At 46.6% G+C, this 64190-nt stretch overlaps 2 protein-coding genes and 1 pseudogene across 11 annotated transcripts in view; 1 reads left to right on the top strand and 2 right to left on the bottom strand.

Annotated features, from left to right (window-relative positions):
- LAX1 (lymphocyte transmembrane adaptor 1) overlaps positions 1-4659 on the bottom strand; it is a 9154-nt gene extending 4495 nt beyond the window's left edge. For 2 of the 6 annotated variants that reach the window (XM_019711468.2, XM_019711464.2), the window contains exon 1: positions 1-1219. This exon is cut by the window's left edge and continues 31 nt beyond it. In XM_019711468.2, coding sequence (XP_019567027.2) covers positions 1-228 — 228 coding nt within the window. In that variant the 5' untranslated portion in view covers positions 229-1219. Of the gene's footprint in view, positions 1220-2544; positions 2738-3069; positions 3239-4300 lie in introns of those variants that run through there. The other 4 variants (XM_019711465.2, XM_074322184.1, XM_019711467.2 and 1 more) reach the window with 4 other exon arrangements.
- Positions 4660-11134: 6475 nt separating this feature from the next.
- Positions 11135-57823, bottom strand: ATP2B4 (ATPase plasma membrane Ca2+ transporting 4). Of its 5 annotated transcripts, none has more exons than XM_074322330.1 (20): positions 57526-57823; positions 56019-56276; positions 55408-55533; positions 54823-54948; positions 53635-53670; positions 51928-52089; positions 42899-43113; positions 42107-42349; positions 41297-41538; positions 40125-40356; positions 39022-39201; positions 38237-38324; positions 37479-37585; positions 30771-30962; positions 30093-30306; positions 29317-29528; positions 28226-28333; positions 26111-26287; positions 22657-22764; positions 11135-17703 (listed from the first exon to the last, which is right to left on the bottom strand). In XM_074322330.1, exons 1-20 carry the CDS (start codon positions 57806-57808, stop codon positions 17389-17391), a joined length of 3624 nt encoding a protein of 1207 aa, XP_074178431.1. In that variant the 5' UTR covers positions 57809-57823; the 3' UTR covers positions 11135-17388. The 5 variants fall into 5 exon arrangements, with proteins under 5 accessions (XP_074178431.1, XP_074178429.1, XP_074178430.1 ...); XM_074322328.1 differs by having other exon boundaries at positions 22584-22764; XM_074322329.1 differs by lacking the exon at positions 53635-53670 and having other exon boundaries at positions 22584-22764.
- A 108-nt stretch (positions 57824-57931) lies between these two features.
- LOC109434469 (small ribosomal subunit protein uS2) lies at positions 57932-59050 on the top strand (annotated as a pseudogene).
- Positions 59051-64190: the final 5140 nt, after the last annotated feature.

Here is a 64190-nt window from a genome sequence, read left to right on the forward strand (position 1 = left end):
ACAGAGAACCGCGATGAGCAGGAGGACGGCGAGGAGTCCCGCAAACCCAGAAAAGATGCTGCTGCTCTGGTCTTTATATCTAAGAGGAAAACCGAGTGCCAGGACCCAACTGTGGGAGGGTGGGGAGGTTGGAGAAAATGCTTCTTTCAGGAGTTTGAGCCAATTTGGAATGGAAGCTGGGTAAAGGATGGCCGAGGTGGGATAGGCATTGTAGTGGAAGACGGCCATCTCTTCATGGGCAGAGGGAAATTGTACGCAAGAGAAGGACTATCCTGTGTGAATGCCTATTGGATGTCTGGGTTTTGCATGTGATACTTATTTAATCTTTGCAACAGTCCCATCTCTCTTGTGGCCAAGGAACCTGAGATTTAACTCAGAAAGGTAAAGTCACATATCAGAGATCACACAGGTAGGAAGGAGCAAACTTGGAATGTGAGTCTAGGTGTGCCCACAGATCACGCTCTTTCCACTGCAGCACACTGACCTCCAAACTTGCAGAGTCAAGTTCATCAGCCCTTGCTTCCCCTCATTCCGGATCCTGAGTCGATTACCCAATTTACAGTTAGAGTGTGGCTCGGTGACAGTCCAGCTTGTGTGCACTTGGGTAACTTTCACAGGACCAACAACTTGTGGAGCTGGTCTCCAAGCAACACTCTGTTCTGTTGAATTTAACCAATGCAAATGCACCAAGCAAGTTCTGTGCCACTTGCAATTCCCCTGCGGGGCTGGCATTGCTGTTCTGCGTTGTCTATTGTAACAGCAAGTAGCCAGAAGGAATCACTAGCAGACCTGCCACCCCCAAATATAGGAACCAGGTCATCCATCAGGGAAAGATTTTGTCCTCCTGAGTTCTAGGCTTGTTTATCCAACTTTGTATTGGACATTTCCACTAGGCTGCCTGACATCTCAAACCAAATCTCTCTGAAACAGAACTGTTCTCTCCCTATAAACCTCCTCCTACTCTGGGGTTTCCCATCATCTAGTAGCTCAGTCTAAAACCATCCTTGACTGTCCGCTTTCTTTCATGACCCACTTCTAGGCAACCAGCAGATTCTGTTGCTCAGTCCTAGGCATCTATCCCAGACCCAATCACCTCTCATTCCTCCACTGCCACCTCTGGGCCTAAGCCACTGTGTGTTCCACACGGACCTTTGCAATGACCTTTCTAATGGGTCTCCATGTTTACACTCTCAGCCCCAACATACTATCTTCACACATGAGCCAGTGTGATCCTCTAAAAGGTTAATCAGATCATATTCCTCTTCCACTTGCAACCCTCCATGATTTGCCATCACACCTGAGATAACAGCCATAGTCCCCACCCAGTGAGGACTTCATGGCATCTTATGTTCTGGCCTTTGCCTATCTTCTGACCTTATTTCCTACCAACTTTGACTTTGACCACCAGGATTCCTTGCTGTTCCTTGCCGGTGCAAATCACAGTCCTGTCTGAGACCTGTCTGCCTGGCTCAGTCCCTCATTACATCTAGGTCTTTTCTGAAATGTCACCTCCTCAGATTGGTCCTCTCTGGCCACACCTGTTACTCTCAGTCCCCTTACTCTGAATTTTCTTCATAGCATTTATGACTGACATTATAGTATACATTCATCTGTTTATCTGTTTCTGATCTCCCACTTGACTGTAAGCTCCAGGAGGTCACAGACTTGTCTACCTTGCTCACCTGGAATCTAACAGTGCCTGGTACTTAGTAAGGGCCTGATGAATATTGGTTAAATGCATGAGTGAGTGAATTAATAAACAAATGAATAAATACAGAAATCGTTTGTGTTTTTTTTTGGGGGGGACACTCCAAGGTTCTGACTTTATAAATTTAACTCCCATCAATGCTCCTGCCCACATGCAAGTGACATGTATTGGTCATGGTAATATTTATTTCCGCAAATTACAGCAATTTAAAATTTATTATACTTGTGTTGTTATCATAGCACTGAAATTTATACCTACCAGTGTTCCTAAAGTTTCAACTGCTGATGGACTTTTATTTTTGTTAGTAAGATACTGAACGTAAAGATATAGCAGTAAAATTGATATCTACAACTAGTTCTGTGAGATTTTATGTCCTAAAGATATATCTTTAAAAAATATAATCGTAGCTATGATTCATGGCAAATTTTTAGGACCTAAAAACACATCTTTGGAAAAAGTGGGCCTTCTGTTTTGGTCTTGGTGGACCTAGTATTTTTTTGAGGAGTGATTTGTGGGATCTGAGATAGGAAAGATTGAGGACCGTGATCAGGGCCCCTGAGAGGTGAGAAATCCAACCAAGCCAGGCAGCCTGATCTGAGGAAATCCTGTGTTATCGTAGCCTTTCCTTCCCCCAATGACTCCTTTTACTCCTCAGTTCCTATTCCTTTCTTCCCAGTAACCTTGAGCAAACTTCTCTGAGCCTAGACTTGGATGGTTTCAGTGGACCTGAGTCTGGTTGTAGGTGGTAGCACTGTAGGGTAGAAAACCCCCAAGGTAGATCAGGGCCCTCTGTGCAATTCAGGGAAGGGTGGACTTCACCACCCTGAGCCACTTACCTGTCCAACCTGCCGAGAGTTACCTGTAGAGAGCTGGGCTCCAAGGTACTTCCTGTGATTTCTGACAGTGTCGGGGTGATGACGTCCATTGTCCACAGGAACCTCGTTGGCTTCAGCTTCTCCTTCTAAGCCTTCTCTTACGCATAATTAGCAGCCAGCATGTCTGCCACCTTTTCTGGCTTTTCCCAAGGTGCTGCCCCCAGGAGAAAAGGCAAAATTGGTTTGCATTTTACATATAATCCTGTGTGGTAAAACCACTTTTTTTAGTAGATAAGAACAACAGAAATCCTGCTGTTCTCCATCCATGACTTCCCAACACTCCCAGTACACAACTTTCTACTCTCGCAATTTCTTCCTCTGAAATCTTTATTCACCAAAGTCCCTCACGAAAAAAAAGTTTATTGGTTTTTAAATTTCCAATCTTTCTAGAATTTCCCCCCCCCAACAAACTCCCTACTATGTGTTTACCCCTGAAATGTCAGGCTGAGTTGACCCAAAATACAAAAAGAACAGGTTAGATTCTACCGGGATGTGACCACAAATGCCCATTGTAGAGGGGAGAGTACATCTGGTGTCATCTCCTTTTAAGGTGTCTCAGGGAGAAGCCACAGTCTTTGCCTTCTGGTGAAAATGTGAGGGACTCAGAGGTGGGAACTGCCGAGAGGCTAGAGAGAGAGGCTCCGTGAGAAGCTCATCTACCCCCGCCCCCAAAGCAGAGAAAAGAGCAAACACTTTGCCAGAATGGAAACAGAGAGTCAGTGAAAGGAAGCGACACCACCAATGTGCTAAGGAAACGTGATATACAGGAAATGCTGCTAAGCTTTTAATAAAAAAGAAAAAAAACGCATCTGCACCCCCTGTTTCCTGGACTGGCGAGGTGCTCCATTGTCTATGGGGAGTGTGGGCAAGGTGGCAGGGCAGTCACCAATCGTCCGCACTGGGTTTCTGAGGTACTTAGTGTTTTATAAGCCTCCAGGTTTGTAATTTTTTAACAAGTTTAAGGAGAAGTGGAGGGTGCTTTTTCGACACAAATGCGGATCTCTGGCACCTGATGCTGATTCGTGGGTGGAGAGTGCTAAGTTTGTTGTCATAAACGCTGCCCAGGTGATATTGATGGAGCTGACCTATTTCACATTTTGAGAACCTCTGTTCTGGGTATTGCCCCACAATGGAGATGACGCTGGGTTAGCAGAGCTCCTGGAAGCCATTTCAGCCCTCTCTTTCCCCCCTACTCCCTGAGGCCTGCCCTGAAGGCAGTCAGTGGCCCCGACTGCTAGCTGTCTTGCTCACAGGGCTCTTCTGGAGAAGATGGATCCAGTCCTGTCTGTTGTGCACCTGTCCCAGAAGCCAGTTGTTCATCCCCTGTGTCAACCTAAAGTGTCCCAAACTTTGAGGATTGTTCAAAATTTGTTTCTGACTCCCTTCCCCTCTTCCTCTTACCAATCTCCTAAAACTCTCTTTGCATCTTGGGAGAGTCCAAAGAGAAGGCGCCACTAAGACTATTAAGAGGGTGTGAAGAAGAGCCTCTGACTTTGCTTTCCACAAGAAAAGGGATTCCCAGGTGATGGCAGGAAGACAGCCAGTGCCTCACCACCATGCCCCTCTCCCATCTCTTCCCTGTCAACCCCTGCCCTGTACCTGTCCAGGCTCTCACAGGTCCCCTAGTAGAGGGGGACCCCTGTCTGGCTCTCCCCGGAGCTCTGCCATTCCAGGTCCTCACTGTCCCCGCTGTCCCCACTGTCCAAGTTAGCCTTACCTGGCAGGAAGCAGAGATGGCTCAGAGGCAGCTGGGTCTAGAGCTGGAATCTGGGTCTTTGTCCACTTCTCCTTTAGTTCAGGACTGAGTAAGAAATAGGACTCCTCACAGGAAAAAGATCCATTGCTCTGGTTAGTGGCTGGGACTGTTGGAACAGAGAGGCGCCCCAGGCCTGTCCTGAGCCACTGGAACCAATAGGAGACTGTGTGTGAATCAGGAACTTGAAAGATGATACACAGGAAGGCAGATAGAACCAAACCTTAGAACCCTGACTACTACTTGAAATTTTTTTTTTTTTCCAAAATACTTCCCCCTGCATGTAATCATCTCTTTATCTACCCAGCCTGCTTGAGTCACACAAAACTTGCCTCTGGTCTTCTGATTCTCTCCTGCGCCACACTTGAGGGAAATAACTTCCTCAAAGGAGGCTCCCAGGCGCAGAAGGAGGTCCAGGTTTCTAGGCCCTTGGCAGTACCCTTCCACCATGCTCTTCTTTCCCTCCCTATGGGACATAAACCAATTAAGCCAGCAATTAAAACACAAAATAAGTGTCTGAAGTGATTCATCATAATAGAGGAAGGAAATTATTCATTCCTGGGAAATAGCATATATGTTTTAAACCTGATTGCTCTACTGTTTCCCTTTAATCACTTGTAATGATTTCGGAGGTTGAATGTGACATATGATTCTAAAGTATTGTTAAAGAGAAAACCACAGGCCCAAAATGGCCTCACTGTGTTAAAGCCCATATTAAACCTAGACTTAATACTTGATTTAACTGCAGTTTCAGCTTCTCCCAGAAATATAATCTTAGTTAACCATTCTGGAATGTTCTAGTCAAGCACCCCTAAGGTAATCTGTTGCTTGGGCCTTCTCCATCCACCCACCTCAAAGGAAGAAGAGGCAATCTGCATGACAGAATACTTGCCTTTCCCTTCCCCCACAAAATAAAATGTTCTGGTTTAAAAATAATCTTTTTTTTTTTTTTTTTTTGCTAATGACTCCCCTGCTCCGCCCTTCTTACTATAAAAACCATCCATTTTGTACAAGCCCTCAGAGTGTCCCTCTACCTGCTAGATGAGATGATGCTGGATACATGAATCACTTAATAAAGCGAACTAGATCTTTAGATTTACTCGGTTACATTTTGTTCTCTAACAGTATTAAAACTTATTTTAAATAGAACTTACGCATCCAGGTGAGCAAAGCCCCTTGAGGGGAGGAGGCTACACGTCACTTCATCGATGTTGCTGATACCAAAAACCTCTCAGAATCCTCTTTGGAAAGATGGAGGCCTCGCATTAAGAGTATCAACATGAGTTTAGATCCTAAATTACTATTTGGGTGATTTGGGGCAGGTCCTCTAACCTTTTTGGGTGTTTCCTTGGAGGAATAGGGTCAATAATAATAGTACTTAGGTAAAGCTGCTGTGAGAGTTAGTTGGGCTAACAATGACAAATGCTTGGCCTTGGACTTTGCATGTGCAAGAAGAGCTCAGTTAAATGGGCTGCTATTGTATTATTACCTCCTGAGGCATGAGGCTTATTTCTTTATTCTTAATGGACTTGCCACTTGCCTTCCTCCTTTCCTCTCTGGGTGCTTAGCCTACCTACCTTCCCACGGCATGGGGCTAGCCACTGGCTTTGTCCATAAAATAGAGTAGGTCCCTGCCCTCATGCAGTGGTCAGTCTTGGCCGGCCGCCCCTTGGAAGGCACTCTGCATTCCAAGCAGACCCAGCTTTTTGTCACTTTTCTACTTGGGGCCTTTGCATGACAAGTTTCTTCATTTTAATAGCAGTTTCTTATTTTCTTGTAAAATTCCAATGAAATTGCGTTTTAAGAGTTTATTTTAATTATTTCTTGCTTTGGTGCTTGAGGTAGTTTGTTACTTTATCTGGACACTTATTGTTTGAATTATTAGAAAGATCAAGTGTCATTTTTATTTTTAAAAATTATTTTAATAAAAAGTATCTGAAAACATTTAGAGATAAAGACACGTGTGCTCCAATGTTCATTGCAGCTTTGTTTACGGTGGCCAAGACATGGAAACAACCAAAATGTCCTTCGATAGATGAATGGATGAAGAAGTTGTGGTATATATACACAATGGAATACTATTCAGCGGTAAGAAAAGATGATATAGGAACATTTGTGACAACATGGATGGATCTTGAAAGTGTAATGCTGAGCGAAATAAGTCAGACAGAAAAAGCAGAGAACCATGTGATTTCACTGATATGTGGTATATAAACCAAAAGCAACAAAAGAACAAGACAAACAAATGAGAAACAGAAACTCATAGACACAGACAATGGTTTGGTGGTTGCCAGAGGGTAAGGGGGGTGAGGGGTGGGAGATGAGGGTAAGGGGGATCGAATATATGGTGATGGAAGGAGAACTGACTCTGGGTGATGAACACACAATGGGATTTATAGATGATGTAATACAGAATTGTACACCTGAAATCTATGTAATTTTACTAACAATTGCCACCCCAATAAATTTAATAAAATTAAAAAAAAAATTATTTTAATAAAAAGTGACCTAAGTGTCACCACCTCTGTGAAGCCTTCCTCTCCCAAGAACCAGATTCTTTTTGTCTGTGTCCCCACGGCACCATGCATGATACTGCCTCTCAGTTGTTGGGATTCGTTGTTGAAATGTCTGTCTCCCCAAGTAGACTTTGAACCCTTTCCAGGCAGGAACTGTTTTATTTACTGAATCTCTGGCATTTGGCACAATGCCCGCCCGTAAGAGTAAATTGGGCTCTCAGAGTTCTCTCAGGTGCTATTGCTGCTGTGAATTTATGACCTAAGTGTATAATGGGTGAGATACTGAGGAAGAAATCAGCGGCTAGTCTTTCTTTCTGTGTCACTCGTCAGCCAAAGGAGGACGTCCTGCTCTCCCTGTTCTCTGTAGGAAGAGCACCCTGAGCTCCTGGGTTGGGTAGCCTTTGCCCAAGGAAAGGGTTAACAGCGGCTCTTGTATTTCTGGGTCAAAACACCCAAATTGCCCCATGTGAAAGACAACTTCAGCCAGGCTTTGTTTTTGAAGGTTTATTTGCTGAGACAAGCAGGCAGAATTCCAGTGGGGGGCCTTAATGGTGGCAATCCCCCACCCTCCCTGTTCATTTGCTGGTATCCTGGATGCTTTCTCCAGTCCAGACAAGTCTGAAACAGAGAACAAAGGCAGCAAATACCTTCCTTTCAAGTTGAAGCTGTGAGACAGCAGGGTTAGGAGAGAGATTTAGAAACTGCAGAAATGTTTCTCCAACTTGTCTGCTCCTTGTCCCCACTCCACCCAAGGCCCTTGGGAAGAAGGAGCAGAATTTGAAAGCAAGGAGTGTGACCAGACAAGGGGATAGTTTCTGCTCCCCACTCAAGCTAAGCCTTAGTAGAGGAGGTAGGTTGGCACTGCTGACAAGGTAAGAGAGCCCTTTCCTTAAGCCCAAAAGGAGGGCAGACCTTGCCTACTTGGTCCTTCTGGAGTTCACCATTTATGAGCCTCACCTTGAGTCTCTGTAGCTGCAGAGCCAGAGCAGAGATGGCTGTAAGGCATGTCTGATGAGCAAATGTCTGCTGACAGCCCAAGGCGTCCCTTAGCCCACAGGTGCCCCTCCACCAGCCCACACATGCAGAGAGTTTCTGACCCCCGGGCTCTAACTGGAAGGAGGTGAACCCTCAGCAGAGGGAACAGGGTGGGTAGTCATGTTAGGAATGTAATGAGGGCATAATGCATCTCAGAGGAGGCGGCAGGACAGAGGACCTGGGAACCAGACAGCCACATGACAGTAGGAGTGAGAGACTAGAGCAGGGAAGGCCTATAGAGCAGGTCAAGATGGTTTTCTTTGGTTCCTTCTTGTGGAGTGAATAGAATATAATTTTAATCATTTCATTAACCAGGGCATTGTGAACAAGCTACGGTGGCAAGCAACATATCTTAATTTTTTTTTACAAGCATTTTATTTTCATGATTTGTGCATCATAGGACAAGAGCATGATGGTAGGGCTTGGATTTACCTGTATCCTAAAGGATACCTATATCCTAAAGGTATGAGTCTAGGCCCACATGTGGCATGTGTGGTAGCTAAAGCTGCATTGTTCTTTCATTTTCCCCTACATTGAGGTCACACAACAGCCAGCGTGATTCCCTTAAACTGTGAGGTAGATCATCATTTTAGTCCTCAGTTCAAACCCTCCAATGAATTCCCATTTCATCAAGCCAACCTTATAATGGCTTGCAGTTTCTGCCCCCACTTCCAACCCTTCATCTCTGAATTTATCTCCTATGCTTTTCCACTTAGTCACTCAGTTCCAACCCCTGGCTTCCTTGTGTGTCCTCAAACAAATCAAGACCTCCTGCCTCAGGGCCTTTGAAGTTGCGGTGCCCTTTGTTGGGAATCTTTTTCCTCCACATATTGATATAGCTCACTCTCTTACTCCCTTCACGCATCTTCACAAATGTCTCTGTCAGAGAGGACTTCCTTGACCACTCTACAAAAGAGCAACTCTCGTGCCCTGTGCTCCCTATTTCCACTTTTCCACTTTACGTTTCTCCTTGTCCTTGTTGACATTTGACATGCTATATATTTACTTGTGTATTTTCTCTCTCTTCCACAAGACTGAATTCACAGGGCAGGACTTTGTTTTGTTCCCTGTTGTATCCCCAGTGCATACAACAGTGCATGGACAATAAACCCTTATTAAATGAATCAATGGAGCAACATCCAAGGGGAGGAGACAAGAACACAAAACATGACTAAGAGAGACCTTGCACAGATCTTGGTGAGCGCTAGCTAGTTTAGCACTACATTAGATTTGATTTAGGAAAGAAATAAAACAGATTTATTATACTTGCAGGGCTGTGGAGCAATTTGTCTTTGTTGCATGTGTAAGTGGCTGAGCCTAAGTGAAGCCTGCCTACACATGTCATGCTATGCATGTGATAATGCTACATTCCAGAGGAGTTATAGCAATGAAAGAGAAATGCCATTTAGACAGTCTCCAATGGTTATAGACAGCAATTTTAGACACTAGACCAAGATTGGGGAATGTTAGAGCTGGAGAAACCTTAGGTCACACAGTAAATTAGTGGCAGATTCAGGATTATAACACAGGTCTTCTAATTCGCAGGCCAGCTCTTTCCACCAAAGCTCAAATGAGCCACCTCGCTTCTCTTCTCCAATTTTATTCCATTCCAGCGGGTTAGATCTCTGGATTCCACATCCAATTCCAAAGCAGAATCAGCAAGATAACAATCTCAGCAGGCTGGACTATAATCGCTAAATTGTACACTATTATTTGTACATACATTGAGAATTATAACGGGAGACAATGGAGATAGGATCCAAGTTAGGCTTCTTTGTGTATTTAATCACACAACTTGTTACATTGTCACCCAAGCTTAGATCATTTCAGCATTGATTATTGGTTTCTTAATTAGAATCAGCATTTCAGAGATGGCTAGTTCACAGTGATTTCAAGTTATTATTATTTTTTAAAACTAAGGTAAACCTGGAAGCCAAACACTTTTTTTTGAAGTCACTTTTGTTGAACACCTGTGGGCTCTGAATCACCTCTGAGGAACTACCTTTCAGACCTTCAAAGTGTAATCTGAAAAACTTCAATGTGGTTCAACTGTCTCCTTGTAGAGATAGACAGTCAAGCTGGCCAAGGAGCAGAGTTGGGCTCAGAACACATGTCTCCTGCCTCCTGGGTTGCCGCACATCACGATCTTTCTCTTTAAATTTTCTGTTTTAGATCCTCCACCAAAAAATGAGAAAATCCTTCAAACCCCTCTCTCTTACTTGATTAGCACCAGTTGTAGTTCAAAGGTTTGGTAGGGAAGATGCAGGGATTCTTGACTCAGAAGGGTTTTGAATCACCATGCGGGTGTTTGTTCTCCCTCTTACATGTGACTGAGGGCAATCACCGGTTCCTACCGTTTCCCCGAAAATAAGACCTAGCTGGACAATCAGCTCTAGTACGTCTTTTGGAGCAAACATTAATACAAGACCCAGTCTTATTTTACTATAACATAAGACCGGGTCTTAAAAAAGAGCGGGTCTTATATTAATGTTTGCTCCAAAAGACGCATGAGAGCTGAGCATCCAGCTAGGTCTTATTTTTGGGGAAACACAGTAGCTTTTCCCTTCCCAGTCTCACTGTCTCTTTCAAGTAAATTTTCATGTATATTTGCTTTAAATAAGGCCAACACAGGAAGATCTGGAGCTATAAAACACAAATCAGTCGTTTAATGTAGTATTCCTGGGTCCAGCACAACAGGAAAACCTAATCAACATTGCTTTGTTTGGAGGATGGTCTGCGCGGCCTCTATTATAGGAGAGAAACCAATTGGTGCCTGAGCCTGAACCCAGGGACTGGGGTATATCTGAGCAGAGATGGATGCAACTGGCTCTGAGTGTGATGGCACCACCCTCTCAGACAGTTCTATTTCCTGCTGTTTAGATTTCATGAGCAGAAGTCAAACTTCTAATTGTTATGTGGATCATTTAAATTCTCACTGTACGTAAGTGTGATGTGGCATTCTGGTTTCCTCAGAAGACAGTAGTAGGCCATTTCAAAGACACTGCTGCCTTCTACGATGTGTGTGTTTTCTGAGGACAGTGAGGTGTCTCTGAAGCAAGTTTCAAAAGAAGTAAAGACTTGTGATTAGTTCCACATCCGGAGATGGACAAGTCCAGAATCCAGATGCCACTACCTTTCAAGGCCCAAAGTATTACAGTCTATGAATCTAGCTGGTTATTACCTCTTGTGGCTTAGGTTCATGTTGGGGACAACTGGATGTTAATGACACCACACAGAAAGACAGTGACATGTTTGCATGTTTTATTTACAAGGTTTCACAATTATTTGCTGGTAAAGGACATGCTATTTTCATCCTTCTTCCTTCTTGCAGTGACATGAAGACCAGGTCAAGGGCTGGTAACCAGCGTCCTGGTACCCAATGTGTCATCTTTGGATTTGTCACAGAGTAAGTCAGGGAGTTGCCTGGTTGTGTGTGTACTCGGGAGGGAACCAGTCATCTTGGAGAGTTTCCAACAAACCCAGTGACTGCAGGGAGACGATGTGGTGGCTGAAAAGGGGGAGACTCACAAACCATTATTAAATATGGAGGGCAAATAAATTATTCCTTTAAAGAACTGAGGGTAGGGGGCAGCCGGATGGCTGTTGGTTAGAGTGCGAGCTCTGAACAACAGGGCTGCCGGATCAATTCCTGCATGGGACGGTGAGCTGCACCCTTCACAACTAGATTGAAGACAACAAGCTGCCGCTGAGCTTCTAGAGGGGCAGCCACATGGCTTGGTTGGAGCACGAGCTCTCAACAAGGTTGCTGGTTCAATTCCCACATGGGATGGTGGGCTACGCCCCCTGCAACTAAAGATTGAAAACGGCGACTAAAGACTGAAAACGGTGATTGGACTTGGAGCTGAGCTGCGCCCTCCACAACTAGATTGAAGGACGACTTGGAGCTGAGGAGCCCTGGAGAAACACACTGTTCCCCAGTTGAAAAAGAAAAAAAAAAGAATTGAGGGCAGGGAAAAAGATGGAAGAGCTCTTTTTCCATATGGCCACTCAGGCCCAAGGAGCTGAGCTAGCTTTATACTCCATTAAACTGGTATCTCACGATACACTGGTCTCTGCCAGAAAGCTACTTTGGAGCTCGTTCTTCTCCACGCTTTACTGCGCACTAGGGCTAGGAGGTGTGGATCCTTACGATGCTGCCTGGCACAGCAGAGAGGCACCGATCTGGAGTGCAACAAAGACAAGGTGAGAGTAAGAAAAGGGAAGCATAGGGCCAAGCTTTAGAAAGGACTCTAGGGGTGTGTGTGTGCATATGTGTGTGTGTGTGTTGCATCCCTTTTTAGCAAGGGTAACTGGGAGGGAACATACAATGAAAAAAAAAAAAAAGACTTGTTTTGTGAATGACTTCTGTTATCAAATAAGACCCGGGCCTTATTATTCATTTATTTCTTACTCACTTTTTCTCTGCAGCGTTTTAAAGAAATGAAGCGGGCAATGTGGCTGCCTGTGGAGAGCAGCCTGGGACAGAGGCAAGAGAAGCGGGGATAAGACCTCTCACTACAGAAGTCTTGTACAACTTGTGCTTCTGTCCCTTCCCAACCAGCCTACTCAAACAGCCAGGAGAGTGGGGCTGTCCTTCGGCATCACACTGTTCCCGTAGGAGCCTGGGAGCCGACAAGGTCCTTCCCTTCTATGTTTTAAAAGACAGCAGGGAACTTGATTGTACTCCTGGATGAGAGTTTCAGGAGAGTTCTGAGTTCTGAGATACGAAAACTCAACCTAAATGACCTGTCAGGAAGCTGTTTTGACCTGAAATTGGGGCCTAATATCAGTCATGCTAGAGACTCAATGACTGGAACAATTAAAAAACAAACAAACAAAAAAAACCTAGGAAAGCAGGGGCTGGAGAACCCCAGATGGAAGGTAGGGGACAGTGCTAATATAAGGGAAACAAATTTTCCCAAAAGGCATTTCATTACAAATAAATAAATAAAAGGAAAAAAGAAAAGACTGTCAATCCCACCCCTCTTTCTTATCCTTCCAAATTCATCCTTGTTCAAAAGCTTCAGCTTCATAGTTCCCTGATTGCACATTCTAACAAAAGCAGGCAGAGCAAAGCTTGTACTACAAGAGAATGAAACTGGCAACCGGGGCCACAAGTCACTGAGGGAAGCATTGGCAGAGAAGTATGTCAGGATCCAGCAATAAGCCAAGTTTTGGGTTTGCACAGATGGGGTTCTCAACATGGCTCTGACAGATCCTTTCTCAACTTCAACCAGTGACATTACCCAAAAGTGGAGACACATTGAGGACAGCACAGTTATAAGTGGGCATGGGTTTTTATTCTCAGTGCACAGCAGTATTGGTTTCTGCTCATCAGCAACAAGCTTTACTGGTTCCAAAAAATTATCCTTTTTTTCTGCCTTTAAGAACTATGCTTCCTGTCTCAGAGGAACAACATGTTTGAATTTCAGATTTGCCGGTTTATAGCATTTTTCCCTAAGAACCATAAATACATGCAAAACATTGTACAGAGAACTTAAATAATATCAAAATGCAAATACAGATTGGGTGCACTGTTAAGCCGAACTGCAATATGCAAAACACACTGGGGTATGCATTGCTTGGATATCACCATCGGCTTATTTATGTCATGCAGACCACAGTGGTCAATCTTTTGTTTTGTTTTTCTTTTTTATACAAAAATACCAGTGCTTGCTATACTAGTTACTGGAAAAAAAGAAGAAACTCAAAATTCCTATCTGCATGCTGATTTGAAAAGAACAATGTAGATAGATTTGTTGGCACAATATATATGGCATATTCACATATGGCATATACACATATGGGAGAAAAAACGTGAACCAAAGGCCAGTTCAGTCCTGGGAAGCTCACCTCCCTCCATCTCTTCAAATTAAGAGGAAAGGGAACAGCAGGTCTAACAGCAGGGCTCGGCAGGCAAAGGACTGGCACTGAGCTCAATGGAAGGGTTTCTGGTCTATTCTGAGGAGGGGGCTAGAATGGCTTAAGAGTAGCAGGCATTTACAAATGCCTCGCCCCTACCATTGCAGTGAGGTGGTCCCTTGTTATGAAGTAAGAAAGTGTGTCCTTTGTGATGGTCTCATCGGCAGCTTCAATCACTAGGCAAGGAAAGCAGAAAGTAAGGAAGCTCTGCATTTGGGGGTTTCAGGGCCAGTGTGAGCTTGCCAGCCCCTCTGGGTTTCCAGCAGTGAGCTAATCTCTCAGATTTGTTCCTCTCTGATGCTCAAGGGGAAGAAGAAACCCAAGCCTTAAAGAACCCACAAGTGCCAGAGGGATTTATAGGTGGTCTCTCTAACACCTTTAGGGATGAGTCATTTCAGAGGGCAGGTGGTACCTACAGGAAGAACCTAGCCCCAAGACTGTCAGCCAGGGCCAGAACCAGCCTCTGTTTTTTCCACTTAGAGCTCTATGCCCCATCTTATATACTGCATGAAACCTTTCTAGGGGAGGGGAAGAAGTCCCAAATTAAATCTGTGCACAAAAACTTACTAATGGAAAACTCCAGGGGTGACAGAAGGTAAAAGAATCATAAACAATGCAAATCCCAAATCAGAGTATCCTTGCAGCCCGAGAGATGATCAGGTCTTGGGTATCACTCTGCCAGCTGTCCATCAAGAAATAAAATCCAACCAAGACCCCTGACCTTCATAACTAATTACTAGCGAACCTGGCACACATCTCCCTGGGGGCGCACACTCATTTTCTGCTGCCATCCCTTCTGCTGGACGCTTTCCTTCCTATCCACAGTCTACTGCCCGCTTTTCTAGATTTATCAAGATAGGAATCTAGAATCATATTTTCCCTTTCTCCCCATCAAACCTTTTTCGAATCCAAAGCACCATTTCGGGGGTAAGCTTTATTAACTTATGCCATATTCATTCACTGCCAGTTGGATCATTGAAACCGAATAGAAAAAAACCTATATAAAAAATATGCACATGAACACTTAAACTTACTCAATTCCCTAACAACAAAATTTATATTAAAAAAGTCTAGAACCCAACAAATTCCGCCCCACCCCCACCCCCAAGTATAAAGATGGCTGTTGGAGAAAGGAATTACGGTGCATTGGTTTGAAAATCAATTACAAATACTAAGTCATCTGCCATGTCAAATAGCTGGTTAATGCTCCCTCTACACAATTACATGACAGCACTTTATTTTAAATCTTTTAAACAAAATACATATGGCTGACTCAAAAAATACCAGTTTCTGATCTAAAGAAAACTATATTTTTTTGCATAATATTCTATATTTTCTCTCCTACTATGGAAACTAGAATACATAAAAAACCGTTGACTTTAAACAAGTAGACACAATCTCTCAGGAGTAACCTGTTAGGCACCATGAGAGTCTTTTGGGAGCAGGAATGGTAAAATAGCCTCCGAAGTTTGTTATTGGCTTGTTTTTTTAACTGATCTGAGGTAATAAAAGACTTGACAGCTAAATCTTCCAATGTACTTAATAAATATACATGTGAACACCTAACACCTCACGTGAGCTGTTTTTCCTCTATGAGTGTTTAAGACAGAGAAAAGATCACTGACACATACAACGTTTACAAAACCAAAATCAAATTTGGTAGATTCTGTAGTAATGGGGATGTGTAGGGGGTATTTTCTTTACTCTTCCTACTGTGGACAGCTCAGGTGAGAGGGCGAGGGAGGAGGCATTTAGAAGAAAAGGCTGGAGAGGCTAGGTCCGGGTCTCCTCACTCTCACAAATGGACATTTGGCAGTTCCTAGGAGCCTCAAGCCCCTGCTCCCTACTCCCGTCGCTCTGCTGAGAGGGTGGCAGGCTTCATTTATGCAATGGGAGCGGGGGATTGGCAGACGTGAGTGAAGCCCTGCACAGAAGAGTTTAAGTCAACATCAGCAGGGATAAAAATGGAGCTGCTGAAAACGTGGCTCCACCTTGTCCCAGTAAAGAACACTTAAAAAAATCTCCTATTGAAGTTCCCAGCTCCTAAGAGGCAGGTACAACGGGATGCTTTGGGCAGTGTTCAGGGCAAGAAGGCACAGGGTTTTACTGTGCAGCGGGCGAATATGTTCTGGAGAAGGGCTGGAGTGGGGCATGTGAGAGAGAGGAAGAGAGGAAGGAGGAGAGCTTTTCAGAGCAGGTCTTTTGTTACTTTCAGTCAGCAAAATGTCACTGGAGGCTCCCACTTTGGAAACATATTTTCAAAATCAGAATATCTGAGAAAGGTTGGGACCTTTTCAGAGACTGGACAAGTCAGGGGACACAGCGAAAAGTAGAATTACACAACGGAAGGGAATGTCAAAGCTAGTGCCCAGCCACCTAAGCTCAAGGTTTCTGGTGTCGCAGATCCTGCTGGAATGGCCCTTTGGCCTCTCCCGAGGCTCCTCGACACTCACTCCTCCCACACGCAGGCTCTGCCCTGGGAGAGCCTTGGCAGGCGGCTTTGCGAACAGCAGTGGTCACCCCAAGGGCGACTTCATGACAGTTGGCTTCGATGGTCTGTCTTGTCCTTGACCTGCCAGCTGCTGGTCCTCAATATCCAAGTCCATTTAGGAGGCACGGTCATTCTCAATTCATTCTTTTGTCGCGACTTTAGGATTAGGAGAAAGCTCAGGCGTATGGTAAAAACTACATACCACACATATGCAAGCTTTATGGTCAAGGTTGACCTTTCTGGCACTTAGAAACCACACAAATGTGACAAGATGGCAGTTTCGAAGTACATAACCTGACAACAGCAGGAACACATTCTTACCTGTTCTCAGTTACTTCAAAAGGACCCTGTTATCAAAAAAAGTCTATCTGCCTCTAGAACTAAGTCAAGGGTTCCACTGGGGCCAGAAGGGAGAATGGTCAAAGTTGACTCAAGTCATCCAGGTCCTTTTCACTTTCTTAATCATCGCAACTTTAAGACAAAAAAAAGGAAAAAAGAAAAAAAAGAGTGAAGGTAAGGAAGACAATGGTCAAAGGACCTTAGGGAGGTTGGACTGGCAGGGTAGAAAGAGCTAGAGGGTTACGTTTTCAAAATGGGAAAACTGTTTTAAAAACAATCACTCTGTAGGCTAATTCTATACATTCCATTCCTGCCTCCACACATTTCATTTGAAAACATTTGTTTCTCTGAACCCTCAACTGGGGTTATAAATGGCATAGACTCATAGGGTAAAATAAAAAAAAAAGCCAAGAGATGGCAACATATGTACGAATACTGGGAAAGAATTTGAGTTGGGGTGGATGCCAAGAGGATCATATCATTTCTTTAAAAATGACAACTGTTACATCCAAGAAGTAGATTCCAGCATTTACTACCTGCATGGGGTTTGACTGGGTCTTGCTCCAAATCCCAACTCAAGTTTAAGTCAAAATCCTTGTAGGTCTATTCTCCTACTTCCTCTTGGTCAGGTAGGGCTCACACATACTTGGGAGCGACTGACATGACAGTGAAAAGCCCCATCATATCTTAGAGATGGGAGAGATGAACAGGAAATAGGGAAAGCAGGAATGGGAGTCAAAGAATGAAGCTCAAACTGACGTCTCCAGGCTGTGCAGAGGGCTGTCCAGGTGGGAGGCAACAATTTGCACCTGGCTGGAATCCACTGCGTTGTTGTTTTTGTTGGCGTACGGAGTGACCTCGCCATCCAACAGGAGCACCCTAGTCCCACACTTAGAAAACTTTTCAAGATTTTCCTCCTCTTGCTCATCCAGGAGTGGTGTACGTGGCAGCTCCTCATCTATGGCGAATTCAGGGTGGGTCATGAAGTTGTGGATGGAGTTTTGGTTCTTGGGTTTCTGGATGCTTTCATGGAGGGAACTATGGAATGCTTTGACCACTTTGATCTATACCAGGGGAAGGAGAAAATACGGAGATGAGAATTGGCCAGTAAAACAAGAAATTGGTGGTGTGAGGAGAGAAACAAAACCTAAACTACAAGACATTACTGATCAATAACAAAAAGCATACATATAAGAAGAGATCATGGAATACTAAAAACATTTACGTGGCTCAAATATCAAGCATTGGGGTGAGGTGGGGTGAGTAATGGCAAACATCTAGGATGTTTCAAAAGCTGCATTAAAAAAAGTAGAAAACCCAAAGCAAAGTTGGCATTCCCAAACAATCCACTCTTAAAATGAAATGGAAAACAAAAAGATTCATTAGTTCTTTTGAATGGAGGGCAAGAACATTGGAACCAGGTGCAAATTAACAGCCAAATTTAAAAGGTGATTCAGACAAGTGGATTTCTGTGTTGAGGCCAAACATCTTGTGAATTTGGAATGGATAAATTACACATTGTAGTTATCTGTTTAAAACCCTCAAAGAGCCAAACACATACCAATCTGCACACAATACGCTTTCGGTGATAAGTGACCATGAATACAGTGCAGCAAAGCAGACAAACCAGTCTTCATATGTGTCAGCAGCATGCAAGAAATTAACCCATAAACTCCAATTAAATAATTGCTCTTTTATCAAGAAACATGTATGTATATATTTATATCCCACAACTTCTATACTGTTCCCTCCTTCTGCCCTTCCCTTGGAAGATGTGGATGAAATACAGGTATCAAAGGTATCAAAAGGTGCCTTCCTCCTGACTACTGAGAGAAGACGTGGCTCTCATAACTCAGATGTATGTCTGTGTCTCTCATACTCAGCAACTATGCCCAGTCATTCAGTTTTCTCCAGCTGTTTCTAAATTGTGAAGAGAAGCACGATCTTATGTGGAGAAAGAAAGGATGGGGCCAGGAGAGAAACCATCCAATCCAGGGGGCAGTGCTACAAATAAGTGACTTTTCCAATGGGGTGGATGAAAAAGATGGAGGAAAGGAAACAATTTGTAGTTTTACTGGGCAAAGTCTTTGTTCTACTGTACAGAAAGGGAGGGATTCCGTCAATTTAGAGAAAGAGAAAAAAATTGATCTTAATTGATCCCTGTGACCAGCCTTTGTCTTATCCATAGGCACCCACCCTTTGGCAGCCTGCTTTTCTGAATTGCAGACCTGTTTGAGGGATGGTTTAGAACCTGCATTAGTAGGATTGGGGTAGGGGGAGAAGGTTGGATCCCAAGGTTGGAGAGGCCAGGGGAAGAGAAAGCATTTATAGGATTTTTTGTTGCTGGGAGGAGGCTCATCCTAGTCTTATCCAAAAATTCTTCCTTTGGAAAAAGAATGGGAGAAACACAGAAGAAACTGTTGACGTAGGGAGGGAGATGATATAGGGAGGAATGATGAACGTTGGGGTAGGTACCTCTTTCATTGTCCTGCTGTTTAAGCGAAGAATATGTTCCTGGAGAAGAGGCAAGAGTGTGGGGACAGCAGAGTGCACAGAGTCAGCCAAATCAATTGGCTGGCTGGCCTGTCCCAGTGCTTCCTATCACTGCAGAGAACCTTCAAAACTAATGCGCAAAGAAGTTCCACTAAACTTGTGTCTCTGCTGGCTAAGGCTTTCCTTGCCTCACTCTATGACAGCCTGGCAGACCCACCCAGAACTGAGGGTGCTCAGAGCTTAGAAGGCAAAGGATTCTTTGCCACTCAATCGAATCAGCTCAACAAGAAGAATCAAGGAATGTGGGCACATATTCACCAGGCTTAACAGAAAGTAAGGACCTACTTTTCCATCCTTGTATGATTTTCATTTACCATCTAATGGGTAAATTTTAACTGTTATGCACTCTTTGCTCCAGATCTAAGTGATATCAGGTGGAACAGAGGCTCCATCTGATCTTTAGGAGGTCCAAAGTTTTTACTGCTCTACGTCAAACTTAGAGCAAGGCAATTTGGTTTAAGTAAACCCAAACCCAATGCCTTCTCCCTTGGCCCTGGTGAAGAAATGGGCTCAAAGCTCTACCGCCCTCTGTGGCAGTGATAACGTAGCCCACGGTTTTCACCTGCAGTTGAGATCTCAAAAGTTCTAACAGGTGCTGCAGGAGAGCAGGTGCCTTTATACACCAGTTGATCATTGTCAACATCAGTGATTTTCAAACTTTCTGTTCCTTTTTTTAAGCAATTGAACACTTTATTAAAATAATTACATGTGAAGTCTACTGTAGGAAACAGACTTTAAAAAACTGGGGTTGGACTGAGCATCTAGAGCCCTGTTTGCTGGCTGTTGCTCTCACCTGTTGGGGTGGTCATAACACTGTTACAGGTAAACAATAAGGGAGACAAAAGTAAATTGGGGATGAGTAGATGGAAAATTTCTTCTTTAGGGGTGCAAGGAACAGTCATCCGGCTGGACTGTGGGACTTCTGGAATCTAAAGGGAAACCAGTCACTTGCAAGGGAAGCTCAAGTGAAGAGGAATCAGAGAGCTAAGGAGTACCATCTAGTGGCCTGGTGGGTGGAGGGCACAAGGCTGTGCCAGGATGCTCCCAACGCTGGCCTCAGAGAAGGTATAACACATGCTGATGAACAACCGCACAGATACACCATCATCAATCCACCCCAATTGGCGGCCTCTTCTATTCCTGATGCACGCTGTCTTGTGCATGAGCAGCATATGGGGAACAAGACATAGCTAGTGAAGAGGGTGCTGTGAAAGCTTTAGGCACTCTCCACTCAGCCAATCAACCCTTCCTTCCCTGGTCATCATCTATCAGAACCTCTGGGAAATGTCTCTTCTGTGGCCCCTGACCTACAGGTGAAGTGGCTGATTGAAGCGCAACTCTTTCTCATAACTCAGGAGCGCCAGCCAGGCTAGACCTTAGGTTAGGTGTGAGTGCTCAGAGTCACCACACACTCTCCAGAGCTTAATGAATGGGCAGACGAAGACTCCATTTCCTCAGCTGGTAGTTTTCTGCTCCATTTTCAGAAACTAGGGGAAGAAAAGAGATTCGGGCTTTCCTATAGATGGAAATCTTAGGGATTTATCTACAGAAGGGTAGATAAGTAACTGAATTCACTTGGAGATCTGGAATGGGACAGGAGGTTTTAAAATGCATGCCTATGACTTCTCGGGTCTCCAAGGAAGAAGTCACAGCGGGGGAAAGAGCAGATGTGGCCTGTCTCTCCTGACTTTCCCCTAGTCTTCGATGGTTTGCAGCATACCCTCCACCAGCAACTCTACAAGAGCCTAACAGGCTCTGTCTTCTGTTTAGTCTCCTTCTACCTTCAAATTGCTGTGATATCTGACACTAATCCCACCTAACAGAGAGGCATGATTTAAAAAGAACAAAAACTAGTTAGAGGAGATGGCAAAGCCAGAAGAAAATGGAAATAAGAGAGGAATATGGAAGGAACAGAGTGAGAGGCTCTTGGATATTTGCAAGGTAAGACTTCTTTAGTTCTGTGACTACCTTTAGGCTTAAAGAAATATGTATCTATATAACACTCCACTCCACCCCGCCCCCATATCTCATATGAGAACATTTACAGTTGGTTAAAAACAAAATAAATAACCTAAGTCTGGTCCACCTACACGGCTCACAATCATGTGAACCACAGACAGTGCAACTGTTCTTCCTTCATACCCCAGCCCAGGGTTGGTGGGGGGAGCGGATGGGAGGAAGGGAGAGACAAACAGATGTTTGAAGCCCACAATATACTTAATACAGAGAGACTCCTTTCCCATCAAATACCAAAACAGCAGTATCAGCAAAGAGACTTCTCTCACCTCTCTGTGTCCCATTCGGGGAAGGTAAAATGACCAGGAATATGAAGGCATAAGCATGAGCAAGAATCCAATAATCTACCAAAGGGAACACCAGACCTTAGGTTGAATGTAAACAGCATTCCAATGGACAGGCGGGCTGAAAAAGGGGTTCCTAAAACTCTATGCACAAAATAAGATATGATGGGTTTGCTATAGGTAAGACAATGATTTCAAACTTCCTGCTTCTATTTTTCTATTCTATTCCTAGAGAAAAGGAGAAGAAAAAAAAAGTTGCTCTTCAGAAATTCCTAAAAAAAAAAAAGTTTAACAGGTGAAGAAAAATAAGTTATTTTGAACTTTTCATCTATTTCTCCCACCCAGATGTGAATTAATTGATTCTTAAACCAGAGTTTGGTTTAAAGTCCCTGAAAAGTAAAACAATGCGGCTACTCAGCCCGGAACTGAACACCTTTGTTTCTTCACATTCAGCTATAAGTTTTATGCCAACACTGCCAGCTAACAATAGAGTGGTCGCCAAAAGAACTATTATTAGCAGCCAAGTTCAATAATGGCTCAATTATGACAGATCTACTCATAAAAAACCCATAGGAACAATGGCTCCCCTCATACCTTTTCTCAGGAGATCTCAAACTGGCCCCCAAATGAAGAGTCCCTGTGTTTTCATTTGGCCTAACCTTACACCTAAACTTAGGCGACAGAGTTTAGACTCAAAGGAGCAGAGAAGGAGAGGAGAGAAACAACACAACATATCCAAACAAAGCAAAAAACAAAAACAAAACAAAGCAGGACAAAAAAACTCAAGGAAGAAGCAAGAAATGCAGAGGAACAATCAGAAAACAGGACTGTTGTCTTTAAAATGGTTATATTTAATAACTTTTCAGTATTTAAAATAAATAAGTAAATAAATAAGTAAAGAAAGAAAGAAAGAAAAGAAAATAAAAGAGCACACAGCCTGGTTTGGGAGTGGGATTTTGGTCCCACTTTTCTTCCCTTAAGTCAAAGATCAAAGGGAAAAACAAAAAGGAAGATAACCTGGTTGGTTAAAGTGGATGCCACGTGCTCTCTTGTGGTCATAAAATCATGCATCATAATAGACTATCACTCACTGCCCAGAGTAGGAGATGAAACAGCAGCAGCAACAGAAGTGGTGGGGGAAGATCTGACTGGTGCCACTGTGACACAGGCTGAGCTAGGAACATGCTTTACATCAAGGTGCTGACCCAGGGTCTGTCGCTTTATGACTCCCTTAAAAGAGGCTCCCGTCTGGAATGTGTTAATTACGTCGATCTGCAAAGAATCAGAGAGTGAAACAGCTTTGCTCCACAGTCAGAGAGGCGAAGAAACAGGAAGGGAGGGTCCTGGAGGGTTAGGGAAGGGGAATGGAAGGAGCTGGGCAAAGGGGACAGGAGACAGAAAGCTACAGAGAGAGATGCCCTCACACACAAAGCAATGGTCACACTTCACTTAAGGAACAATTTGCCACGGAGTTGAAATACCCAGCCAGAATCCAGTCTGCTCTTCCCTTTTAGCTGATGAAGCCCGTTTTAGGTGTACTGGTGACCAAAAGTATCTAAAATTTAAAGGGACTTCTACACCCCATGACGGCTCATAGATAGTGGCAGCTTATTCTTTGTTTCGACCTATACTGTTAAAAAATAAAGCATATAATTTAAGATAGAAGGCAAAGTATACATTACTGAATTTTGAGGCTCAGGAACCTCTAACCCAATTAAACTGACTACTTATTTTTACAGATTTTCCAGGAAAATAACTCATGTATTTAAAGAAAAAACAGAGGCATGTAGTAGGTGACATCCATAGCTGACCATAGTGGAAAGGCTCCTGACCATGAGTTGCTGGGCTCACCCTGTTCTGGGTTTCTTCTCTGAGACACCCTTTCCTTGGGCTGAAGTGGACAGGGCTTGAGAATGGAGCTCAGGAATCTAATGGCCAGGCTCTTCAGAAAGAATGCCACTAACTGCATTAATGTATTGGAGATATGGAAAAGTCTGGCAGAAATGCTGACAATAATTCAGCATTTAGAATGAGGGAGGGGCAGAAAGAGTTGTTGGTAGTTGGTGGGTGGTGAGCAGCTGCAAGTCTATCCCTACACAGTGGTCTCTGGTCTCCAGGGTGCCAGTCCTCTGAGACAGAGGACATTCATGCTATTTGTTTTCCAACAATGGTCTGGGTCTGGGGCCTTGGTCAAACCCGCCGTCCTTATCCCTGACCCCTGAGGAACAAGAACAAATCAAAAGGAATTCCTTTACCCTTCAGCATCTGGCAGAACTGTCTTAAAAATGGCCACATGCTTAGAACCAAGGGGTAATCTCCCAGGAATGCAAGAAAGGTGCTGATTCCACTCATCTGACTTCATTTCCCCAGGAGAGAAGGTCGGAAAACAGGCACCTTGTGAGGCAGACAGTTATTCTTACTTGTAAAGCTTCCTGAGAAGCCATGACCTGTTTAGGGCTAGTTTCTGGATTCTGAGCTAAAACACGCCCCCTTCATCACATTATACAGTTTTCAGTTCCAGGGGACAGAGGTGCCTGATCCTGTAGGAGGAAAGGGTTTCCATGTGGGGAGCGTTCAGCTTCATGGAAGAAGGGGTTATAGAGACATCTTCCCTCGTATTTATTAGGGTTACAAGATATCTCAACCTCCACAATGAAATTGGATCCCAGGTTTACCTTCCCAAGATTCTAGCCCTTGTTTCTGAAACTTATGCTTTCTAATGCTTTTTAGCTCTCCCCAAACTAAAGAGACCAAGATGGGACAATAGCTTGGCAACACCTCCCACCCCTAAGTGTTGCAGTGAGAATGACAACAAAGAGCAACACAGATGGCAGGAGATTTTGTTAGAGTCCTGCTGAGGCTGAAGAGTTGTACCAGGAGAGAGCGTCAGGTGTCTGGAGGAAGGCTGGCATAGTCAGCCTCCTTTGCTTCTAATTAGGCGCATATTACCATGGCACGAATCTGGTCCTTGTGGCATCTTTAGCAGGTTGCCTTTGCTGCCTAAGTTCAGGATTTAATGCTATTCTGGCCTAACTGCCTCATACTCCAATAGGGAAAGGTAGTATTCCTAAAGCTACGTAGGCAGTGAAACTAAACAGAGAGGTATACAGTCGAGAGTAGAAATTGGTAGTGGAGGGCGGAAGGAAGCTCCATGAATCTCAGGCCCCCAGGAGAGAAGACGGACCAGGAACCAGGAGACACTGGAATGGGGGGATCCTGGCTAGGAAAGAAATCACACAGTAGGAGAGGAGGCAGAGGATCCTGAAGGGAAGAAAAGCAGACAGGTCATTGTGAGAAGAGCAGACCTAAAGGAAAGCACCAGGGCCTCAGTGATAGGAGCCAAAGGTACCAGGATTCCGGGCACATGAGGCCCTCATTCGGGGCACATGGGCTCAGCAGCCTGGAGAGCTGGGGGGGCAATGGTGGGAACTCTGGAGGTCCTGAGGCAGTAGTCGCAGGTCCTGTGGGAATTCCCCTCTCTGGTACGAGGAACTCAAGAGACGGGAAAGGAGTCCCAGTGTTTTCCCACCTGGCCCCTCTTTCCCACTTCCATCTGTTGTCTTGCCTACGGGACAAGTACCCAGCAGGTATTTACTTTAGAATATTCATTGCACCTCTCTTCTCCATGCACTAAGGAGCGGAGGTGGACTTGACTAGGGAACTTTCTAAACATCTGCAAGGTTAATTTTAGAGTGAAACTTATTTCCGGGCTCTTCAGCCAATCAGTAGAGTGGAATCGGCCTGGTCTCTAGAGAGCACCTGGGAGAGTTAGAATTTAGTTTCTTGAGATGGGAAATCTCAGGACTATCACAATAGAGGTATATGGGGCAAGAACAGGGGAAGTGATGGGATGCCTAGACCAGCCCATTCGCCCAGGAGAAAGTAGGTACAGGTTCATGGAAAGTGGTAAAAAAAGTTTCTGTAGGGTTACAGGCAGGCGACTTAAGAGCAGCAGCAGCAACTTCTCTCCCATTTGAGAAATTGCAAGAAAGGAAAAAATTGAAGAAATTATAGCTTCTTCCTTTTTGGGAAGTAAGTCTGAATCCTGCAAAAGATACTCAGGCATTGAGAGACTATTGCCATTTATACACACTTAGCCATCAGATTCCCCACCATGTCCTTAAATTTCAATTGGGAAAGATATGAGGGTGAGTTTCTTTTACAAAGATCCCTCCAGGTAACATCTACATGACTCTAACAGCAGTTAGAGTAGTTGAGGATGTACATTAAGTGTCAGCTGTCTAACTCCTTCCTTCTGAAGGTAAGGTAAGACTCTGAACTTTTCCCACCCTGGGTTAGATCTAGTGCTTGCAAGAGACTTCATGCAGGAAGCTTGCCCAACCTGATGGAAGGTGGGAAAGTGGGCTTGAGAACCAACCCAAAGCTCAAGGACTATTCTAACAGTTAGTGTCTCACGCTCTAGACCTTATGACTACTTTCCCCTCGAATAAGCCCATGGGGCTATCTCTGCCCATCTGCCCTGAAGTGAGAAATCTGGGGCTGCCCACCAGTAGCGGGCCTTGGAAGGGAAGAGACGATGGCTGCTTGATGCCCTCCCAGCACCTCCGAAGATGGAGAGACTTCTTCTCCCAGTGGGAGGCCAGGCCACTGTCAGTACCTGAGTCTGGATGCGGTTCAGGCCCCGGAACCAGAGGATCTGGCCTCGGCGCAGCTCCATCTCTGCATGGTCAATCTCATCCAGCCCCTCTGCGTCCTTGGTGATCTCCTCTTTGGTGATGCCGTGCCCAGCCTCCTTTAGGAACTTCAGGGATTGTGTAGGTATCGTGGAAATTACCTGAGACCAGGTGAAGCAAAAGGGGAGACACCAGAATTGGGGTGAGGAACAGTCGTTCAACTTACATGGGTCAGGCCCTGGGGTATGTGACTCTTGGCCTTCTTCCCACTGGGAAAACAGAGGGAGAAGCACCAGTCCATTCAAACAACATTCACCAAGTGCCTGCCAGCTATCAGGACCTCCGCAAGGTTTTCTGTATTTGTGGATGTCCAAAGGAGAACTTACGTTCTAAATTCGACCAACCATCTGCCTAGTTATAGACTTCATTCTCCTCCTTCTGTTTCAGTTTTCCCTCTCCATTTTGCCATGTGTCTTCTCAGAAAAGTAGAACCATGTATGATGTATGGTACATAGTAGGAAGGGACAGAGACTAGGACCTGGGAGAAAACAAGTCTGGGGACAGGATGGTCACATTGCATGTGCATGAGTAAGGGGTAGAGAGGATATTGGAAAAGAATGAGTCCTTTCTTAGTTACCACATGCAAAGTAATTCTTGTATTATAAAACTATAGTCAAAGGTTACTAAAAGTCTTCTTGGGCTTAGGGTGAGGAAGCATGTGGACAGGCCATGGAAGAAGGGACATATGAGTATTACCAGAAGCCACAGAGCAGTAGGTTGGGCTTGTAATTCAAAATAAATCATTTGGTAAGCTTAGTTCCTGTCGATGAGTCCTCCTTTAAAACATGAGGAGTAGATAGGGCTCAGGTGGGAAAGGGGCCGTGGGCAGTCCAACGTGGACCCAAGTGTTTTGAAATAGGAAGAATGTCAAAGTTCTGTTTTCAGATGTTGGAAGGAGCTGCTATGATATAGAAGGAAGACTGTTATCTGGCATCAAGATCACACAGTCACGTGTGAGACTAGATTCAGATGAGAGTTTCAAATAGTACTGAAACAACCGAGCTTCACCCGAGCATAAACTGCGTTAGGGACCCCAATGGTAAATGGACTTCAGCAAACGGAACAGGGTGGAGGTACTGGGGTTAGGAAATGGGATGGAACTTAATCAGGATGGCATCTCGGAGGTATGAAAGAAACAACTAGCAGGTCTGTGGGGGGAAATTCCTCCCTGTATCCCCAGCGAGGAATCTTTGGGGCCAGTTAGAGCAAAGCCTCTATTACCTAGGTGGCTGGGCACCATTCAGTAGAGACCTGAGATTCACAAAGTAGAGGGACAGCCCAGGCCAGAGCTGAGGATGCAGAGGACTTACAAGGTGGTATCAGAGAAGGACTGAAACTCTCACCAGACCTGGTGATATTATTGTAACACAAGCAGTTAGCATTTACGGAGTACTTACAGGGTACTAAACATTGTTCTAAGTCATTTCTGTGTAGTAACTGATTTTCTGATTAACAATAACTCTGTTATCCTACGTTGAGGAAACTGAGGCTTAGAGTGGTTAAGAAACATGCTCAAAGTTCAACTTGTAAAAAGGAGAGCTGGGATTCAAACCCAGGCAGCCAATCCCACATCCAGCTCTGAGCCATATGCTATACTGCTTCTCTAAAGACCTTGTGAGTCTGGATTTTATTTTAGGTAAAAGTCAAGCATTCTACCCAGATAAGGCCATGGAGAGAAACACAAGAGGTGGGGGAGCCTTACACTGTGTCAGCACAGTAGCCAGAGCCAGACTGCAGTTTCACTAGCATAAAGACATATGCTTTGTAAACTCTTCTACTTCTAAGACCCTTACTATTTTTTTTTGTTTTTAAGCAAAATTCCATTGAAAATTTCCACTCCCACCTCAGAGAAACTAAGGGGTTGCCTGTCTCCAGGCCTGGTTAGAGAGGAGATCTGAAGCCTCTGAAGTGGTGGGCACTGATCTTTCCACTTTGGGATCCTACCAGATGGAAAGAACTTGACAATTGGGGGTTGGGGAGGGAAGGAGAAGAGGTCTGCAGGCTGTGTGAATGCACAGGGAAGGCGGGCTAGTACTTACCTGGCCCCACAGCAGTTCTCCAACACCAATGAAAAGACACCAAAACCACTGGGACAGGGTGAGCCTCGTACAACTGAAGGGTTTACCCCCAAATTCCACGATGAGAATCTAGAACAGAGAAGGGGCAGCCCACCATCAGGGAGGTGAGTAAGAGATAGTAGCCCTTGAGTCAACACCATCAAAGCCACGTAACCCCGTTTCCAGGATCCTTGCGGTGCAAGTCTTGAGCTGCTTGTTGGGAAAGGAGAAAGAAGAAATCCAGAAGTGGAGACAGACACAATCTGTCTTTACAGAGCACTCTGATAGGGAGACAGACACAGCTACTATGAAAATTATTAATGTGGGAGCAGGGAGAGCTGGCGGGGGAGCTGGAGGCTTCTTGTGACTAAAGCCAGTGATGACAAAGAGAAGGCACAGTGATGGGGAAAAGGAACTGAGGATGCGGGCAAATAAGGGAGGTGCCCTGTTGAGGGGTGAGGCAGGAGCTCCTTTGTTATATGGTGAGCTCCTAATCTCTTGTATCTGCAGATGTTTAAGTATATCTCTGACTAGGGCAAGAAGGAAAGGCCCAATCCTCTTACCACTAGGACAGCCATGCTCTTGACACCAGTTCCCACAGGAGGAGCCCAAGCCAGGTTTATTTGTCAACTACATGTGCACCATCCCATCACTTCTTTCTCTGTTAGCTGCACAGTGTTTTCGACCAAAAGCCCCATCAGAACAAAGGGGCAGGGTAGGGAGTGGGCCCACGTAGCACGTGCATGCACATTTCATGTATGCTGGCATGCCAAGTGGGTAGAACAGTGTGACTCTCCTCTTGGTCACATTATGAATATTTCTGGGCTTTAGAAAGATAATGAAAGGATTCTACAAGTCTTATTTTATTTGCTACCAACATGCTGCCTTGCACTGGAGTACTTGACACAGCGGGCTCCAATTCTCGAGCAACATGCAAATGAAAGCCAATGGGGAACCCCAAAGTGTTCACCTCACAGCCTGAATCTCCATTACTCCCTCACTCCTTTTCCTGGGTACTTCTGGCTCCCAGCTTCTGGTCCCAGCTTCACCCCAGACCTCCTACGCAAACTCACCTGGCTGATGAATGTGCCCAAGACCACAGAACAGAAGATGAGGTTACGGAAGATGCCTGCAAAAACGTTCCTCTCTCCGTGGATCTTGCGTGAGTTGATTTCATTGAAGAGCTGCATCAGCACAAACGTGTTGAAAATGATGGTGTAGTGCTGGCTGGGTGGGGAATGCAGAGGTGCTTTCCTCCCACTGTCGATGTCAAAGAATTTCTCACCTGGTGGGGGGAGGGGAAGCATTGGAGGGTAAGGATAGTCTCAACGAGGGCTCAGGTTGGGTCAGCACATGCTGGTGTGGCCATACGGGCTGCTGATGGCTGATGTCCACTCTGATGTCAGTATCTGAGCTATGCTACTTAGCAAATGTTTTTAACGTTAGCCCTGGTCTCAACATATCTGACCCTCTCTCTGTTTGCTCTGTTGGTGTCTGCCTTCTTCTAGTGCAGCATGGTGGTAAAACTATGTCAACTAGAGTCTGGCAGACATAGGTTTGAAATTTAGTGCCACTATTATGGGAGCTGAGCTTTAGTTTTATAATCTATAAAAAAGGTATAATGAAGCTACCCTTGGAAAATTCTTAAAAGAAGTACATGAACTAGCACAATGCGCCCTGTTGCGCTAGTTGTGGTGGGAACAGAGGATGCACTCAGTAAGTGAAGCTGCTGTTACTCCTAGTCTGTGCGCAGCTTGCTCCCTGCTGCTTTTTTTCCTTGAGTCATTCTCGCCCCATCACCATCCAGCACCCCAACTACCGCCTCAACCACATCCCCACGGCCGCTCACCAGCAAAGACAAGGAAAAAGATGACGGTGAGCTGATAGACTGCATGGCCCAAGATGTTCTTCATCATAGTCCGTGAGATCAGAGGCTTATTTCGGCCGTAAGGGCGACGCTTCAACAGACAATCTGTAGGAGGCTCTGTGGCCAGGGCCAGTGAGGCAAACGTGTCCATGATGAGATTAACCCACAGCATCTGCACAGCTTTCAATGGGGAATCCTAGTGGGAAGAAGAGCCAGTCCTTTTAGGTCACTTCAGCACCCACACGTCTGTCCTTGAGATCGCCTAGTTCCCCCTATCCACCTAGACTTCAGGTCTGGCCACTTATCAGCTGAGTGACCTCGAAAACGTTACTTAGCCTCTTTAAGCCTTGGGTACCTCACCTGTAAGATGAGGATAATACAAACTCTGCAAGGTTGTTTTTGAAGAACAGAGATAATACACGTAAGTGATCATCACAGTGGCTGACGTGTAAGTGCTAAGTTAAGCAGATAAATTATCATCACCCCACATGAGCAGATGCAGAGAGTGGACGTAGGTAGAGCCAGAACCTGCCCCAACAACACTGGGGAAACTGTCCTTACTCCTCAGTCGACCTACTATACTGTATCCCACTCCTCACGCTCCTTAGCCCCTGCCTCATTCCTCCCATCTCAGCCAGTACAAACACACGCTCCCTTCACCTGAGTGATGCAGGCTCCAGTGAAGGCCACTATCACGGCCACCACATTGACAGTGAGTTGGAACTGCAGGAACTTGGAAATGCTGTCATAGACATTGCGTCCCCACATCACTGCCTTCACGATGCTGGTAAAGTTGTCATCTGTTAGGATGATGTCTGATGCCTCCTTTGCCACATCTGTGCCTGCAATACCCTAAGTTAAGAAAGGGGAAGGAAAACTAAGGGACCGGATAAAGCAGAGTTTATCTATTAATACATTCTGAACCCAGACTCCATTTCCTGACCTCCAAGAAGTCTCAGAACTAGGCCTAACACTAGTGGGCACACTAGCCATAGAAATACTAAAGAGTAAATAAAGCAGAGTATTTTGAGTTCTCTTCTCTCCCAAAGAAAATGAAGGGAAAATGTGTCACTGTCACTCTACAGCAAAGAGCTCTGGGGCCTGATGCTACCACCTTACTCCTGAACCCAGACTGCAAATTATAGTTATCTTTGATGTTCCTTTCTCTCTTCCCTCCTACTCCCCCACATTAGAAACCAATTAAAAGTCCTATCTATTCCACCTCCAAATCCTCACATTTCTTTTGCTGCTGCTAGTATCTCATTTAAGTCCCTGTCTGCCCCACACCTTTCAGTCACCCTACATTTTTCTTCTAGGGGTAGTAGTCTGGCAGCACAGTTCACATGTCCTGTCCTTGTTCAAAATCCTGCCACTGGGGAACCACTAAAGGTTTCTGAATAGACATACCAGGGGTTGAAAGCTGTGCTTTAGAAAGTGAACTTTCTAATTTGGCAGTCAAAGCCCTCAATAAGTGAACCCTGCTGTGTTTTCCAACCTGCTCTTACTTCTGCTGAAAACCCACTGGTTTACTCACAATTCCCTGAATCTGTCATTCACTTTTAGAGTATACTTCTACTTACACCGTTTCCCCAAGTCTGGAATACCCTCTTTCCCGTCTATTTAAACCCCACCTGTCTGGAATGTCCCATTCACGCTGCAAAGCTGTCCCTCACACCCTCAGCCCATACTTCAATTCCACGTCTGCAGACTCCTGCAATCCCCAGAGGAGTTTATTTATTAATTTGGCTCACACTAGTAGATTATTTGTTCTCTTTCCCTGGCAGTATTATTTTTCCTATCCAGATTGCAACAAATGAATATCTGTTAGACTATACAATTCAGTCTCCCCATCAAAAAGCTCTCTAACACATCCACACAATGCTGTGCCATGCACTATAAAAAGAGAAGGAAAAGAAAGAAGGAATATCTCTTCGTACTTGATACCATGGAATAATCTCCAAGTGAAAAAAAGCAAGGTGGAAAAAAGAGTTATATACATACATACATACATATATGAACAGAAAGTACTATAGGTAAGTATTCCTTCTCTTAGAGGGTTGGACATAAACATATTACTCATTTAATTATTTTTTGAAGAAGCAAACAGAAAGATAAACCAAAATATTAAAGAAATAAGTTACTTGTGGGGTTAAGAGGGAGACAACAGGGTAGAGGTGATAGGAGTAGAAGCTAGATTTCTATGAAAAGACTTTGCTTTCTATATTTGACTTTAGAATTATATAACTACTTTATACAAGTATAAAACAAAATGAAGTTTAAAAAGAAATCTCAGGTCAGTCCAGTGGCTCAGGTGGTTGGAGCACCGTGCTCCTAATGTCTAACGCCAAAGGCCGCCAGTTCGATTCCCACATGGGCCAGTGAGTTGCACCCTCTACAGCTTAGATTGTGAACAACAGCTCTCCCTGGAGCCTGGCTGCCACGAGCAGCCAGAGGTTGGCGTGAGCAGCCGGAGGTTGGCGTAAGCTGCCGTGGGCTACCCTGTGCTGGGGGCAGCGTGAGTGGCCAGAAGCTGGCGAGTGCTGCTGTGAGCAGCTGACCGACTGCCTCGTGACTAACTTCCTCAGCCGGGGCGGGAGCGCACAGCTCATAATAGCAGCATGGGTCAGGGAGCTGTGTCCTACACAACTAGACTGGGAAACAATGGCTTGAATGGAGTGGAGGGTTGGGGGGAAGGCGGAAGAAAGGGGGGAAAAAAAGAAATCTCTAAAATGGAAAGCAACATGATAAATGAACTGTTGTAACCAGTTGGTAGCACAACCACATAAAGGGAAAATGTCCCAAATGACTTTTTAAAAATACAGTTACTTGATGGTACATTCTTAGTAGGATATACCGATGGGATAAAAAGTAGTATAAGAAAAATATGTAACTGTTTTTCTAGAGTAATTGTATTATTGTTGCTATTTAAAAACTACTACATATATCTTAGGATAAAGAAGTAATAATTGGGCCGGCCCAGTGGCTCAGGCGGTTAGAGCTCCATGCTCCTAACTCCGAAGGCTGCCGGTTCGATTCCCACAGGGCCAGTGGGCTCTCAACCACAAGGCTGCCGGTTCAACTCCTTGAGTCCTGCAAGGGATGGTGGGCTGTGCCCCCTGCAACTAAGATTGAACAGGCACCTTGAGCTGAGCTGCCACTGAGCTCCGGGATGGCTCAGTTGGTTGGAGTGCATCCTCTCAACCACAAACAAGGTTGCCGGTTCGAGTCCCGCAGGGGATGGTAGGCTTTGCCCCCTGCAACTAGCAACGGCAACTGGACCTGGAGCTGAGCTGTGCCCTCCACAACTAAGACTGAAAGTACAACAACTTGACTCGGAAAAAAGGCCTGGAAGTACACACTGTTCCCCAATAAAGTCCTGTTCCCCTCCCCCAATAAAATCTTTAAAAAAAAAGCACAAAAAACAACAAAAAAAGAAGTAATAATTATGTTAATACCCTTAAATCAAAATTTTTAGCTTAAGAGATATAAATATAAAATCAGGGGTGTTAAATAAAATTAAGAAGTTAGAGTTCTATAATTCTAAATTTGAATTGGAAATGCCAATGTGAATTCATGAAGTATTTTACTTTAAAACACAAAAACACAAGAGAGACGTTATTTCCTAGCTTTTTCCACAGAAAAGGCCTAGAAGCCTCAGTGGTAAGGAACATCCTGATAATCAGACTGTATTCTCTAAATACCATTTCTCACTAAAATGAAGCAGGACTCCTTTGAGAAATAGACGACTCCAGATCTAGGACAAGAAATAGACATGACAACTCTGGAACATCTTGTCATATAAGAAACCAACGAAGCTATTAGAGTCAGCTGGGGTTGTATCAAAAGAAGTCAGCAGAGTTGAAGAGGCTCATGATGGGCAAATATGAACATCAAAACAATAATATGGGCAATGGATAGAAACACATCAAGTACACTTAAATTCAAGAGTTCATAATGATGTTTTTAAAAAATGAACAATTCGTTGATTACCTTTAGGGGATCCTAAAAAGTCAACTCATTATTTTGAATATTTTGAAAACTAGTAAATAAAGGAAAAGAATCAAGCATTTAATCTGCCTTTCATGTAGGAACTGAACTTCAGAGTAACCAAAGAGTTAACAAGGGGACATCCATTTCTTTTTATAGAATATTCAAGTTAATAGGTAAAAAAACCTAGAACATCATCATTTTGTATCCCCTAATGAAAGATGGGATCTAGAATGTGATTGTTTCTAAAACTAATTATTATAATTCTAGTTTATAGGAAATACAAGGAACAAAAGAACATGTTAAAGAACATTACAGGGATACAATCAACGAAATACATGCTGTGAGGTACTCTGTGTAGACAAACAACCTGGTTCCTTTAAAATTAAATATTAATAGCTAGGAAAAAATGATGGAAAGAGATTGTGCAGAAAAGAGTCTCAAGGTCTGAGACTGCTATCTTTTAAAGGCCTGTTTAGGGAGGCCGGTTGGCTCAGTTGGTTGGAGCGCAGTGCTCATAGCATGAGGGTTGCCGGATCGATTCCCACATGGGCCAGTGAGCTGCGCCCTCCACAGCTAGACTGAAAACAACGACTTGACTTGGAGCTGATGGGTCCTGGAAAAACACACTGTTCCTCAATAAAAACAAAACAAAACAAAACACAAACCACCTGTTTACAAAGTTGGCCCTTGGCTGGCATGTGGGAACTTGGCTCAGAATACTCCCAGTCAACAACTAGCTGAAAACTAATTAGTGATTCACTGTGCCTAGACTGTGTTCTACTGAATACCTGCTTTCCTTCTGGGAGTCTGGAATATGTGCTAGGGTACGTGCTAGGCAGAAGGTGCCTATATGACCAACCCCAATAAAAACCCTGGGCTGAGTCTCTGATGGGCTTCCCTGGCAGAAACATCACACATGTTGCTGCATTTTCATGGCTGGGGGAAGAGTATGCTCTGCGTGACCCCTCATGGCGGGAGAGAGCATAAGGAAGCCTGCATGTGGATCCCTCCAAACTCTGCCTGTGACTTTCCTCCTTACTATATCAATGTACTAAATCTTAGCCATGAGTACAGCTATATGCAGAGCCCTTCTTGTGAACCCACAAATGTCAAGGGCAGCCTTGGGGACTTAACACAGGGATCCTATGAGATCAGTGGCTCTCAAACTCTAGAATGTGTCAGAATCACCAAGGGCCTGTTAAAACATAGATTGTTGGCTTCCAACTCCATGCTTTTTGATTCAGTAGATCTGGGATGGGGCCTGAGAATGGGCATATTGAAGTTATTAGGTAAAGAGGTTTCCAGGTACAGTTGGAAGGAGGAACACACTTTAAAAAGTACTGCTATAGGGCTGGTCCGGAGGCTCAGGTGGTTAGAGCACCACACTCCTAACGTAGAGGTTGCCAATTCGCTTCCCACATGCGCCAGTGAGTTGCGCCCTCTACAGCTAAGATTGTGAACAACAGCTCTCCTTGGAGCTAGGCTGCCATGAGCAGAACTGCCGTGGGCTGTCATGGGCTGCCATAGGCTGCTGTGTGCTGCCATGAGCGGCTGGCAGCCAGCATAAGTGGCCAGCAGCCATCGTGAGCGGCTGGCGGCCAGCAACAGCGGCCGTGAGCTGCTGTTAGCAGCTGACCGACAACTGGCGACCGACTGCCTCAGCCGGGAGGAGCGCAAGGCTCATAATACCAGCATGGGCCAGGGAGCTGTGTCCTACACAACTAGACTGAGAAACCACTTGAACTGGAATGTGTGGCGGCGGTGGGGGGGGGCGGGTAGGTTGAAGAAGGGGGGAAAAACCCAAAAAAACAAACAAAAAAAAGAAACTACTGCCATAGATTAAGAGATTTAAGAGCTATATCAATAACAATTGAAATGTATGGATTTTATTTGGACAAATGAACTATAAAAACGTTTATGAAGCAATTGGGGAAATGTGAACTGACTAGCTATCTGATGACAGTAATGAATCAATTTTTTCATCACAATGGTATTATCATTCTTTTAGATATATTTTATTGATACATACTTATCTTTCAGGGACTTTTTTAGGGGATGAAATGACATGTCTTGATTTGCTTCAGAATAATTCAGCTGACGATGGGGGGAAGTGCAGGGAGCAGTTTCAGTGAAACAAGATTGACCAAGTGTTGATAACTAATGTTGGGTGACAGGTACATGGGGGTTAATTAAACTATTCTCTCTACTTTTGTGTGTGTGTCTTTCTCTCTCTCTCTCTCTCTCTCTCTCTATATATATATATATATATATATTTTTTTTTTTTTTAATTTTATTGGGGAATATTGGGGGACAGTGTGTTTCTCCAGGGCCCATCAGCTCCAAGGCATTGTCCTTCAATCTAGTTGTGGAGGGCACAGCTCAGCTCCAAGTCCAGTCACTGTTTTCAATCTTTAGTTGCAGGGGGCGCAGCCCACCATCCCATGTGGGAATTGAACCAGCAATCTTGTTGTTGAGATCTCGCGCTCTAACCAGCTGAGCCACCCGGCTGCCCCTCCGGAAGCTCAGCGGCAGCTGGTCTTCAATCTAGTTGTGGAGGGCGCAGCTCACTGGTCCATGTGGGAATCAAACTGGCAGCCCTGTTGTTCAGAGCTCGCGTTCTAATCAACTGAGCCATCCAGCTGCCCCTACTTTTATATATTCTTGAAATTGCCTAGAATAAAACCTTTTTTGTTGTTGTTGTTAAAGAGAGCACCTTAAAGCCAGATTACTTCTTGAATCTCCTTAAAAATCACCATCAGTTTAATATATAGGGAGACTTACAGTCATTCACTACTTGAGTATGAGTCATTAACTACAGTCATTAACTACTTTGCAATCTGGGAGCTTCTAAATGTACTTGAACATCAGAATCAAAACGTGACTATTAAGAAAACCCAAGTATTACTGGGACCCACCCCAGACATCACTGAATCAAGATATCCAGCTGTGGAACACTGGAATATATGACTTAAGTAAACTTTCCAAGTGATTCTGATGCTCCCAGCCTCACAAGTGAAAAGCAGAGTGATGAACAGTGCTGCTGGCCAGAAGACATGCTCCACATGGAACGTGAATTTTCTATGTGTGCCTGCATAGACACTATCACCACCTTCACGGGCAAGTTTAAGTTGGCTTTGCTTTCTTAGGTAATGATATTTCCTGATTTCCCTCCCTGTGTCATCTATTCATCATACTTGATGTCTCCACCCCCCCCCCCGCCCCATTCTATCTATTATTATTGGCTACGTAGGTAGGAGGAGAGATGGAGTCCGAGAAGAGAGCACAAAGTCGGGTGTCAAAGTACAACAAACCCATCCTGGTTTCTCGATGGAGAAAGCAGTTTGCAGTCAGATAGAGACACTGGGCAGAGCAGCTTACCATGGCAAAACCAACATCTGCTTTCTTCAGAGCTGGCCCATCATTTGTGCCATCACCAGTGACAGCAACCACCTGTCGCTGTTCTCCAACAGTGCTGTCAATGATGCCTGGGAAAAAGAGACACACCTCAGTCAGTTCACATACGCCATCTGAGGCCATTTGGCCCTGTTCCCCACTAAAGGTGCTTTTTTGGTCTTCTTCCCTTGTCCCTGCTATCACCTCCCTTCCTACTTTCTTCTTTCTTTCTTTTTTCCCTATGCTGGAAGTTCTATACTATCACCGAAGAGCAGTAAATTGTTTCATGGGTAGCATGCTGAGCTAAGAAAGTCTGTCCTTATCAGACACCCTGTCTGATGCCCTAAGGAAACGACTATGTGGTGGAAAAAGCACTGAATGATTTGAAGGCAGAGACCTGGGTTCAAACTGTACCACTTCCACTTACCAGCTGGGCAGTTTGGTTATTTGTCCTCTCAGCCTCAAACTTCCTTATTTGCAAAATGGGAATAGTTTAACCTGCCATGCCTAGTGCATAGTATTATTAGCAAAGATATGATGTTTAGAAACAACTTTATTATAAGTCTTATACTCACAAGGGGCTCAGCTGTTTGCTAAACTGTATGTTCTCCCAATGAGGTGGAGAGCTGTCCTGGGACCTCCCTATTCAGGACAGGATAGTTGCTTTGGCTGATGGTTTGTATCTGTCCCCACCCTGGCCTGCCTTCCTCTACCCCAGGCACCTACGCAGGAGCTGACCGTACCTTTCACCAGTGTATGCTTGTCAGTCGGGGAAGATCGCGCCAGGACTCGAAGCTTAGGCCAGATCTTGTCCAGCTTTTCTTGCTCTACCTGTCAACACCAGATCACACTTGGGTCAGTGAAGCTCAGAACAGCCATCTAGGAACATTTTACTCCTCCACACTCTGAGATGCTGAGATATCTGGTACTCCAAGGCCCTGGCCTCCACTGGAGATGAAGCAGAGGATTCATTCTCCAAGGGCAGAGTCATTGGTGGTGACCATTCAGGCCCTGCTTGTCTTCTTTCTCCTCCCAATTTCCTATCTGGCAGCCTATCCCCTATTTCTTAGACCCTTGACAGGAGGTGAATCAGGGTTAGTTAGCTGTTGGCTCAGGTGGCTAAAGTGGTGCTTCTGAGGTCTTTGGTTTCTACGTAGACCAGGAAGCTTTGGTCTGCTCCACACTCAGACCACGTCCTTTTACAAACCTGTGCCACTGTTAGTCACAGGGCAGTGACACAGGAGGGATGAGGTAGAGGGAAATTGGTACAAAATCATCCCTTGACTGAAAAAAATGGAAAGATATGAAGAGTTAGCGACACTGTCTCAAAAGCTAACCTGTGAATGAACATCATGAGAAGAAACTCTCAATTTTATCATCTGAGCAGCTTTGGTGGAAGGGACATTTCACTATGAATAGATATTAGTGTAAAATCACCCACTTTCTCCCATGCATCTCAGATGCCTTACACTAGAACCAGCCCTTCCCTTGCCAAATGAGGCCCCAGTTCCTCCCACCTAGGACCCACCTCGCCCTTCTCATTGCGGATGAGTCGGTTGAATTCCTTGCCTTCCAAGCACAAGAAGTCATCCCCAGGTGTCAAAATGCCACATTTGGTGGCAATGGCCCGGGCTGTGTTGATGTTGTCTCCTGTCACCATTCTTACAGTAATACCAGCTCGTTTGCATTTGGCAATAGCTTCTGGTACCTGTGGAGAGTGAGGCCAGAGGAGGAGGAGGTAGGGCTGGCGATGCTGATAAGCTGCCCCGTTCAGCTGTCCCTTCATTGTGCACAGGAGAAGCATCTTAGAAGCAGTGCCATGGGGCACAGGGTAAGTCTGGTCATTTTTACATTGCCTGGTGCCACCTCACTTCTGTCCTACCCATAATTCTCACAGTGGAATTTGCCTCATTGTACCATGAGTTGAAGGGGAAATTGGCTTCAGGAACCAGCTGTAAAAGCCGACCCTCCTGATTACAATCTAGACTACTTGGCTGGGCACATATGGCCTTTTGAGATTTGGCCACTGCTTTCCTTTCTAGCAGAAATTTCTTACCACTCTCCACCATCCCTGGCCCATGCTCCAACCATATCAATTCTTTGTAGTTTCCCAAATGTATGACACCCTTTCATGCGTCTGGGCTTTGACAATCTATAGCTCATCTGTCTGAATTTCTTAGAAGCAGAAACTTTCAATACCTTATAGTCAAGAATAGTGTTTAGCTATTCTAGGGGAGCTCAACAAAAATGTGTTGATTGAAAGAAAAGTGGCTATAAATAAAGCTGGTGTCCCAGTTAAGTCAGTCTCCTGACTATTCTTAATAACCAAATGATAAGCCCAGTGAAACCTATGCTTCTCACCTCACACAGCATTAGCCATAGGAATGCCACCTATCAGTTCAGGACTCTGCAGCAGTTGTGTGAAGCCAGGAGCACAGAAACAGCTATCCTTTTAAGTGAGAAGCAGTTAGGTAACTTGTGTGGGTCACAACTAGAAACAGAACCAGTACCCTCATTCCTGTGACTCCTGGTGGGTGCCCAGTAGGTCACACTGGGCCTGCACATGGGCCAGGGGCCGCTGGAAGACTCCCATTCATGTGTTCTTGCCCCTTCTCCAAGTGAAAGCCTCACCTCTGGGCGCACGGGGTCCTCAATGCCCACCACTGTAATACAGGTCAGTTCAGTGAGGATTTCGTTCTCATTGTCCCATGGGGGCTCCACGTCATTGAAATCTCGGTAAGCTAAGCAGATAGTCCGGAGTCCCTCACAGGCCATGGGCTCAATGACAGTGCGCACCATCTCATCTCGGTCCTTGTTCTTGAATGGCACTGCGTCCCCTTTCTTGTCCAGGATTCGATTACACCTGGGGAGGGGCACAGTCAGACAGCAGCATCCCCCTTCCCAACCAGTGTGACTCTAGTCTTTTATAGACATTCTGGCAACTCTGCATTACTTCTAAAGACACTGTTCCATGGCCAGAAATCCCTATTCATTACCCAGCTGGGTCCCTTTTTCTAAGGGACCCGGAGATGGTTAAGGTCTATATAAGCAGAACATGTGATTCTCCCATGTCATCTGTTCCTATTCACATGTGATCACCTCCTCTTTTGAATTTCTCAAAGGTAGAGGAGACGTTTTTAGTCCCCAGTATCTAGAATAGTGCTCGGTGGATAGGATGTGCTCAACAAGAATGTGTTCATTGACAGAGGGCGGCTAAAGCCAAGTTGGGGTGTGGGCTGATTCAGTTACCGACCCACGTAGGTCAACTGTTAATGACTTGTGCTTAGTCTGGCCACTTTGATTAAGTTATGCAATGTCCTTGTAATTACAATTGAGAAGAGAAGGAAAAGGGAACATAAAACTAACATTTCTAGTACTCGCTACGTGAAGCTGTTTTACATACATTGAATCATATAATTATAGTAACCCCATGAGATGGGTGGGTATTACTATCTGTTTTCAGATTAGGAAATGGAAGCTTGAACGGCCTAGATTTGAATCCTGGCTGTGCCACTATTAGCTGTATCACCTTGAGTAAGTTACTTAACTTCCCTGTACCTCTGTTCTCTCATCTGTAAAAAAGATGATAATAGTATCTATTTCACTGAGTTGTGAGGATTAAATAAAATGAGCCACCCAAATCACTGGAAAACAATGCTTGGCCTAAGTAAATTCTCAGATACTAGTTACATGTCACCACCTGAAGAAGGCTCGTGCATCACTCAGTGGGTTCAGCGTGGGGCGTGGCACCTAGACCTTCCTGAGGAAGGATCTGGAGGGGAAGGCGGGGCAGGAAAGCTCACTTGCGCAAGATGATCTCGGAGGCGCCCTTGCTGTACATGCGGAAGCCGCCCCCGGGCTTCTGGATCACTGTGCTCATGGACTTGCGCACCGAGTTGAAGGTGTAGACCTTGTAGAGCTTCTCCTCGGGCACCTCACTGCGCACCGCGTGGTAGTCCTGCCTCAGGTCCGTGACAAAGCCCAGCAGCGCACACTCCGTCTTGTTGCCCACCTGGCGCGGCAGGCCGCCCTCCTTTTCCGGAGGCTGAGAAAACCATAAAAGGCGCTGTTGAGTAAGATGCCTCAACCAAGGAGAGAACTCAGGAGAGAAAGAGCGCCCTCAACACTCTCGCGAATCTCCGCAGAGCCCAAGGTGGGGGGCGGGGCGGCATTTTTTCCCCCAAGGCAGAGCGCGGTCAATCCTGAGTGGTCCCTGAGCCACCCAGGGCTTAGGGTTTTCTGGTGTTTTGTTTTTCGCGGGGTTGGTGCTGGTGTGTGGGTCTTATTCTAACACTCTCCCTGAGTTTCTGGAAAATGAGTACTTGACTCCTGATGAGCCCAATTTTGCTATCAGCGTGAGGTCTGTCTCCCTGGAGATTTTGCCTTTACATGGCAATTGAGGGGCGGTTCACAGCCATAGAGTCCTACCTGCCACTCCCCAATCTACTCCCATGGATTATTCCCTGGTCTCACCTAAACATGTTCACTGATGGAAAATGTGATGTGGGATGTCAATACGGGCAGAATGAACAAGAGAAAATGATCTGTCTCAGAGAAAATTTATGTTCCCTCCAACCACCCATTCTAAGTGTCCAGGCAAAGGAAGCGCTTACCAGAATCTTGGAGGTATAGGCACTGTTGATAGAAATGCCATTGACAATCAGGTCCAGGACCTTGGGCGCGAGGGCATCAGGACTTGGGAGCTGATGGTAACGGGTGTCTCCGATATAAGCCTGTACCACAGTCATGCGATTCATGGTCAACGTGCCTGTCTTGTCAGAGCAAATGGCTGTGGCATTGCCCATTGTCTCACAAGCATCTAGGTGCCGTACTAGGTTATTGTCTTTCATCATTTTCTACAGAGGACAAGAGAAAAGACTTGAGAGAAGACTTGAGAGGGGACCAACTGAGCTCCCCCAAATATAGGTCAAAGGCCACTTCCTAGTCTACATCTCTCCACATTTCATTCTCTTGTCCCACACAAAGATGCAGGATACTATTTTATTGTATTTTTAACTTTTATTGGGGAACAGTGTGTTTCTCCAGGACCCATCAGCTAAGTCAAGTCATCATTTTCAATCTAGTTGTGGAGGGTGTAGCTCACTGGCCCATGTGGGAATCGAACCGGTGACCTTGGTGTTACGAGCACCGTGCTCTAACCAGCTGAGCCACCTGGCCGCCCGCAGGATACGATTCTTGTGAATCCTCTTTAGATTCTACTGAGTCATTTAAACACCGATGCACCTGATCATGACAGTCCTTCCACAGTGCCAGGGACTTGTGCTCTTCTGAGGTACCACCCCGAGTTTACAGGGGATAGATGGCCTCTTTTTATTCAAGGCTATGTGGCACTCTCCCCTTCCATCTCTGTCCTAAAGGAAGAGGCAGCGTCATCCCAGTCTCACCTTCACAGAGTAGGCCAGTGAAATGGTGACCGCCAGGGGCAGCCCTTCGGGCACAGCCACCACCAGCACAGTGATGCCAATGATGAAGAACTTGACAAAGTACTGGATGTAGATGGGCGTGCACTCGGCCAGCCACACTCTGCGCTTTACCACGAAGTTGTCAATCACGAAGTACAGAACCAGGATGAGCACGGTGATCGCAGACATGATCAGACCTGACGGGAAACAAGTCACATGAACCCCAGCTCGACGGCATGCCCAAGGCCCCAGCCAGGGACAAATCGGCATGAGTTGTAGCCTTTGCTACCAATTTTTAAAACCGCTTCCAGGAAGTCATACTACATAAAATCTCGGCCCATTCTTTGTTGCTTGCACATGATGGTGTAGGGGAAAAGACAGGTTTCACTTTCCAGAGACACAGGTTCTAGTCTCAGCACTGCACTAACCTGATTCGTGGATTTAGACTAGTCTTTGACTCTCTCTGGGTCTGTTTTCTTATTCTTACAGAAGACAGCTGGTCTAGTTTCCAAAATAGCATTCTATGATTCTATTTCAGAAATACCCTCTTCCTATGATTCACAATGTAGTAACCGTATTTGACTGTTTTCCTAGTAGTTTATCAATGTGGACTTCTGCAGTAACCTGCAAATGCCGGGCAATCCACAACGGGTTTACAGCCATGTCCCTATGGTGTTAGCACATCACCTACAAGACCAATCCTTAGAACAGTGCCTCCCAACCTTTGTTCTGATGTGGCATAGATGAAAGTGACAAATAATAGCATATATTTATATAGCGCTTACATTATGGGCCAGGCAAGCACTTCACATAAACTAACTCATTTAATCCTCCTAACAACCCTATGAGGTAAGTTACTATTTTACTCCCTTTTTCTGAGGAAACTAAGGCACAGAGAGGTTTTGCGTGTGACATACTGGTGGGGCACCAACCATCCTGGTTTGCCTGAGACTGAGCAGTTTCCTGGCACATGGGACTGTCAGTGCTAAAACCAAGAAAGTCCTGAGCAAACTGTGACAGTTGGTCATCCTACACACTGAGGTCAACGGGAGAATCTGCTCAAGGTCTGAAAACAACTGGCCTAGGGCCTCCAATTGCCCTGAGATCAGTATCTGGGCACAGTGGCACCTATATCTGTAGCACAGTATCTGGGAAAAGCTCTGCCTTAAACCATAGTCTGGTTTGGGTCTTCACTTTTCCTGAGGGCCTGATGACTTAGAGGGATCCATGAAAGGCGAGAGGTGATCAATGAGTATCAATGAAAGCATGTTCTTTTGCACTTTGCTTCATCAGGCTCAGGGCTAAGGTGAGGCAAGCAAGGTGCCTAGGGTACAAAATTGAAGGGGCCATCACTCTCAGGGTGGTACAAGGCAGCCCATTTGCCTCACCCTAGTCCTGGCCTAACTTATGTAAAATATGTAAAATAACATGACAGAGGAGATGCCTGGCCAGCCATCAGGAAGCTTGTCCTTCCTGTAGAGCAAAGCAGGGACTCAGAGGACAATAGGAGGGTTAGGTGGAATGTGATTAATGTTTCAAACCTGTGTGTGCCAGTTTCAAGAACTTGATTCCACACCTGCAATTCATCTCATCCATATATAGTTTATATTCTGGAGATTTCACAGTAGTCCAGATTAGCTGGGTAATAAAATCAAATGAATAGGCTAGACTAACACTGTCCAATGTGGTAGCCACTAGCCTCATGCAGTTATTGGCCAATCGGAATCAGGCTAATGTGAACTGAGAAACTAAATGTTTAATTGTGCTTCATTTTAATTAATTTAAACGGAAACAGCTAAACATGGTTAGTGGCTACGGTAGTGGACAACACAGATTCTAGCTACTCAATGTGTTTAGTGGGTCAGCGGCCTGGCCTCACCTGGGGCTTGTCAGAAATGCAGACTTTCAGGCTCTGCCCTAGGTCTCCTGAATCAGGTACTGCACCTTAAGAAGGCCTCAGGTAAACTGTAGACACATTGATGTACTAGGCTAGACTATGATTGTGGTAAACAGAGGGGTGGGGGTTGGGGGTCAAGAAGTAACCAGGCAGTGGCATAAGACAGCACCTGGAGGGGTATGGTCACCGAAAGAGCACTCTTCCTTCTGTGCCCTCCTCCAACCCCCTTGTCCCTCCTCACCACAGAAGAAAGTAGAGAGAGAATGCAGTAGCAAGTGATGGAGAAGCCACCTCCTTCCACAGTACACAAGAATGCCTTTAGTGACCGTTCCTCTGGAAAGAGCCTCTGTGGTCACTCTCTTCCCTTTCCCTCCAGTCCTTATTTTGAATGTACAGCTCTTTGCCTGGCCTGATTGTCATGCGGGGTCTCTGATCCCGCTCCCCGCATAAGAACCTCCCTGCATAAGAACACAGGATATGGTGAGGCCAAAAAGGAACACCCATGGAGCCATAGATACGGGGAGTCATACCGCTATAGCTATAGTCTCGCTGGCGGCTGGGTTGGAGACACAGGAAGCAGGAGCCACACGATCCGCGGTCTGCCATCTGCTTCTCTGCCAACCCACCTCACTTGCTAACTGCAATCCGCAGTGCTAACTGCAATCCATGCTTGCTAGCTTAGCCATGGCAGTTATATCAGTGGCTAATGGCTAAATGGTAACAGCTGATGGCCAACTAGTCACAGCTGATGGCCATTTACTACCCGAGCCAGCACCTTTCCATGTGAGGCCGAGAGCCTGGAAACTGCTCTCTGGGACTCTGTCCCCACTCTGACGCTACTACTCTGCTAGGGAACTACCACTAACAAACTGCTAGCCTTCTCTACACTTACAGAATTTATAAGCCCATACATATGACAGGTGTGGGGACAGAGTCCCAGAGAGCAGTTTCCAGGTCTCGGCCTCACGTGGAAAGGTGCTGGCTCTATAGTAGATGGCCGTCCACTGTGGCTAATTGACCATCAGCTGTAACCAGTTAGCCATTAGCTACTGATATAACTGCCGCGGATGCGTGGGTTGGTGAGTCGAGAGTGAGTCGTTCGGTTGGCAGGCAGAGAAGCGGACAGCAGGTTTGCAGGTCGTATGACTCCAGCCTCCAGTGAGACTATAGCGGTATGACTCCCCTACCTATGGCTCCGTGGGTGTTCCTTTTTGGCCTCACCATATGCTATGTTCTTATGTGGGGAGCAGGACCAGAGACCCTGTAGGCTACCCTGCACAACAAATGGTGGAGCGAGCAGGGTATTGTGCCAGCCAAAACTCTCCAAAGGATGGTGGAGCAGTTTTGTGTGTGAAAACGCAGTCTCGGGAAGCTCATGAGGAGCAGCACCAGAGACAGGGAGCGCAGTCTGCCTAGGAGAGACTTGACCCCTCGGTGAATTGGTGGTCCTCTCAAGCCTCCGGATGGCATGCCACCCTGTTGGCCATAGCAGGCATTGCCAGCTTTCTGGTGGGCTGCTGCTGTAGGCTCCGAGGGTTGTGGACATCTTACACCGAGGCCTCCACCCAATCGGACGCGTGGCACGGTGAGCAAGATTCCGACCAGGTAGGAATGGGGTCTGACTCTGGGCAGGAGGACGTGTGGCCCCCACACAGTGTGTGGTGCCCGGTGGCCACTGTTCTCAGGAGTTGGACCCCCAAGGAGGGGTGGGAGGACATGGATGGCTCTCCTGCCAGTGTGGAGAGGGCCCTGCAGGCTCTGGCTGAGCGGTTGCCAGGGGAGGAGAAGGCTACAGCTGGCCATGTGGGCTGGATGTTCCTCACGGCCTTGAGTCTCAACACGGAAAATGCGCTTCATGAAATGACCCAGGTGCCGGACCAGGTGTCCTGGTTGGAAGCTCGGGTCCGCCTGTTAGAACAGGGGCCCCAAGGTGGAGACTCTGAGGCAGAGGCAGAGGAAGCGAGTGGAGACAATGTAGCTCCCAACCCCCAAGCCCGGCCAATCTTGAAGCAAAGGGTGAAACGTGAGCAACCTTTGGGCCCCGGGGCGTTGCTGCCGGCAACCCAGCTGTGAATGAGTTCACAACCTACACCCCATACACTCCCACTGAGTTGCAGGAGCTGGGGAGGCGGTACCGACAGAGCCCTGGGGAGCCAGTCTCAGCTTGGCTGTTACGTTTATGGGATGAGGGAGCAGACAGCATTCTCTGCTCCCCAGGCGAGATGGAAAAGCTAGCCTTCGTGACAGTGCATCCGTCCCTGCGACAAAGGTTACAAAACTGCCATAGGTTGGCCAACAACCAGGGCGACCATTCTCTAATGAGTGGCTCACTGCTGCGGTACGCACCGTATGGGAACAGGCTGGCGAGCTGCCAGACACTGTGAGTCAATGGCAGTCATATACAGAACTTACGCAAATAATCCGTGAAATGGGTATGAGACATGCTATTTTTAACCTCAACATGCAGGGCCCAGATGACGAGCGTTTTACTGCCAGCATGAGAGATCTGGTTTTGGATACTGCACTTGCGAGTGCTTTTGGATCCTTGGTTGCTATTCTTACACCGTATGTAGGGCGACGGATCCATGAAGTTACAACTGCCATGGCCACCCTAGGGGATGTTGAAAGCCGGAGGCGAAGGAAGTTAAGACAGGAGGTCCGCACAGTTGAGACCTGGAAGCCCACACCAAAGGTAAAGGGGCGAGGTCGCGGGCCTCAGAGAGTAACACGCGCACAGATGTGGCATGATCTCGTGGCAGCAGGGGTCGATCGGGAGAAAATAGACCGACAACCCAATGCACTCCTGCTTGAACTTTGGAAACAGTTGCGTCCGGAACAACAATTCCGGAGAAGCATAAAGGAGAAGTCTGGGAAAGCGCGACCCGTGTCCCTCCAGGACTTCATGCAGCCGCTTGAGGCCGACTCTTTTCAGCTTGATTAGGGGTGGGGCCAAGGTACCCGGTCAGAGGGGACGAGCAGGGACCGGAGGCCCCACGTGAAACTGTCCATACATTGGTCCCCTGCGAATGTACAGAGGGTTTTGGCTCTGGTTGACACTGGCGCCGACTGTAGTCTCGTTTATGGGAACCCAGAACTGTTCCCTGGACCAGCAATCTGCATTGATGGCTAAGGGGGAAAAACTGTGACTGTGAAAGCTGTTTCCTTACCACTGGGTATAGGAAGGCTTCCCCCTCGTACCTACAAGGTGTATGTCTCCCCCGTTCCAGAATATATTCTAGGGGTGGACGTGCTACATGGCCTCAGCTTACAGACGTCGGTAGGAGAGTTCTGTCTCCGGATCCGGGTGGTAAAAGCGGTGACACGCGGGCATGCTCACCACCCTCCTCAAGTGTTGCCACAGCCCTGGCGCGTGGTTACAGTGCGACAGTACCGCCTGCCAGGAGGACAGGAGGAGATTGGTCGTACAATATTGGAATTGGAAAAGGCACATATAGTGAGGCCAACGCACAGTCCCTTTAACTCCCCTGTATGGCCTGTCAAGAAGCCAGATGGGACCTGGCGAATGACTGTGGACTATAGGGAGTTAAATAAGGTGACGCCACCTTTGCACGCGGCAGTACCTTCAATTCACGATTTGATGGATTGTCTGACTGTCCGCCTGGGGACATATCACTATGTAGTGGACTTGGCCAATGCTTGTTTCTCCATTGACATTGCACCCGAGTGTCAAGAGCAGTTTGCTTTTACTTGGGACGGGCGGCAGTGGACTTTTCAAGTCCTTCCGCAAGGATACTTGCACAGCCCCACTATCTGCCATGGGCTCATAGCCCAGGATTTGGCACAGTGGGATCACCCGTCCTCTGTGGCCTTGTTTCATTATGTCGATGATATTTTATTAACATCTGATTCTCTTTCAGATTTAGAGCAAGCAGCTCCCTCTCTTCTCTGCCACCTGAAGTCACGTGGCTGGGTGGTGAACGAGGAAAAAGTCCAAGGCCCTGGCTTATCCGTCAAGTTTGTGGGTGTTGTGTGGTTGGGTAAGACAAAGGTCATACCTGAGGCGATTACTGACAAAATACAAGCATTTCCCCGGCTGACCAACGTCTCCCAACTGCAGACGTATTTGGGACTGCTAGGGTATTGGTGGGCCTTTGTACCCCATTTAGCACAAATAGCAAGGCCCTTGTATAACATGATAAAAAAAGGGGGCCTCATGGGATTGGACAGAGGCTATAGAGCAAGGCTTTGTTGCCACAAAACAAGCAGTGCAGCAGGCACAGGCTCTGCAAGTAGTGGACCCTAGCTGTCCATTTGAACTTGATGTTCACGTAACCTAAGAGGGTACGGTTGGGGCCTCTGGCAACGGCAGGAGCGTCTCTGGTTGCCAGTGGGATTTTGGTCACAATTGTGGAAAGCAGCAGAAGTCCACTACTCTCTAATAGAGAAACATCTGGCTGCTGTGTACGCAGCCCTAGTGGCCACAGAAGCCATCACAGGAACTGCACAGGTGTCGGTTCGAACAACCTATCCCATCCAGGGGTGGGTCCTACGTGGACCCAGGGACCCAAAATAGGGGTGGCACAGACCACCACCCTTGCCAAGTGGGGTGCTTACTTAGAGCAACATAGCACCCTTAGTTCAAGCCCTTTGAGCACAGAGCTACAACAGGTCCTGGGTGGGGCCTGTGGAGCTTGTAGCCCAGGCTGAGCCAAGCACTCTGCCTAGAGGGGAGGACTTGGAGCCCTCGCCCTACAAAGAAGGACAGTCCCCAGTACCTGAGGATGCCTGGTTTACCGATGGTTCTAGCCGAGGGGCTGCAGCTGTTTGGACGGCTATTGGTGTCCAGCCCAAAACAGACACCATTTGGTTTGATACTGGGATGGGCCAGGGTAGCCAGTGGGCTGAGCTATGAGCTGTGTGGATGATAATCAGCCACGAGCCTGGGCCCCTAGTTATTTGTACTGACAGCTGGGCGGTGTTCCAGGGCCTAACGTTGTGGCTCCCTACATGGAAACACCAAAACTGGTTGGTAGGACACCGTCCACTGTGGGGTCAAGCAATGTGGCAGGATCTCTGGGACCTAGGGCAGAGAAAAGACGTGACCCTAATGAATGTCACAGGTCACTCCCCCTTAGTGTCCCCAGGTAATGATGAAGCAGACGCCCTAGCACGGGTCTGATGGTTAGAACGGGCTCCTGCCACTGATGTGGCCCATTGGCTGCATAGGAAATTACAGCACGCTGGAAGCCGAACCATGTGGCAGGTGAGCAGATGCTGGGGCCTGCCTTTGAAATGGCAGGAGATAGCAGATGCCTGCTATGATTGTGCCATCTGTGACCAGGACAGCCCCCAAAGGCGGAGGCTCCCCTGGGAGACACAGCAGATTACGCGAGGGAGGGTGCCCCTCACTCGCTGGCAAGTGGATTACATTGGACCCCTGCCTAAGGCCCTCAATGCTGTGTATGTGTTCACAGCAGTGGACACTGCTCTGGAATTGATGTGTGCTTGGCCGTGTCCGGCTGCGGATCAGCGGCATACAGTGGTCACTCTTACATGGCTGTGCGCCCTCTATGGGCGCCCCCAAGTCATTGAAAGTGACAGGGGTACCCATTTTACGGGGCAAGAAGTGCAGCGCTGGGCTGCCAGGATGGACGTACAATGGTTGTTTCACACCCCGTATAACCCACAAGCCGCTGGCATGATTGAACGCTATAATGGCCTTTTGAAGCAAGGTCTCCATGTGTCAAAACACCCTCCCACGATGCGTGACTGGGCCTCGCGTCTGTGGGACGTCCTGAGAGTCCTGAATGAGAGACCACGGAAAGGGGGGCCTGCACCAGTAGAAGCTCTGCTACATCGAACGGCCGCTCCCATTCAATTACAAGTTACCACCAGTGAGATTCTGTTAAAGCCAGGCTATGGCAGAAATGGGAACATTTTGCCGCCAGCACCCACATGCTTGAAAGCAGGGGAACGGCAGCAATGGACTTGGCCCTGGCAGGTCAAAAGCTGCCACTGTAGGTGGTTGGGCCTGATAGCCCCATGGGGGGTTGGTTTGACTCATGAATTGCAAGTGACGCCAGGGGTGATGGCTGAGTGGCCACCGCAAGTGACTGTAGCATACGGAGGTCCCGATACCGGGATGATTTTGCGGGGAACCTATGTGCTCTCACTATGGCCTATTATGGGGTCCCCTGTTCTGTTACATGTTGAAACTACGCAAGGGACCCCAAGCAATGCCATAAAGGTCTGGTACCACAAACCAGGAAAGGTGCCAGTGGCAGCGACCCTCCTTTCCCAGGACAAAAAGCTAGCGTGTATCCTCCCAGATGGAAGGGATTTGCCATTGTTGGTTCCTAAGACTACTGTTTCTTTCTGTCTGTAGGTGCCTGTAGGCTAATATGACACAGGGAACCTTGCAGAAGATGCTTGTCGCGTAGATTGTGAGGCGAGACCCTGTAGGGGAGGAGTGTGGGGACAGAGTCCCAGAGAGCAGTTTCCAGGCTCTCGGCCTCACGTGGAGGGGTGCTGGCTCGGGTAGTAGATGGCTGTCAGCTGTGGCTAATTGACCCTCAGCTGTAACCAGTGAGCCAATTAGCCACTGATATAACTGCTGCGGCTGCGCTGGTTGGTGAGTCGAGAGTGAGTCGGTCGGTTGGCAGAAAAGCGGACAGAAGGTCGCACGTCGTGTGAATCCAGCCTCCAGTGAGACCATAGTGGTGTGACTCCCCTACCTATGGCTCCGTGGGTGTTCCTTTTTGGCCTAGCCACATCCTGTGTTCTTGTGTGGGGAGCGGGACCAGAGACCCCGCAGGCTGCCCCGCGTGACAGGTAAGCAGTTATTAAAGTCTCCCTTCTTACTAATGTAAATCTCCCATGTTATGATACAAGTTCTTTACTTTCCATTTGTTTGGATGAAAGAGACCCAAGAGCCTTTAAGCCTTACACAGGGAGACACATTTGTCTCTGAAAGCCTAGGGAGTAGCCAAAGAGTGGCAGAAGCAGGGACACGGCTGCCTACACTACACTAGCCACTCAGAAGTTTTAGCTGCTTCTGCCAGACCTGGGTGGAGTGGAGACATAGGAATCAAAGCAGCGAGGATCCGGAACAACCTCAATAAACCACAGCGACAGAAGCCTCTGCCCTACTCACCAGCTTTCCCGATCTGAACGGCCAAGCGCGTCAGCTTGCCCTGCAGCACTGACTTCTCCTTCTTAGGCAGCTTGGCCACTTTTTTCTCCTTTTCTTCATTGTCGATCCCCTCCTGGCTGTTGAGGGGCTGGATTTCCAGGGCCACTCCATCCTGAGTCTTTGCTAGGGTGTGCACACAAACAGGACAGGTGAACAGGCCAGGCAGTAGCGCTGAGCAACAGGCAGGTGGAAATCAGAAAACCTGTCTTCTTCCTGCATACACCTTGGACCTCTGACATGGGTCCTGACCACCCTCACCCCATGCCACACAGGGTGCTTGCTTTTGACCCTCTATTACGGCCTGTGGAATGATATTCTAACAACTGGAGATGAAACATGGGTGCTTTCTGGGTGTGAATTTCCTCTGCAGTGGCATCTTCCTGGCACCACCTCAAAGTCCCAAGCCAGGTTTATTCCAGCAAGAGGATCAGTCATGCTAATGAGAGCTATTACCAACAAACATCCTTTCTGTAACTCAGTGCTTACAATAGTGAATCTTATTGCAGAAAGGGACTGAAAGGGAAGGCTGACAGATGTTTCCAGAGCATAAGGGTCCTAGTTTGCTCTGTTCAAAGGTTCATGTATCTCTATGCATAGACTGCCAGGGAAGAAACACACACCCCACAGAGGGTGCTCTCCAGTTCCTTCTTATGTCAGTTGAACAGGGGAAGGAAACCCCTTGCTCCCCTGCCTGACAAAGGTAGGGAGGACCAGAGTGGGACCTGGGATTAGTGTTCTGGGGGAGAGGGAAGAAGCTGGTGTAGGGAACCTCCTGGAATAAGAGAAAGCAGGAATAAAGTTATATAAATCCACTTTGCATTAAAAAGAAGAGTTAAAAAGACCTGAAATTAAAAGAATTAGTTCTGTGGAGCCCTGGTTCTCCAATATGATGACTTTATTTTTAAAGACTACTATGATGTGGGTGACAGAGGCAACAAATCTCTAGACTCTGTCTCAAGAGAACAATTCTCACTGGCTCCCACCACCCTCTCACTTCACTCTTGTAGAACTCGGCCCCTTTGCTTAGGGTGCCCTTCCTGAGACACTGTCTCTGCTGTCAGACTCACAAACAAGACAGAGACGGATGTCAGCACAGTCACCAAAAAAGAAACACACATCAGATCAGGAGGAAGAAAACAGACTGTGGAGAGAACAAAGAAAGAGGTGAGGAGGGAGGCATGGAGGAAAGCCTCTCTCTAAGCACCCCGAGACCAGCAGAGAAGGATTCCAGACCAGAAGAGGACAGCAATGAGGAAACTAGGAAGAGGAGGGTGCAGGGACTGCCCACCCAACGCCCTCCATCATAGGACCCTGAAGTCTTCCAACCCAGAAACTAATGACTGTTGGTGTTTAAATCAGGCTGAGGGCAATGAGGCAAAGAATTCAGCAACCTGGGAAAAGCAGATCAATCCTACACACTCCCCAAGAGAAACCTTGACATGAGATTCCCTTAGCCAACAGCAGAGGGTGCTGTTGTCCCATATTAGATTGGGACTGGGACCTTGAAACTACCCCCAAATCTCTGCACCTTCCTCAGTATGAGATATCTGGGCCACAGCAGCAGATAATAGATTTATGGCGAGGAAAAGGGAGACGGCAGATGGCCTGGAAAGGTCTGGTTTGAGTGTAGTCAGATAGAGATGGTAAATGAGTGGGTGGACAGGTTACCTTTGTTGCGATTTTCAGGGACTCCTTGTTTTTTACCTGTTTGAACAAGAAAGAAAAAAGTGGGGTGGAGACCCAAAGTGACTATTAAGAGATCAGATATCCAATTTGTTGGTCCTGCTTAGAGCCCAAAAGGGCGACAGCAAAGGGGTTGAGTTGCAGGGAAGGGAATGTGAAGGAAGCTCAAATCTCTGCTTACATCCCTTCTCACTGGGGGCTCTCATGAAACTGTGGAATATGGAGCACACCACTCACGCAGGTGAGTGCACACACCTACACCAAGCGGCTTCCTCCTAGAGCACGGCTGCTACTGGGAGGGTGCTCCTGGCCCGTCATAGCACTTGGTTCAGAAATGGCATGAGGTGTGAGGAAATGAGAGGTTTGAACTGTTTCTGCCTGATGGCAGGGATCCTGCATGGTGTCTCCATGTCAATTCACCCGCACCAGGCAAGCTTCCTCCTTAGTCATCTGTAGGTAGCTGCAGAAACGAACAGCGTAGTATTGGAGGGAGTGTGTTTTATTTCCTTTTCATAAACTACCGTCCACTAAACAGCCCAGGATGGTCCTCCATCTAAGCAGTAGAGTCCTTCTGTCCTTCAAGGGAAGGAGGCGTGCTTACGAAAAGGTGTAGACTTGGTGTTACTATCTTTCTCGCATTCACCTTGTTTCTCCTTCACGCAGGGACAAGTGAATGGCAAGGACAGAACTAACTTCAGAGTAGACTTTACCTCTGTTTGCTCCCTCTCCTAGCTCTGTCTCTCTTCCACTGACAGCCCATGGTTTCAGCAGGAATCCAGTTTCACCTTCTGGCCAGTTTCTTAGCCCTCATGGTTCATTTAATCCCTTGTGTTTGAGGAAGAAAGGGACAGGGACCGGAGGACTACACAGAGGGCATTTGGGGCCAGAGTGCCTAGCTACCTCATTTGGGGTGGGCTTTACAACTCACCCTCTTTACAACCACCAATAGGCATGGGAATCAGGGCTCAAACGCAACCTGATTTGGATTTGAGCCAGGATCAGGATTTCATCAAAGCAGCCTGGAGAGGCAGGGTTGACATCTTTATCTCGGCAAGGGCTTTGGATACCTGCAGTCTTCATCCAGCAGATTCTTTCATCCAGATCTGCTCCCTTGCTTCCTAGTTTATCCATAGGGGTGGGAGGGAAGATAATCTCATTCTGAATGCCCTTTACCTTTCTTCTTCTTCCCCTCTTCTTCTCCCTCACTGGCCCCCAAGAGGGTAAAGATGATTCCAGTCTGGGAGTTGACACCCACAGCAGTCACTACCATCCGGCCAGAACCTTCCATGACATGGGTCCCTGTAAGAGAAAGGAGAAGATGGGAGGGGTGTTGTTTTTTTACACCGACCCATGTGAAATACAGACGTAGAAAAAAGCAGCCCTTCTTCCTCCTCCATGGATAATGCTATACTCAGCAGATAGTAGAAAAAGGTCAAGAACTGGGACCATTTAAAATAGACCAAGCAAATTGGGGGATCAGGAGGTAAGTGTGTCTGCTTTAAGGTAAGGCTCCTTCCACCACCATCTACCCCCAACAAGCAGAGCCCTTCCAAGGCCCCTACAGCACTTGCTTTACATAGAACTTCTTTTAGGTTACCGGATATACTTATATTCAACACACTAATATGCCACTGCCGATTTTAATGCAGGGGAAGGAGATGGGGCAGGGCCAGAAGAGGCAGCAGGATCTGGGCAGGTCTCTGTGGCCTGGCCGTCTGTGGGAGGTAGAGTGGGAACTGGGGTGGCCACAGGCGGCACCTGAAAGCAACATGGGGTCTCTTTCCACAGACTTCTTGACATGGTCCGATTCCCCAGTCAGAGAGCTCTCGTCGATCTTGAGATCATTTCCCTGGATCAGGATCCCATCTGCTGGTAGCAGGTCACCTAGTGCACAGAGGGGAAGGGGCAACAGGGAAAGAGGGGAGATTAAGAGCCTGGCAGAGGGTGGGGTTCACCTAACCCCATCTCAGGGCTGCCCCCGTGGGTCCTACACAAAAGCAGTGGCCCAGTGTGTATCTGGAGAACCTTTGAAAGTCAGCTTCAGCTCTCACAACCCGGAACAAGGTTCCTTTCCAGGTATGATAAATTCAAACAATTACTGGTCCCCAAGCATCTTCCCATGGCCTGAATGTTATATACTTTTAACCTGAAGACACACAGGGTACAGGCTGATAATCTTTTGGAAGAGTTTCAGTTACTTCTTTCTTTGAATTTCCTTCCTACAACCTCCTTAAACGTTAATCTAGAAGCTAACATGATTTGGGGTCCTATCTTTTTGGGTCCCCAGCAATTCCTAGCCCCCTTATGCCAAAGGACCTGGCCCTCAAATAGGGCAGGTGGCATGGATGCGAGAAACATGGAGCTCTCACCGTATTTGATTTGGGCGATGTCACCCACCACGATCTCAGCCACAGGGAGCTGGATGATGTGACCATTTCGGATGACGGAGAATTTCTGTTCCTTTTCAATGCGGTTCTGCAGCCCCCGGAACTGCTTCTCTTTGCTCCAATCATTGAAGGCTGTCACTAGCACCACGATGATGACCGAGAATAGAATGGCTGCCCCCTCAATCCACCCGGCTTCTGACTCCCCTTCATCTTCTGGGCTACTTACAGGTAGACCACATTCTAACCCAGGGAAAAGAGAGAAAGAAAGGATCACGTAGGGGCTTTTGTTGACATTAAAAGGTAGTGCTTCTGCCTGATGGCAGGGAGGGATCCTGCATGGTGTCTCCATGTCAATTCACCCGCACCAGGCAAGCTTCCTCCTTATTCATCTGTAGGTAGCTGCAGAAACGAACAGCATAGTATTGGAGGGAGTGTGTTTTATTTCCTTTTCATAAACTACCGTCCACTAAACAGCCCAGGATGGTCCTCCATCTAAGCAGTAGAGTCCTTCTGTCCTTCAAGGGAAGGAGGCGTGCTTACGAAAAGGTGTAGACTTGGTGTTACTATCTTTCTCGCATTCACCTTGTTTCTCCTTCACGCAGGGACAAGTGAATGGCAAGGACAGAACTAACTTCAGAGTAGACTTTACCTCTGTTTGCTCCCTCTCCTAGCTCTGTCTCTCTTCCACTGACAGCCCATGGTTTCAGCAGGAATCCAGTTTCACCTTCTGGCCAGTTTCCTAGCCCTCATGGTTCATTTAATCCCTCGGGTTTGAGGAGGAAAGGGACAGGGGTCGGAGGACTACACAGAGGGCATTTGGGGCCAGAGTGCCTAGCTACCTCATTTGGGGTGGGCTTTACAACTCACCCTCTTTACAACCACCAATAGGCATGGGAATCAAGGCTCAAACGCAACTACCCCATTAAAAGGTAGTGCTTCTGTAATCCCCCAGAATAGAAAGACAGAGAAAGAGAATAATAAAAAATAAAACTGTTGGGTGGAAGAGCTATGCCTTGAGGATACTGGAGGACAGCAGGCTCGGGCATCATTTTATCACCATAAAATTATTTATGGTAACCCAAAAGAAGCAAATGACTAAACAGCACAAGACACGTCAATGCAAATTATAGGCAAGTCACATGTAAAGAACTTACTCCCAACATGGTCAGGCTCCCACTGCTATATCCTAAAATGCCAATAATGTTGGTGGGGGACACTTTGAGAAGCAGGGCTTTGTTGGTTGGGTAAGTGTAGCGGATTTGTGATATTCTGAACAAGAATTTGATGGGAGAAGGGGGAAAAGACCCTGGAATCAGAATGGGTTAGAAGAATAGCTTATTAGCTACTTGTTGGTTTTCTTTGGAGAACTCACATTGGATAATGGGGGAAACTTTTAAGCTATAATCTGTCAACCACAAACAGTAAGTGCTCTTCGGTGATTACGGAAAGAACCAGATCTGAGTTTTGCCGGGCTGTTTAAGACACTCACGTTCATTTTCTTCACCAGGGGGGCGGTAGAAGGACAGGACCAAGGAGATGATGGCTGCGATCTCCAGGATGATGAGGGTGACATCTTGAAGGGCTTCCCACACTAATTCTAAGAAGGTCTTGGGCTTTTTGGGAGGGATTAAGTTCTGTCCAAATACTTGCTTACGTTTCTCCAGATCTGCCGGGTTCCCAGATAGACCTGAAAAGGAGATAGGAATGGGATGAATGAGTGAGAAAAAAAGGGAAGAGATGAATGATAGAAGAAGGCAGTGAAAAGACCCCATGCTTCCTGATCTACCCAACCATGATATCCAGTTAGTGTGACTAACCACCCCAATTTGCCCAGGACTCAGGGGGTGTGAAACTTTCATCTAAAAATGGGCAAACCGAGACCAGCTGGTCACAGGGTCCACTCACTCCTCTTAGTCTGTGGGGTAAGCTAACCTAGGCATAAAACTTCATTTCCTCCTCACTGAGTATGTTCCAGGCTCCAGTTGTAAGAACACAACCATTAAAATGTTTCCTGGGCCTCACATAGAACCTCTCTCTTACATTAACATGTAAATGCTGGGAAGACTGAAAGAGAGAGTTAGCTTGCTTTCCGCTCTACCCAAAGAGGGTAGTATTGTTTTCAGTTCCCACAAGTAACTTAAAGGGAATCTTTCACAATGTCCGGAGCCCTTGATGTCCTGCAAACCAGGGAGGAGGATGTCCTCAAATTCCTTGCAGCAGAAACCCACTTAGGTGGCACCAACCTCGGCTTCCAAGTAGAACAATACATCTACAAATGGAAAAGTGATGGCACCCACATCATAGATCTGAAGAGAACCTGGGAGAAGCTTCTGCTGGCAGCTCATGCCATTGTTGCCATTGAAAACCTGGCTGATATCAGTATCATATCGTCCAGGAATACTGGCCAGCGAGCTGTGCTAAAGTTTGCTGCTGCCGCTGGAGCCACTCCTATCGCCGGCCGCTTCACTCCTGGGACCTTCACTAACTGGATCCCGGCAGCCTTCCGGGAGCCAAGACTTCTGGTGGTTACCAATCCCAGGGCTGACCAACACAGAGGTGTCTTATGTTAACCTGCTGACCACTGCTCTGTGTAACAGACTCTCTGTGCTATGTGGACATTACCATCCTTTGCAGCAACAAGAGCGCTCACTCGTGGGTCTGATGTCGCGGATGCTGGCCCGGGAAGTTCTGTGCGTGCGTGGCACCATCTCCCACAAGCACCTGTGGGAGGTCATGCCTGACCTCTACTTGTACAGAGACCCTCAGGAGACTGAAAAGGAAGAGCAGGCTGCTGCTGACAAAGTTGTGACCGCGGAGGAATTTCAAGGCGAAGACTGCTCCAGCTTCTAAGCTCACTGCTGCTCCGCCTGAGGTCGCAGACTGGTCTGAAGGCGAGCAGGTGGCCTCTGAGCCTACTCAGCAGTTCCCTACTGAACACAGCCTCTGAAGACTGGTTTGCAGCCCCCACTGCTCAGGATACTGAATGGGGAGGAAGAACCGCTGAGTGGTCCTAAGCTGTTCTTCCACAAACTCTTAAGCAAAATGAAAGTAAGGTTTGTTTTTGGAAAACAAACAGTTTCTAAAAGTCTTTTTTTTTTTTAAAGTAAAATAAAAATAAATAAAAGCAGAGTTAGCTTCCACCATTTGCTCACACACAAAAACCAGAAAGAATAAGCTATCTGCTCAAGGTCATGCTAGGAGGCTAGGAGACATAGCCCCACTAGTTGTCCTGACTTCAAGTTCCAGTGGCGTTAGGAGATCAACAGAACAGAGGCTCTGCGGCTCCAACTTTGGGCATCGCCTTGAGCACACATGCCCTTCATTTTCCGTCACATAGACATAAAAACATACCACTAAGCGGTACTATTATTCTACTAAACACTGTGTACTTAGAGAAGTACTAGATACTAAGAGAAGTACTACCATGTTCCCCGAAAATAAGACCTAACTGGAAACTAAGCCCTAGCATGATTTTTCAGGATGACATCCTCTGAACAAAATCCCTAATGAGTCTTTTTGAGCAAAAATTAATATAAGACCCGGTCTTATTTTCAGGGAAACACAGTGCTACTAAGGTTGAATAAAAAGAGAACAAACAAGGTGGAGCCACAAAGTCACGCTGCACTGTCCCTGATTATCAGCTCCCACTACACACATGCTTGTGTAACTGCGTGACCGTGCGCACATTTCCTAGGCATGTTCCCAGAGAGAAAAAGAAATTCCTCGTGTGTTCCTTATAGTTAGGCCCCTCTACTGGACCCCAAGGATTTATACTTTAAGGGAAGGGGGGGAAAACCTAAAATTTTAATTACTGCCAATTGGCATTTATCAAGTTGTTTACACACAGCAGCAAATTAGCCCAGGTCTTGGCACTTGAAGTTGTTGGCTGCACTGTTTGATGGGTTCCCCACAGGCAGGGTGTGACCTTTGTTGTGAAAAAGGTCAGCAGCTGAGGAGGGTTAGAATCAGAGGACCAGGCCACTCACAGAATCAGAGGATGGAGGTTCACACAGAGCCCAGGGAAAAGCAGATGACAGGATGCTGCAAGAAGAAAATGGAGACACTGATGCCAGAGGACTTCTTCAGATTTCAGTTACCATGCAGTGCATTCCACTAGTGGGAGATGGGGGTGTAGCACGAGCGCAAACATCTACTCTCCAGCTCCACTGACTAAGACCCAAGAGTGTTATTTTAAATGGCAAGAGAAGAAATTTGGGTTAGATCTAAGGAAGACATTTAGACAGAAAACGGGTTTGAAAACGGGAAAATAGATACCCAAGAGAGTGTTATTTGCAGGGTCTGAGACGGCTTCCACTTCCCCACCATGAAAACAGAACCATCAGGAGAGGTAATCGAGACACTCATCTGTCTGGGAAGGCAGATGAACCCTGCCTGGAGGTAAAATGGGGGTGAACTGGCATCCACACTCGCGGAGTTGGGGGTTGGAGACCACTCTACCTGCTAGCTTTTAGGAGAGGAAAACAGGGAGCTTGATGGGGAGGTGGTACCCAATGTTCTTACCCCCGGGCCTCTTGCCTCCTAGTCCCAACTGCACCATCCTGGCCTACAGCTGAGCTCTGCAGGGACAGAGTTTGGCCAAAGCACTAGAAACAAGTTGGGCTGCTTCCCAGAGGCTCCCGCCTCTACCACTCTGAGAAGCAGGTTCCCAGTAGAAAAGAAAAGCAGGGGCCTGGGAAAGGAGTGTTCCTGGGCAGGGCATCTTGCTCCCCAGGCAGGCAGAGGCAGAGTTGCCAGAGGGCAGGGCCTTGCTGGTCCTTTCTCCCCAGGGACCCTAGATAGCAAGTCTGTGCCAACTGGGGACTGCTGTGCTGGATGGCAGGTTTGCTTGCGGGAAATAGGAGTTTTGATAATTTGTTAATCTATCCGGGATGCTTCTCAAAAGAGCAGGATTCACAATGTAAAGAGAAGAGAGGCTATAAGGGTGGATACAACGACTATGAAGGCAAACCAAGACATCTGATATAAGAGAGCATCATAAAGAACATCCCAATGACAACAACAAAAGTCTAGCTAAAAAAGCACCCCCTGGGTGGCCGGGTGGCTCAGTTGGTTAGAGCATGAGCTCCGAACAACAGGGTTGCTGGTTTGATTCCCACATGGACCAGTGAGCTGCACCCTCCACAATTAGACTGAAGACAACGAGCTGCCACTGAGCTTCCAGAGGGGTGGCCGGATGGCTCAGTTGGTTAGAGCGCGAGCTCTCAACAACAAGGTCGCTGGTTCAATTCCCACTGGGATGGTGGGCTGTGTCCCCTGCAACTAAAGATTGAAAATGGTGACTGGACTTGGAGCTGAGCTGTGCCCTCCACAACTAGATTGAAGGACAACGACTTGGAGCTGATGGGCCCTGGAGAAACACTCTGTTCCCCAATATTCCCCAATAATAAAAAAATAATAAAAAAGTAAGCATCACTCTTAAAAAAAAAAAAGCACCCCATCTGAGGGAGCCATGCCCCTCTCAGTTCTCATATTAATACCTTATAATCATCTTTGACTTCTTTCTCTCTCATACACTAATCCATTTAGTCAGGAAATCCTATCGTTTTATCTTCAAAATACAGAGGATGCCAAAAAAGCGTATACACATTTTAAGAAAGGAAAAACCTGTATTAAAATTGTAATACTCAATATATACCGATAACAATAGATAAATACAAGTCATGTATATATATTTTTCTTGGCACCACCCGGCATATCTCAGGTCTACTCATTCCTTCTTTGCCACCGCTCCCACCCTGGTCTAAGCCACCATCAACTCGTGCGTCTGTTACAACTGTCTTCTAACTGGTCTCCCTGCTTCCACCCTTGCTTTCCTGCTCTCACTCTCTTCTCCACAGAGCAGCCAGAATACTTTTCAAACCCATGACACTCATGTACTCAGAATCTTCCGGTAGCTCTTACTTGGAGTGGAACTGGGCACCGAAGACCTAGTGACGGCCCACAAGGCGCCTCAGGAGCCCCCGGCCCCTCACCCCTTAACTCCTACAACTTGCCCTTGGTCACTGAGATCCAGCCAAGCTGGCCTTCCCACCAGACTGAACACACTAGACATGCTTCTATTTCAGGGCCCCTGTTACCTTTGCTCAGAATCGTCTTCACTAGGTAGGGTTCGTTCTCTCACCTCCTTCAGGTCTTCGTACAAACGTCACCTTCTTAGTGAGGTATTTAACATTATGACTTATCTGCCCCAGCAATTCCATCCCCCTTATCCTGCTCAGTTGTTCCTTCTACAGGTCTTCTCGCCTAATATATGATATGATGTGTTCATTTATTCTGTTCGTCTATCCCCCTCCACAAGGGCAGGATTTTTCTTTGTTCTGTAGGCCCACAGCAGTGGCTGGCACATGGTGCGCATACAGATTTACTGAATGAGCTGAATGAATGAGTAATAAATAAGTTTGCGAACATTTCAGTGATGACTCTGTACCGGATGATTCACCAGGCGTGTTGGTGTCTTCTCACAGTCAAACGTTGTAAACCCCACGCAGTAGTTACTATTGGGCCCATTTTACACATAAGCAAACTAAGACCTGGAGAGGTTTAATAATTACTCAAGCCTAGTATGTGGCAGAGGCTGTATCACTCCACAGAAAGCAGTGGGATGCCAACCTACTTACAGCAGGGCCAGGGTATTGAGGGTGCAGCACTCAGCTGAGGCTTCCTTCTAGGCTCATTAATTTGCCTGGGTTTGCCTGGGACTTCCTGGGTTTTAGCTCTTACCTCCTGAGAATGCCCCTCAGTCGTAGGCAAATAGGGAGGGTTGGTTACCTACTTTATTCACCACAGGGCAGGCCCACATGCTGCTTTCCTCCGCACTCTCAAGCAAATCAGTCCTGTCCTGTCTTTTTACTATCCTCAGGGAATGTGACACCACGTTTGTCAGAGTCCAACCTATAAATTTTACACTCAATAAAAAGTTCATTATGGTTTTTTTTGGACCCAAGCAAATAAAACAAGACACAGTATGGGAAACCAAAAAGGTTAGGCCCTGCTCTTACCTAGATGTCCTCAAAGTCACATACTTACTTCCTTTTTGCCATTCTATCTATCTGTTCCCCCTTAAGTCTCTCTAAGCTCTTCAATAGCTACCTTAAGAAGCCATGTGGCTTGCCCGGTTCCCAGCATGCCCTGTGCAGGAAGGGGCAGATTGGGCTGTTAGCATAGCAGCCTTGGGAATCCTCTCTGATATGTGGCATGGCACAGAAAGCCATGTGGGACTGGGAGCATGGCCAATCCCCAATTTTGGGCTTTCCATTCCAATTCTTCCTGCCTCCTAAGAGGCTATCAGGGCTTGATCTCAGCAGCTGTAATTGCATATTCGTACTTGTCCAGCCCGGGAAAGGGTTTTGTTCTCTGATTTCTGCAGTTGCATATCAAATACATAGCTTCCTGGACAGGGAAAGAGGACTTAGTGGGGACAGAATGCTGAAATCACAGGAAAAGGATTTCCCTTAGAAATACATCAAAGAGAGAGGGAGGGAGGCAGAAGGAAGGAGGGAGGGAGAATCTTGTCTCCAAGAACATGAGAGAGAAAGCTCCAGCCAATCAGGAGTGCTTCTGGCCCTAAGAACTAGACTGAACACATGAGCTGGGAGAGGTGACAGGAATTGTCAGGCTGTGAAGTCATCACCCCCGCCCCATGCTGGGGAGTGACACAGCCCCCGCCCAAGCCAGCAGGAGACAAATACGCAGCAGTGGAAAATCTGTGTCTGCTGTGAGCCTGTGTTGGGACCCAGGACTATGGAAGAGAAGCTGCAGCTCAGCCCTCAGTGGCCTGATTTCAGCAGGGAAGGGCCAGAGCCAGCCTTGCTTGGAGGCCCAGGGCTATCGCCCAGGCAGAGGCAAACCTTATCAGAACCAGTTCAGTCCCAGAAAGGGTGGGGCTAAGTTGGGCATGATGAGGGACTTCCCAGCTGTCTGAGTTTGACACTTTGCCAAAGAGACAGCAGAATCTTCTCCCACACAGAGAGCATAAGGAAGAGGTTTCTCTGGGTGACTTGAAGGCAGCCCTCTGTGGTATGTGAGAAGAACAGACTCCAGAACACCTTTCAAATCCTACTTTAAAAACCCTCGACTGGGGGGTGACGAGGAGAAGATTCAAATCAATATAGAAACCGATAGGGGCTTGATTTA

This window comes from Rhinolophus sinicus, linkage group LG17 (genome assembly GCF_036562045.2).
Source record: "Rhinolophus sinicus isolate RSC01 linkage group LG17, ASM3656204v1, whole genome shotgun sequence".
Classification (NCBI taxonomy): domain Eukaryota; kingdom Metazoa; phylum Chordata; class Mammalia; order Chiroptera; family Rhinolophidae; genus Rhinolophus; species Rhinolophus sinicus.

Bases quoted from the DNA above. Each gene is read 5' to 3' on its own strand.
- ATP2B4 (XM_074322330.1), bottom strand. From the start codon at position 57,808: ATGGGGTCTTTTCACTGCCTTCTTCTATCATTCATCTCTTCCCTTTTT. The intron at 53,671-54,822 runs GTAAAGGGCATT...TTGTTCAAACAG, and splicing joins AGAGGGGAAGAAGAAGAAAG to GTAAAAAACAAGGAGTCCCT. The intron at 43,114-51,927 runs GTGAGTAGGGCA...GTTTCCCGTCAG, and splicing joins CGTTCAGATCGGGAAAGCTG to GTCTGATCATGTCTGCGATC.